This window comes from Balaenoptera borealis (assembly GCF_965194805.1).
Source record: "Balaenoptera borealis genome assembly, chromosome: 11".
Classification (NCBI taxonomy): domain Eukaryota; kingdom Metazoa; phylum Chordata; class Mammalia; order Artiodactyla; family Balaenopteridae; genus Balaenoptera; species Balaenoptera borealis.
The window spans coordinates 12,139,483-12,211,571 of NC_138868.1; the positions used below are offsets into that span (position 1 = coordinate 12,139,483).

General features: G+C 42.4%; 1 protein-coding gene and 1 long non-coding RNA gene across 2 annotated transcripts; both read left to right on the forward strand.

Annotated features, from left to right (window-relative positions):
* Positions 1-15,509: 15,509 nt before the first annotated feature.
* LOC309605891 (uncharacterized protein) lies at positions 15,510-36,302 on the forward strand (the record flags this gene model as incomplete). The annotated part of the gene is made up of 5 exons (XM_082342208.1): positions 15,510-15,540; positions 15,760-16,724; positions 29,469-29,592; positions 30,274-30,394; positions 33,567-36,302. The coding sequence occupies 5 exons, from the start codon at positions 15,510-15,512 to the stop codon at positions 34,492-34,494; spliced, it is 2,169 nt and encodes a 722-aa protein (XP_082198334.1). The 3' UTR covers positions 34,495-36,302.
* Positions 36,303-43,427: 7,125 nt separating this feature from the next.
* On the forward strand, positions 43,428-52,218 carry LOC309605468. The gene is made up of 2 exons (XR_014231379.1): positions 43,428-45,721; positions 46,105-52,218. It is a non-coding gene; the product is annotated as an uncharacterized lncRNA (long non-coding RNA).
* The last annotated feature ends 19,871 nt before the right edge of the window (positions 52,219-72,089 follow it).

Here is a 72,089-nt window from a genome sequence, read left to right on the forward strand (position 1 = left end):
GCCATATGGCCATTCAGCTAAATCTCCAGTGGGGCTTTACTTGCTGATTCAAGAAATTATCCTAATAGAGACCTAGACTTAATGACTTTCAAAAGAATCTCTAATTTTCTATATGGTCTAATTGATATGGGCTTATGCCATCACTGAAAAACAAGGGAATTTTTAAAGCATTGTTAAAAACATCAGGTTGTTTGTGTCCATCTCCCAGTCCCATTGTGACTCCAAACATGTAGAATAAGCTGAATCCTTAGGGTTATTGTTTCTTAACCTTATCAGAGACACAGAGCAATTTCAGTTGCCTAATTTAATCCTAATATACAGTTGTATACCCTTGCCCCTCTCCCACCCATTATAATTACCTGCAAAACGCCAACAAAACACTGATCTGAGACCTTTAGTCACAATTGGGATTCCTCACCCACATCTAGGGTTCCTTCCACCTATAGATATAGGAATGAAGCCCATGTGAACTTTATTTCAGCATCTCTGATATCTACCAAACTTACGAAAACTGAACAGGAAGAGTAAAAACATATAAAGTCCTATAACTTATCAAGAAACTGAAAAACCTTCCCACAAAGAAGACTCCATACCCAGGATGGCTTCACAAGTGAAAATTTCCAAACATTTAAGGAAACAATGAGAGAGATCATCTCCCAAGTCTTTTACAGGGCAGCAAAACCTGAATCCATCATGTCACAAAAACATAGAAGAAAGGAAAATTATAGGTGATAATAGATGCACAAATCAAATTAAATCCAGTGATGTATAAAAGAGTTATACATCTCAATTTTGTGTTCCTGGATTAATTCCTGTATTTATTCTGGAAATATAAAAAGATTCTTTTAATATTAGAATATCAAAGTAATTGACCACATTTTCAGAAAATATAAAGGAAAATTATATGATCAACTCAGTAAATGTAGAACAATGTACTTGATAAAATGTAATGCTTATTTGTGAGTTTTTTCTTAAATTGTGACAAGCTAGTAATAAAAAGGCATTTCCTTAATCTGATAAAGCATATCTACCAGAACAAAAAACAAACCACAGCGAACATCATACTTAATGATAAAATATTGAAGGCATTCCTCCTGAGATCAGGAACAAGATAAGGATGCCCACTCACACCATTATATTCAACATTGTATTGGAGAGCCAAGACACTGTAATAAATATTAAAATACACAGTCATTATTTGTGGATGTGCTGGCGTACATTGAAATCCCAAAGGAATCTACAGGTAAACTACTGTGAATTGAGCAAGGTCACTGTATACAAGAACAACATTCAAAGCTTAATTGAATTTCTATATGTTAGCAATAGAAACAATAAGAAAATGTAATTGTTAACCATTGCAAATTAAAGACTTAAAATACCTAAAAATAAATCTAACCAAAAAATGTGTATGACCCCTAAGAGAAAACTACAAAATATGACTTAGATACATTAAAGAAAACCTAAATACACTATGCTCATGGATACACTATGCTCATGTTCAATATATTCAGTATTGGAAGGATATCAGTTTTCCCCAAATTGATCTATTGAGTCAATGTAATTCCAATCCAAATCTCAGCAGAATTTTGTGGAAAGAAACAAGCACATTTTAAATTTTATATAGACTTCATTAAAAATGAAGAACATCTATTCTTCAAAAGACATCATTAAGAAAGTGAAAAAGTCAGAAGACCTAAATTGACATTTCTCCAAAGAAGACATGCAGATGGTCAACAGGCACATGAGAAGACACTCAACATTGCTAATTATTATTAGAGAAATGCAAATCAAAACTACATTAAGGTATCACCTCACACCAGTCAGAATGGCCATCATCAAAAAGTCTACAAATAATAAATGCTGGAGAGGGTGTGGAGAAAAGGGAACCCTCCGGCACTGTTGGTGGGAATGTAAATTGGTGCAGCCACTATGGAGATCAGTATGGAGATTCCTTTAAAAAAACTAAAAATAGAGCTAGCTACCATATGATCCAGCAATCCCACTCCTGGACATATATCCAGACAAAACTATAATTCGAAAAAATGCATACACCCCAATGTTCAGAGTAGCACTATTTACAATAGCCAAGACATGGAAGCAACCTAAGGGTCCATCAACAGATGAATGGATAAAGAAGATGTGATATATATAATGGAATATTACTCAGCCATAAAAAAGAATGAAATAATGCCATCTGCAGCAACATGGATGGACCTAGAGATTATCATACTAAATGAAGTTAGACAGAGAAAAACAAATATCATATGCTATCACTCATATGTAGAATCTAAAAAAAATGACACAAATGAACTTATTTACACAACAGAAATAGACTCACAGACATAGAAAACAAACTTGTGGTTACCAATGGGGAAAGGGTGCAGGGGGAGGGGGAGGGATAAATTAGGAATTTGGGATTAACAGACAACACACTACTATATATAAAATAGATAAACAGCAAGGACCTACAGTATAGCACAGGGAATTATATTCAATATCCTGTAATAATCTGTAATGGAAAGAATAGATAGGTAGATAATAAATATGCATAACTGAATCACTTTGCTGAAAGTAACATAATATTGTAAATCAACTATATTTTTTTAAAAAAAAGCTCCAATAAAAATTCTGGGCATAAAAGCCCACGTGAGCTTCTCTGTTTGGCAACACCCTTGTCACCCATCAATGTCCAGAGAGTAATGTGTCCTGAGGACTACAGGTGCTTTGTATTTGGAGCCCTCTCAGACTCTGCCCTTTGCATCCCTTCCCTTGGCCAATTTTAATCTGTATCCTTTCACTGTAATACATCATAACCCTGAGTATAAGTTTTCAGTGTGTTCTGTGAGTTCTGTAAAGAATGATCTAATCTGAGGGTAGGTTTGGGAACCCCTCGAATTTGTAGTTGGTACAGAAGTGAGGGTGGTTCGTACGGACTCTTCTCTCTAACTTTGTAGCTGGACCCTACGCCCTTGAGGTTGGTGTCAGAACTCTTGGACAGTCTTGTGTGAAAACTGTATCCTCTTCCTGTGTAGTTGACTAAACTCTTGCAGTTGTCCTAACTTCCTCAGAGAAAGGAGCATGGACACAGAAAGAGGTGAGGAATTGGGGTGAATAATTAATCTACTTTGAGCCTTTGCTTTTATACTTGAAAGCGATTATACATGGCCAAGATATCATATAGGGGTAGGAAGAAAATTCTATCAGAGTAGGTTGAAGGTCATGATTAGAAGAAAAATAAAACCATTCTGTTTTTCAGCCTGTTCAGGTTATTCAGTAAAACTTCAGAAGGCCATTGTATGCCCCTGTGCAGTATAATGCAACAATGAATGAGATGTTTGAGAAAGATGGGGATGACATCTGATAGTAGGTCAGGGAGTCAGGGTCCACAGGACACACGAGACTCCAGCCCTGCAGGTGGGATTTGTTGGCTTTCTCCAGAGTGCATCCCATGCCTTCTCTCTTTTTTTTGGAGGTGCCTTGCGGCTTGCGGGGTCTTAGTTCCCCAACCAGGGATCGAACCTGGGCCCATAGCAGTGAAAGCATGGAGTTCTAACCACTGGACCACCAGGGTATTTCCCCCCCATGCCTTCTCCACACCCTCCACAAAGCTCTCTATTCCAGGGCTCCATCCCAGCTTCAGGAGTCCAGAGACTGAATTTCCTTCACACAAACAAGCTATCTGCCAAAAAACTCTGTTTTGCATAATAATTTCCCAGTGGAGCAGGAGACTAAGGGTCTCCAATTGCTCAGCAGAGGGGCCAACCCCTTATATCTTCACCTTGGAGCAGCATGCCCACGTAACCCATTCTTATTGGCTCCTCCATGTCCTCAGACTCTGCCTCAGGAAACCCAAATGTAGAGAAAGAAGCAGACTTCTCAGACTCAGAACAAAGAATTCAGTAGAATGAGAAGAAGCTAAGATTCTGAACACCAGGCTAGAGGTGGATGGAAAAATTGAGAGCCAACAGAGAGAGACCTGCCAGCCATGGCAAAGCTGTCCCCCAGACAAACTTGGGGCAGAGAGCCCAGGGTTCACTTCTGATCTCTCTCTCTCTCTCAACTCCATGCCGTTTTCTTCATGTGCCTCATGTGCAAAGCTGCCTCATCCCCCCACCCCTTACATAAAATTACTGATGAGACACAACCTGCTATGGCTTATAGGATGGAATTAAAGCGGACTTGCTCTGTGGGAAGTTACCTGATGCAACGGCAGCCTCCTGGGGCACAACCAGGGAGGTTACAGAACAGAAACGCTCATGGACCAAATTAAGATGCTCAAATCAAATGGTTTATTAAATCAGTAACAGAAATACAGGGAGAATCAAGAGGAAAGAGACATATTTAGGAAATGATTCAAGCAGGGTGAAAGAATTACACTACCTGAATCTTGTGTTACAAGGTGTGTGTGTGTGTGTGTGTGTGTGTCTGTATCTCCATCTCTCACCCTGTCTCTCTCTCTCTCTCTGCCACATCAGTTTTCCTGCTGACATATGGTCATGAGAACATTGAGTTGAGGGTAAACAAAGGGTGTCAGAGGACAGAAGGTGCCTGGAGCCAACAGGTGTCCCATCAGAAAAACACAGGGGCAAGTAAGCCTCGCCCGTAGTTCTAGCTCCCCAGTGACTTGCTAAGCAACGGTGCCTTTTATCTCCATGTCCTGGGCAGAAAACAAGTGGGACCAAAAATGGGCATCACCCAACGGTGCCAATTTAAAAGTTCATGCATATTGAGTGTTTTGTGAAACTGCCTCATTGCTTCATAAATATGCATTGCTTCTTGGTCCCTTCATGCCTTCCTATAAATATTCATCACACACATTCTCTACTTCCTTTCTTGCAAGCTCCTTGGTTCTATCCTTACTTTCTCTTACTTCCTGTGGTAGAATTATTCTTAAATAATACAAACATGCATTGCAGGTCCCTCTGTCAGAAGGATGTCCAACCTGAGCCTCAAGATGGAGAAAGTCAAGAGCTGTCGCATCTCAGGGCCACTCGGGCATGACTCAGATACCTAGGGCTAAATAGAAAGAAACAGGAACTGAAGCCAGGTGGGATATCTCAGGTCACAGGAGACAGATTCAGAAGCAGCAGCTGCAAGAAAAAAAGGCTGGCCACACAGGAAACACCCAGGCCTGTGATAATGACAGGGCTAAGTTGGGACAAGAAGTCAGTATCACTGGAGCACTCCAGGAGGTGACAGTCACAAAGAAGGAAGTGTGAACGAGGTGTCCTGAAGCTGTGAGATGTGGTACTGAGCCAGAGGTGGAAGAAAAATGCAGAGAAATGCAGGCAGAGAGAACCCAGGACAACAAGTGACATTGGGGGGGCCAGGGTGCAGACACCCATTTGGGATTCAGCAACAGGCTGCAGGTTCTATGACAAATAGAATCCCAGTCCTGCGAACACAGTTCTGGAGGGAAAGGAGTAGGGATCCTGTTTTCAGAATCTGCTGCCAGGTCATATACTAAGCTAGCCTTAAAAATGCATTCCAATATACATTAGGTGCGGACAAATACTGTTTGATTCCACTTATACAAGGTACCTAGAATAGTCAAATTCATAGAGTCAGAAAGTACATTGGTGGATGCCAGGGGCCAGGGGGTGGGGATGGGAATGGGGAGGGGGAATGGGGAGTTAGTGGTTAATGGGGACAGAGTCTCAGTTTAGGAAGGTGAAAAATTCAGGAGATGGATGATGGTGAGAGTTGCACAAAAATGTGACCGTACTTAGTTCCACTGAACTGTATAGTTAAACGTGGTTAAAATAGTATGGTTTATATTATGTGACTTTTACCAGAATAAAAAAAATTTTAATAAAAATTAAAAAATAAAGCAGAGTCCTCTCCATAACTTGGCCTATGGTCCATTGAATGGCAGGTGGGTGACATCCTCCAGGTACCAGGGCCACCTGAAATTGCAGAATAACTTCGTGGGATAGAGGCCTGAGGAAAGAGGGAAATAAGTATTCATTGAGTGTTGACTCTGTGCTAAGCTGTCGTGAGCCTTTTATCTAACAGAGCTCATTTAAATGTCACAGAAATTCTACGAGGGAAATCATGCTGCTCTCCCCGCTTGTGGATGGGGAAACTGAGGCACTGAGAAGCTGAGTGATTCTTGAGCCAATAGGAAAGGATGATTCCAAACGCGAAAGGTCAGAGGCAGTGAATAAAGGATGAGAGGGTGGGTCTTGTCACTGATGATTCCATCCTGAAGGTCTTTCTAACCCTCCCTGGATTGTATGCTGAGGCCTCTGGACCTTTGACAGATTGATTGTTGCTATGGTTAAGAGCAGGGGCTGGCAAACTTTTTCTGTAAAGGTCCAGATAGTAAATATTTTAGGCTTTGTGGGCTGTGTGATGTCTGTTGCCAACTCTGCAACTCTGTCATTGTAACAGGAAAGCAGCCATAGACAATATGTAAATGAATGGGTTTAGCTGTGTTGGCTGTGTTCCAATAAAACTGTATTTACGAAAAAGAAAGAATCTGCTGCTAAGTAGCTGTACAGGAATGTTATCAAGGACAGTGGGGCTGTGGCACAGAGTATGATGTTGAATTTGCTTATGCCTCTCCTGAAAAACATTTTGGATTATTTCTCTAAACTAGACCAGTAATATCAAGTCATTCCAAGATGACTGAACTCCTAGAGGCTGGGAGCTGTGGAGGAAGCAAAGATCAAATACTGGAAGAGCCTGGCTTTGGTCCTGACTATGCCACTTACCAGCTATGACCTTGGGCTAGTCATATCACTTCCCTGAGCCTCTGTTTTTCCCTTCCATAGTATGTGGACAATAATGTTTGCTTTTCAGACCTCTGAGGATTTGTACGGAGACAAAATGAAGTGACATACATGCAAGCTATTGCTAAATTATACCAATGGTAGTTATTAATATTACCAGTGATTTGCTGTGGGATCAGAAAAAAAATTAGTGAGCCTTATTGGGTCTCAGATTTGTCTTATGAGAAAGAGGAAAAGATCACTAACAACCTCTCTGTTGTTTATGAGAGAAAAAAATAATTGCCTCAAACCCCTAGGAAGATGGTGTTGTATGAGTGCTCTCTGATGAATTTGTGCAGTGCTCTCTCTCTGGAGTCTCACACTCAATAAACTTAAGGCAGATGCCCTCAGGGAAGAGATTTGGTAAATGAAGAGGGCCAACCCTGTGCCAGGAGCCCCAGAGGTTCCCAGACCTCATGCACCAAAAGGATCTCCATCTCCAGGTATCATTCTCTGTGTGTCCTCGACTACCAATCATTGGTTTCCTGTTCAGCCCCTGGGACAATCTAAAATGAGGCAATTCTCGTAAATTGATACAGCCACTATGGAGAACATATGGAGGTTCCTCAAGAAACCAAAAATAGAACTACCATATGACCCAGCCATCTCACTACTGGGCATATACCCAGAGAAAACCATAATTCGAAAAGAGTCATGTACCACAATGTTCATTGCAGCTCTGTTTACAATAGCCAGGACATGGAAGCAACTTAAGTGTCCATCGACAGATGAATGGAAAAAGTTGATGTGGCACATATACAATGGAATGTTACTCAGCCATAAAAAGAAACGAAATTGAATTATTTGTAGTGAGGTGGATGGACCTAGAGACTGTCATATACAGTGAAGTAAGTCAGAAAGAGAAAAACAAATACTGTACGCTAACACATATATATGGAATCTAAAAAAAAAAAAAAAAAGGTTCTGAAGAACCTAGGGGCAGGACAGGAATAAAAACACAGACATAGAGAATGGACTTGAGGACACGGAGAGGGGGAAGGGTAAGCTGGGACGAAGTAAGAGAGTGACATGGACTTATATACACTACCAAATGTAAAATAGAAAGCTAGTGGGAAGCAGCCGCATAGCACAGGGAGATCAGCTCGGTGCTTTGTGTCCATCTAGAGGGGTGGGGTAGGGACAGTGGTAGGGAGATGCAAGAGGAAGGAGATATGGGGTTGTATGTATGTGTATAGCTGATTCACTCTGTTATACAGCAGAAACTAACACACCATTATAAAGCAATTATACTCCAATAAAGATGTTAAAAAAAAATAAAATAAAATAAGGCAATTCTCACAGGCCCAGGTGGAAAGACCAGGTAAGAGCTCATCCAGAAGGTTTCAGAGGAAGGAGAGATCCAAAGGTCCACCAGGACTGTCTGAGAACACCCACCCCTGGAGCTGGTTGGATGCAGCCAACAGCACAGGGAGGGAAAGTCACTCCCGGGGGTCTCTGGAAGCTTGATTCAGGGAGAGATTGTCCCTGCTTCTCCACAGGTCAGTGTGCTCACAGATGACCTCCACCTCTTCTCCTGTGCTTCCCTTCTCCCCATGTACACTCAAGCCCCCATTTAGAACTAATAACAAGCACTGAATGCAGGTGTTCCTCGATTAACAATAAGGTTAATCCCAATGAACCCAGCGTAAGTTGAAAATATCATTAGTTGAAAATGCATTTAATACACCCATCCTACTGAACATCATAGCTTAGCCCCGCCTTCCTTAAATGTACTCAGAACACTTACATTAGCCTACATTTGGGCAAAATCATCTAACACAAAGCCTATTTTATAATAAAGTGTTGAATAGCTCACGTATTGTATTGAACACTGTACTGAAAGTGAAAAACTGAATGGTTGTCTGGGTACAGAATGGTTGTAAGTGTATCGGTTGTTTTGTGATTGCTGCCACTGCCCAGAATCAGGAGAAAGTATCTTACAGCACATTACTAGCCTTGGAAAAGATCAAAATTCAAAACTCAAAGTATGGTTTCTGCTGAATGTGTATTGCTCTTACATCATCATAAAGTTCAAAAATCTTAAGTCAAATAATCATAAGTCAGGGACCGTCAGTATTTACTCACTGCCAAACACGCTGGCAAGAGCTTCAAATGCATCATCGTATTTAATCCTCACAGCAACCCTAAGGGTAGGTACTGTTATCTCCACTTTGCAGAAGACAAAACTGAGTGAGGTTAAATCACTTGCCCAGGGTCACAAAATGAGTAAGGGCTGGCCCTGGGATTCAAATCCAGATCTGGCCAATCCTAAGGCCCATGTTCTTAACTGCTAGGCAATAATGCTTCCCAGAAACAAGCCACCAGCCCCAGGCTCCAGCAGTGGATTGAAGAAACCCTTCTGAAAGGCAATGAAAGGTTCACCTATTTGGTAGTGCATTTGCAATAGTTGGGGGTGGGTGCGGGAAGAATGGTGTAGAATCTCTCTGTCCCCCAGCTCTTCTAGGCCACTTAGATGTCCGCCATTACTCCGTGGAGCTGGCTTCTTGATGCCAGACATTCAAAGTCTGCCTGTCCTCCTGGGTTCTAGGCCTCTGCACCCATATGTTGTCCTCTGACATCCCATCAGTGAAGCAACCCCTAGGCTTAGTTTTTAAGTTCAGTACTTCTCTTCCACTCACTTATATAAAAATGTTTTTTTAAAAAAAAAAAGCTAGTTCAATCAACTGATAATTGCTGTTCTTTGGACACATATACAAACCAGGAAAATCCCATAAGGAAGACAGTGAATTTTCCTCCTGTGCAAGGTAGGAGACCCTCCCATGGCCAGGGTCCTCTCTAACATCTTTTCATCCAGGCTAGAAGGAGAATGTCTAGTTCTCAGGGGCTTTCCCCTTCAGCAAATCCTCTACCTTCATGACACTCCCCTCATCAACCCTCCCAAGTCACTTTCAGATGTTCCCACCAAATGTGTGGTCACTTTCTGAATCAGCCTCAACACAGAATCTTACAAATGGGGACCAGGACCCTCCTCACCTGCGTTGTTCTCCACCAGCATCCAACTCACGCAAGAGCTAGATCCATTCAGGTTGCTGGTCAGAGTGTCTCAAACCCTAACCAGAATAGGAATCAACTGTGAGTCTTGTTAAAATGCAGCTCTGACTCAGTAGGAGGGCTGGGAGGAGCCAGATTCTGCATTTCTAAGGAGCACCCTGTGATGCTACAGGTGTGCCATCTCTCTTTGGTAACCAGGTGCTAAAGATCAGTGACCACAGCTTGTGAACATCTGTCCCATCTGGCCAGGAGGGAAAAAAAAATGAAGCAAGAGAAAACCAGGCAGGGTCCCTTTGAGAACCACAAATTTTCTTCTCCCCCAAAAAGGAAACGTAGGAAAGTCCAGCAAGGCTGCGAGTTCTCTGCATGAAAACCAAGTCAGAGGCTGCACAGTAATATTTTTATTGGAGGTTTCCTGGCTCTAGATTCCAAATTGTTTTAACCCAAAGTTGCTTTAAGATAGGCGCTGTTGGTAACTGTAAAAGAGAAGCAGTAACTTAGATATCCCTCATTAGGAGACTTCTTAAAAGAGACATTCATAAAATATCTTTTGGGGGAAAAAATGGGCAGCATTTAATCACTGACATTGAAAGATCTCCAAAATATGTTGTTTAAAAAGAAAAACAAGATGCAAAACAATGTTTATAGTTTGCTACCATCTGTATCTTTTAAAAGAGAAAGGAGAGTATATATGTACACGTATTGCTCATGTAAGCAATGACTAACAACAGAAAAACACACAGGAAACTGGTAGCTTCTGAGGAAGAGAGGTGAGTGACTCGGGAATCAGAAGGGGCAGGATGGGAGGACTTATTTTCACTGTAGTCCCTTCTGAATTTTGTACCATAGAAACACATTTCCATTCAAAAACAAAAACTAAAACTAAAATTCAAAGACAATCCCCTTGTTCTTATTTCTGTACCTCCATCCACCCAAAAATTCAATGAAATTGATTCACTCAACATTTTCATGTACCCTCTTGGTGAGTCCCCAGCTGAGTTAGTTCTCAGAACAAGGATCAGAGTAGCATTGCCTTGTGTCATTGCTGGGGAGACCGCGAAAGGTGTGTGCTCAGAGTCTGAATGCTCTGGGGGTCCTGATTTCCCTTGTGGAAACCAAGAGACCTGCCACTGAGGTCAAGAACTGACAGTCTGGACTTCCCTGGTAGCTCAGTGGTTAAGAATCCACCTGCCAATGCAGGCAACATAGGTTCGAGCCCTGGTCCGGGAGGATCCCACATGCCGCGGAGCAATAAGCCTGTGCACCACAACTACTGAAGCCCGCGTGCCTGGAGCCTGTGCTCCGCAACGAGAAAGCCCGTGCAGCACAACAACGAAGATGCAATGCAGCCAAAAATAAATTTAAAAAAGAAAAAAAAAAAAAGAACTGACAGTCTGAGTCCTCTGCAGGTGGCAGAAATTCTGCACACCTGGATCACTCTCGGAGGCTGGGTGAATGGTGAGAGTCTAGGATCCTCCTATAATTGGATGGCTGAGCTAGAATCTGTGACCAGAAACTTCAGGTGGGAGAACAATTACTTCCTTTAAAAAGTCTTCTTGGAAGGACCTCATACTATACTTAGGACATGTTCTGTTCTCCCGAGTTATTTCTGGTTTAGACATCTGATTTAGGCTGGCTGAACTATTGGGTGTCACTGTTCTTCTCTGGTTACCCTATATTATCTCTTGATTCTCATTAAGTAATTTCCCTAGCTTGTGTTATTTACTTTCTTTCCTGAGGCTATGATTCCCTACCCAATGAAGAGGGGATTATACCAGTTGCTCTCCCTATGGTCATCCAGCTTCAAGTATCAGTTCATCCATTTGGGGCCTCAGGCAGGTTACTCACCTCTCAGATGAGGTCAGGATGGAGGGGAGCACCTAGCCTGGAGAATAGCACAGAGCAGAGGCTCAACAAATATTTGTTTCCTCCATCATAATATTTCTTCCTCCCTCCACCATCACCCAGGATTATTATAAGCACCTCATTCTTTTCAAAGCACCTCTGTTTTTACCATCTCTGAATCCCAAAAGCCCAGCCAAGACTTGTCCTTTGCACTTCGAAGATGAGTACATAGGACCCAGCTTTCTCCAAGTGACTTGCCAGTGTCACATCACCAAGTGTGGAACTGGAACCATAGCCCCATCGAGTAGCTCCCGGGAGAACTCCCTGAACACCACTCCTCAGAGAATTAGGTTCTCAGTCCTGTGGCTCCTTCTTGTTTCTCCCCATCAGTACATTCAAATCCACAAGTATTTCAGCTCCCACAATATGCTGTGTTACAGGCAACTTTTTTTAATGTCCAGATCTTTTGTACATGGAAAGGATTATCTAAAACCGTTTATTAATTGATTATATCTTAATCTGTAAATTTATTTTTTGTGGATTTGTGATCTTTACTGGTTGATAAGTCTAAAAAGTTGACCACCAACTGGAGTCACACAGTCTCCAAACATTGTGTGACTAAAATAAGCTGATACCTGAAACTCCTTGGTGGATTAACATCATAATAATAATAAACTTGAATGAGCATCTACATTGTCCTATGGTGAGAAATTGGCCTTACGGAATTGGGATGCTGAGATTCTCACTTTTTTTCCACTCTTTATTTTTCAAGTATTTTTCTATTGAGTTGTAAATTTGGAACTTAGTTTTTCTTAGGCCATTAAATGCAATTTCTAAATATAATAAATTTAATTATATATCTAGTAATGTTTGTTAAAATTTAAAACAATCGGGGCTTCCCTGATGGCGCAGTGGTTAAGAATTCTCCTGCCGATGCAGGGGACACGGGTTCGAGTCCTGGTCCGGGAAAATCCCACATGCTGCGGAGCAACTAAGCCCGTGCACCACAACTACTGAGTCTGTGCTCTAGAGCCCGCGAGCCACAACTACTGAGCCCACGCACCACAACTACCAAAGCCCGTGTGCCTAGAGCCCGTGCTCTGCAACAAGAGAAGCCACCACAATGAGAAGCAACCACACCACAACAAATAGCCCCGCTTGCTGCAACTAGAGAAAACCTGTGGTCAGCAACAAAGACCCAACACTGCCAAAGGTAAATAAATTAATTAATTTTTAAAAAAATTTAAAACAATCACACTTGATCTTTGGTTAATGCTTCCTTTGCCCAAAAATCTAACAGATTAAATTCCCCCAAATAACTTAAGTGCTGTTTTACAATCAAATTCTCTTAAATAATTCAAAGTAAAGTCACAAAAAAAAACCCTACAGGAGCAAATTCTCCTAAACATTTAAACACTATTTATAAAACATGATTAATTAAATGCTCTTAAACTTCTTAAACTACAATCACAAATTTAATGTATCTGATTTCCAAGCCCTTCAAGTGCCTTCATAAACATTTAAACAACTCCTGAAAATTACTAAATCAAAATGTTTATTTTTGACAAATCAAATGTTCTGCATTTTAGCAGAGCCTAATCAAACATAGATTTAGTTAATTCAGTTTAGCTAATCATTCTCCATATTTCAAGTCTAATTAAGTAGATACTCTTAATTGTTTCAAGCACCTTAAATAGTATGCAGATGCAATATGTATATATTCAAGTATGTATTCAAGTTCATATTAAATAGTATAATTGTTACATAAACTTGTCATCTTATAAATAGATCCTATACACAATTATCAATGCAGGGTGCAAAGCATACACCCCTCTGAAAAGATTCATCCTGATGCTCCCACAGCAACTGGAGTTACAAATGATCGTCCAAGATTCAAGATGAGGGTTGTGGAGTCAGTGATTTGGGCTAAGACTTCAAGACTGGAAGAGGGGAGCATGGGTCTTCCTCCCTCGAGTGTTCAGCACATCCTTCATGTTAACCAGCTCCTGTAGTCAGGTTCTGCTGCTATAACAAGGTACCGCAGGCCCCAGCTTCCAGTGGTATTGAGTTTCACAACCCAGTGCATCATCTTTCAATTCTACTCTTACCTAATTCTTTTTTTTTTCAACATTTTAGTTTAAAAGAATTTAGACTTACAGAGGAGATATAAACATAGTACAGAGAGTTCCTGTCTACCCTTCATCCATCTTTCTCTACATGACCACAGTACAACTATTGAAAATAAGAAATTAAAATTGGCACAATACTGTTAACTAAACTATTGGTTTTATTTAGATTTCATCAGTTTTTCCACTAATGTCCCTTTTTGTTGTTGTTCCAGTTGTTCCAGAGATCATAAACTAATCAGTCATGCGTATATAGCATGTTAGAAGAGAATCAGTCCTACGAGGAAAAAAAGATCAAACCGAGAAGAGGAATAGTGAGTGCTGGAGTAGGAGAGAGTTTCCTTTAAATAGGGTGCTTAGGGAGGGCTGCACAAGCAGGTGACATTTGAGCCACAGCTCAAAGGAGTAGAGAGAAGGAGCCATGTGGCAGCTAACTGAAGCAAAGCGAGGGTAGGGGCCGGTTAGCACAGAGGTCCTGAATCATGCCTGGCATGTCCTAAGAGGAGTAAGGAGAGACGTGTAGATAGAGCAGGGTTAGGTTAGGGTTAGAGGAGGAGAAGAGGACAGAGAGGTAAAGAGAGTATCAGAGTAGTGGCCACCCTAGCAGAGTGGGCTCTGAGGGCCATCGTGAGGGTTCTGACTTTCAGGTGTTAACAGAATCACCCTGGCTGCTCCTCATAAGAAAGAAACAAGACACCAGCTAAGACCAGTTGCAATAACCCAAGCAAGATAGTATGGTGCCTCTCAAAAAAGGGTGAGAAGTCAGTATACATTTTGAAGGTAGAGCTAAAATGATTTGCTGAGGGATTCAATGAGGCGGGGGGGGGAAAGGTCAAAAATAGCTAGAAGGTTTTGGCCAAAACAACTGAAAGGATTGAGTTGACATTACCTGAGTGGGAAGACTTTCTTATCTAATTGATAATTAATTTATATTCATTCATTGACATGAGGCACTGTGATAGATATCAGGGCACAAATTATTGAGATATTAAGTAACTCTCCTCCTACTAGGAGTGAAAAAATGCAATAGGAAAGATGGATCGGCATTTTCTTAAATTTTTATTGGAGTATAGTTGATTTACAATATTGTGTTAGTTTCTGATGTACAGCAAAGTGAATCAGTTATACATATGTATATATATATATCTCCATTCTTTTTTAGATTATTTTCCCATATAGATCATTGCAGAGTATTGAGTGGAGTTCCCTGTGCTATACTGTAGGTCCTTATTAATTATGTATTTTATGTATAGTAGTGTGTATATGTCAATCCCAATCTTGCAATTTATCCCTCCCTTTCCCTTTCCCCCCGGTAACCATAAGTTTGTTTTCTACATCTGTGACTCTATTTCTGTTTTGTAAGTAAGTTCATTTGTATCATTTTCTTTTAGATTCCACATATAAGCGATATCATATGGTATTTGTCCTTCTCTGACTTACTTCACTTGGTATGATAATCTCTAGGTCCATCCACGTTGCTACAAAGGCATTATTTCATTCTTTTTTATGGCTGAGTAATATTGGATGGGCTTTATGTTAAAATATGGTGCTATTAATTCAACTAAAGGAGTATCTGTGAAATTCAGGGGAGAGAGGAAGGGAACAGACCTCTAAGCTGGATTTGGAGAGACCCAAGGACACTCCAAGAAGAAAATGTTGAATTTATGAAGACATAGACATTTGCAATAACATTGTATGTTTGTAGAAGTAAGTTTTTCAGAATTGCTAGAGGGTAAACTGAGAGCAGGGTAGCATGGAGGTGTTTCAAAGAGAACATCTGGCAGGTTAAAGAATTTAGACATTCTCCTAAGAGAGACAGGGAACACTGAGCACACAAGCATGATCGTGACATCATGGGATTGCTGTGGGATTTGGAGAGCAATCTGCCACTCAGAGATAGATGTGACTTTTCATTTGTAGTAGATGTTAAAGGCTACCTCTTTGATGAGAGTGTATTGTTTCTCCATTCTTGTTTCTCCTCCTCTTCTTCATTGTCATTTGAGAAACACACCAGTTCGATGGCCTGGGGTCAGAATCACACCACAGTGAAGGGATTCATCCTGCTGGGCCTCACAAACAGGGCAGACCAAAAACAACTCAACTCCTCTCTGCCATCTTCCTGCTGATCTACTCTGTGACTCTGGTGGGCAACCTGGGCCCGATAGATGTGATCTACACCAGCGCCACCCTCCACACCCCCATGTACTTCCTCCTGAGTGTGCTTTCCTTCCTTGACATCTGCAGCGCCTCCGTGTTCACTCCCAGGCTGCTGATCAACTTCCTCACCACTGACCAGCCCATCTCCTTCGTGGGCTGTGTGGTCCAGATGGCCCTCATGATCCTCCATGGCACAGGGGAGTGTCTGCTTCTGGCCATGATGGCCTATGACCAATTCGTGGCCATCTGCCACCCTCTCGTCTACCACACCATCATGTCCAAGCGTATGTGTGTCCAGCTGGTGGTGGTCACCTATGCTGCTGGGGTGTTCATTTCAGCTGTTCAGACAGGGAATGCCTTCATCTTGCCCTACTGTGGTCCCAACATCATTGATCACTACTTCTGTGACATCCCCCCCATGCTCCAACTGGCCTGCTCAGAGACAACCATGGCCAATGTCATCTTGCTCGTCTTTTCTGCCTTGGTCACTGTCCCCACAATCTCAGTCATCTTGGTCTCAAATGCCTACATCCTGGTCACAATCTGTAGGATGAGGTCCTTGGAGGCCCAGCGCAAGGCCTTCTCCACCTGTGCCTCCCACCTCACTGCCCTCTCCCTTTTCTATGGGTCTGTGTTCCTTGTATATGTCCAACCCAACCCCGAAACTGCCTCAGCCTGTAACAAGATCCTCTCTGTGTTCTATACCATTGTGATCCCCATTCTGAACCCACTGGTCTACAGCCTAAAGAATAAAGATGCCAAGGCCTCTGCACAAGTTAGGGTTCTTAACCTAAGCAGAAAAGTAATTTGTTAGAAAAGTATCTGGTAGCCCATAAGATAGAAGAGAAGCCTAGAGAACCCAGCCAGGGCAAGAACCAGGAGAGGCAAGGCACAGCTAAGAGCCTGCCACAAGTGTAGTCTGTGCAGGATAGCACCATAGGAAGCATCACCTTTGGGCATCCTCCATGGCTGCAGCTAGCACTGCTGCCCCAAGCTTTCAACACAACTCAGCGGCTGGACACAGCCACCTGCACTAGCCACCACACCTCCCTCTATAGCATCCAACTGTGTATCATCTCTAACTGATCCTAGACCTTCCCATCATTCCCTGAAGTTCAAGTCCTAAGCAGGAGCATTCACCTGTCTGGCAACGTAGCTATTCTACATCTCTTGATATATTAACTACATCCAGCATGGATATCTTACATCCACTGAGTTCCTACATCCACATTTCTGTTGTACAAAGCCCTGAGAGGTGGAAATAGGACCTCCTTTCACTTCAGAAGTGGGAGCTATATTCTATATTCTTCCTGTCTTGAGAGTTCCCAAATATAGAAAGGATCATTGAATGCCAAACAGTGAAAATGACATATTTCAACAGGAGAAACCTTCCCTACAAGGCTCTACAGGGAATGTTGCCCTTCTGAATACATGATATTGGAGAAATAATCCATGTGGTGTTTGAGTACAGGAAGGAGATAGTAGTCACTCGACTTTGTGGGAGAGAATGGAGGCTCCAATTAGCCAGGGCCCAAAATGTGCTCTAAAGCAGTAATGAACTATTATTTCTATGTAAATGGCCAATTAAACAAAATTAAAGGCTGAAAGACCATACAACTTTCTTCAATCAAAATCAAATTACCTTTATGTTTTTAGACAAAACCCTACTTGTACTGTAACAGAAATCAGTCTTACTAATTTAAGAGTGGGGAAAAGGAGGTGGAATTTATTGTGAAACCCAGATGTCAACTGAAGTTCAGTATCTTTTGGGGATTCAAATAAAATTGGCTTGAACGCTGTTCCATGTGTGGTAGTGTCCCCACATCCCTGACAACCTGGGAATCCTAGGTAACAGGAGATGGGCTGTAAATGTGTTTTATGCTTTGCCTGGTTACCTCTAACTCTGAGTTCCTTAATCCACTGAATTACTTCAGTTTATGGATCAGCCAGGGAGGGAGAAAAAGCATGGGATTAAGAATGTGGATGATATAAATGAGGAAGAGGGAAAAACAAAACCTGACCATCTTAGATCCTGATGGGGAAGAAAATAGGGGAGTATAGGCAGGTTGGGTTAAGGGCAATACAGCTGGGCTTGAGGCCTGTGAAGAAGACAAAGAAGCAATTGCATCTCTGTCAGATAAATCATTCACCTGGAACTTCACAGATGTCAAAGTGAAACTTTTTCCTAGAAAACTAATTAATCCATGGGTGAACCTGTTGATCAATGCTTAGTGATGATATTGGAATCACCTCCTGGCTTTATGTACAGGTTTGAGGTCATTTTTCTTAACATACTGTACTAGGCTTCTCCAGATAAGCAGAACCAACAGGATATATATGGATAGATAGACATAAGAGGAGATTTATTATAGGAATTGGCTCATGCAGTTATGGAGGCTGAGATCCACAATCTGCCATCTGCAAGCTGGAGAACTAGGAAAGACAGTGCTGTAATTCAGTCTGAACAAAAGCCTAAAAACCAGGGGGCTATTGATGTAAGTTGTGGTGAGATTCTGAAGGCTCCAGAACCAAGAAAAGCAATATCTGAGAGCAGGAGAAGATGGAGGTCCCAGTTCAAATAAAAACAGCAAAGTCACCCCTCCTTGGCCTTCTTGTTTTATTCAGGCCCTCAACCGACTGGGTGATGCCCACCCACATTGCTGAGGGTCATCTTCTTTATTCAGTCTACCAATTCAAATGCTAATCTCTTCTGGAAACCCCTCACAGACACACGGAGAAATGTTTTACAACTATCTGTGCATCCTTTTGTCCAGCCAAGTTGACACATAAAATTAACCATCACACATACTAAGGCTAGAGCAGGCTCCAGCTGGTCTCCTACCACCTCCGCAACACTCCAGCTCAGACTCAGGAAGTTAGGAACTGCAGTCTTTTCATGAAAATAAGCCATTTGCTTAATGAGAAAGTTTTCTTTAAATAATCATTTCCCTTAGGGCCAAGGAGACGCAGAGGACCAGGAAACAGAGAAGGGGAGGTGCCAACCCCTCCTTCACTGCCCTGGTAAACTCAGACTCTGCTTCTTAACTTCACCAATTCCCGAGCACGTGTTGCCAACAGCCCTAGGCAACCTAGTCACAGACTAAGAAGTGAACAGGTTCCCCAGAAATTGATAGGTGAGTAGCCTAAGAGGAATGGAGGGAAGACAAAGCAGAGGTGTGAGCGCAGGAGCAGCTGGTGACATGGCAAAGTTTCCCCAGAGAGACAAGGCATCCAATTCCTTCAGCCCCCCACATATTGCCCTCTCCAGATGGAGCCCAGCCCTCTCCTCCCCTCTCCCTTCACCCAAAACCATCTGGCATAGAACCCAATAGGAGTCACAGGAATGTTGGTTGGAAATTAAGTCAAAGTTACCTCTCTCAAGAGCATTTGAACTAAATTTTTATTTACACATATTTAGAGCACCCAGAGCCCAGCCAGTACCTGAAGATCTAGAACTTTCCATGGGGTGGAAGTGAAGCCAAAGATAGGGGCAGATCAAGCCACAGGTGCTAAAAGGAAGAGCAGTCTGTGGTCCCAGAAGGGCAGCCAAAGCACTGGGCTACAAGGGGTCACGGTCCAAGCAAGCAGTCAGTGTTGAATGAGTGCTTACTGTTACCAATGACTGGCTCCATCACCTGAGAAAAATTGGTCAGCCTTGCTGTGCCTCAGGTCTGTCCTATGTAGAATAGAGATGATCCCTAAAATCTCCTGTTTACAGATGGAAAGGGGGATAAATCACTTTGAATCTCCTGGATGTTCATCTTGTTCTCAAGGGTCTCAAACTCATTTAAACTAACCCTAAAAGTCTTTGGGGGAGGGACATTGTAAATGAAGTGGGGAGTCGGCCCTGGCACTGGGATCTTCAGTGGAAAACTCAAGCTCTCCAGCGGCTGATAACTTCACTTACCAAGTGTGATGTCTCTCCAGACATCACTTCCAGGGACAACTTGGGGCAGGATGGAAGGAGCCAAAATTAGATAAGACAGGGGCCTTCCCTTGGAGAAAGAATCCAAGACAGTCTAAGGGCATCTCCAACTGGAGCTGGTCAGAGGCAACTAGTATTACAAGGAGAGGGAGATGGGCAGATATCCTTCAGAAGATTCATGGATCCCGCTAGGGTGTGGCCACCCTGCTTCTCCACAGGATCCTGAATGCTGTCCACACCCCCCACCAGTGTGATAGACCCCGTTTCATCCTTACCCTCTCCGGGACCTCAGAGAAACTGGCCAGTCCCAAGAAGCTGAGTTAGATGGGAAGCAAGCCTGGCTCATAGGCAGTGTGTGGGTAAGCTCTGTAAAGATGAATTTGCCCCATGGAGGGGTACCAGTCAATCTCAGACCCCATTCTTCTACTCTAAGATGCTCATAAAGTATGATGTTTGATAATTTGAGAGACTGAAGTTTCAAGGCCAGCCCTCCAGAGTCATTATCACCCAGAAAACTCTATGCCCAATAAACACTGTATCTGATTCAGGACCTCAGGGTCTGAACAGTGCGGCTTCCCTTGGGTGTTACTATTGCACCCAACAGACAGTTTGCTGTGCTACTCACATGCGCTTTGAAGCTCAAAACTGCAATTCTTCATAAAAAATGACCCAATCACTCAATTTACAAAGTTGTCAGTAAACAAGTGATGTGAGCAAAACTGACAGGCTCTCAAACTGTGCCCAGAAGACCAAAGCAAGAAGGAAGACCAGAGACAGACTTGAGAACTTACGGGCAGGATGGGATGTTTAAAATTTCTTAGCGGTTCCTATCTGACATCGTTGCCTTCATGCCTCTCCCGCTTCTGACTTCCACAGTCACAAGAGTTGGGCTCAGACATTCAGCCCAAATGTGGGTCGCTGCCCTGGCAGCCCCAGCACTGAGTCTCCACATTGGAGCTCCTGGGGGAAGCCAGAGTTTTCACTCAGTGTGATCGTCACAACCCGTGGTTAAAGCCAACTCACTTGCCATGCTCACCCCTCATTCCCTCTTCCCCAGGCCCAGCTGTCACTGAGAAGTCACATGCTCCTAAATACAACCCAGACCTATTGGGTAATTAATCTACCTCCTTAGCCACCCAATCACTCTCCCAAATTTCCTTCTTTCTCTTTCCCTATGAACCAGAAATCCTGAGACAGAAGACTGTAGATTCATGAGAGCATAAGGTGAAACAGAAGTTATGTGAGTCATGGAATCAGACAGGACTGGTATCTGAATCTGGTTTTGCCATGTACAATCTAGTTTAATTTGTAAACAAGCAAGTTGTGTAAAGATTAAATACTTATATGGCAAAAGGCTTAGCATATAGCATGGTTTATAGTAGATGATCACTCGACACCAGCTTCCCCACTTCTTCTAGGATTATTCATTCTGGGCATTAAAAGGGCATTGGCTGCTGGTATCACTGATGTGGTCATGCAAAATGTCATCTTCATTTTGCTCTTCTGTGGCTCCAGCATCGTTAATCAGTACTTCTGCAACCTCTGCCTCTCTGCCTAACCTCCAACTTACCTGTGCTGACGTTGCCAAGGCTGAGGTCATCCTCTTCCATTGTTCTGCTTACCCTCTCCATTGTCACTGTCTTCCTAGTCATGGTCAGAAGGATGCATCCCCTGAAAGCCCAAAGCAAAGCTCCCTCCATCCGTGACTTTCATCTTACTGTCATCTCCCTCTTCAATGACACCATCGTGTTCATATATGCTCAGCCAAGCTCTCAAAGTCTCAAGACAATGGGCTAAACCCTGTGGTTCTGTAGCAGGACAGAGCCAAGTAATCAGATCTTGCAGAGCAGAGTAACTCTAAACCAAGGATGAGTCAAAAGCCAAATACCAGGAGAAGAAGGATAAGATTTCAAAACCCAGGTCAAGATAAGAAAGGCAGCATCATGAGTGAAATCAGGGTCAGACACAAAGTTAGACCAATAGGTGGTACCCTTGGGGGCAAGACAAATATCAGATTCCTTGTCCTTAAGGCCATTGGAAGTCAAACCTAACTTGTGAGGAGCCAGACTCAGAAAGGGGTATTTCAGATCCCTCCAGACTCCTGCTTATGTACAAAATTTGTTTGGAGTTAAGCTTCTTTTAAACACCCATCCTCTCCTATTCTGGCACCTGACCTTGACCTCTCCTCCACATCTCTATTGCCCCTGATAAGAGACAGTGGCCAAAGACAGCACTTCAGAGGCTGCAGTGAAGCGTACTCTGTTCCAGCACCTGTTTCCTCGCCAGCCTCTTTTTTTCATGAGCTCTCCACTCCCAGGACAGCATACAGACACAAGCACATTTGTCACTGGGACGGTGCTGAATTATTCCCGCAGAGTTACATTCCTACAAACTCTGCTCACCATTGTTATCTGGCTGTGTATCTCGCTTCCCCAACTAAACTGCAGGCTCTCTGAAGCAGGAACCAAAGCTCATATTTCATTTCATCCCCCACTGAGCCTAGAACAGTGCTGGGTAGTTAATCAGGGCATATTAATTAAGGCATATGTATTTATATATATTTCACCTCTTCCTCTTTGGATTTTCGGCTTTTAGACGGCAGGAGATAAAAAGAATACCAGTTGTTGTTATTCTATAAGGCTCGGGACTTTATGAACCACTCTGCTCCCTGAAGGAGGCATTTGCCCAATAATGATCATTAATAGCTAATATTTATTGAACATATATTATGTGCCAAGAATTCTGGGAGGCACCACATAACACACTATTTCATTTAACCCTCATAACAATTCTATGAGTAGGTTATGCCTATTTCACATATGAGAAAACTGAGAGTCCAAGAAATCTAGGGTCAAATATAGTTCAATGGCAGATTCAGGTCCAGCTGATTCCAAAGCCTATGCTCTACTCTAATGTCTAAAACCCCTTGGGTTTTTGCAGAAAATTATACAAGTTTACTTTTCTACTGCTTCCAAAAAATCCAGAGAACTTCTCCCTATTTCCCACCAAGGCCCAGCTTTTCTATTAATCCCATAGAGTCTTGACTCCTACCAGGAGTTTTCAGTTCCTACAGAGCACCTGAAGAGCCACTTGGAAGAGGAAAAAAGAAACGGGATAGAAGGGGCAGGAAAAATTAGGAAATGAAAGGGCCCTTGGTGCCACTGCTCTGGCCCCACTCCTTTTGCCACGAAAGGAAGCCCCAATTTCCTAAGCCAGTTACCTCTCCAACATCCCCTTCCTGAGTTCCATCTTAATGCTAGTGAAGAGTTTCTTTGTGAGTCACAACAAATAATGAAGCCACTTTTTCTTCCAAGGCAAGTCCAGGCTGGTTTCAAGAGTAGACAAGCAGTGATTCACCAATTGAATCATAAATGGGGCGCTTGGAGAAGGAGTGACGTTGCTTAAAGTAGCATCTGTCCCCCAAATCAGTGAAGGGTCTATTGAAACAGGATCTCAATTTTTCCTTGTGCAAAAGGAAGTATTTAGAAAATATGATCTAAGGAATGTCATTTCCGGTCCTGGTATTCACACGAAATCTGAACCCACTTGGCAGTACCAATGAACCTATGTATTGATAAAACATATACTGATGGGGTAACCTGCCTTACAGGTAATGTAACTCTGTTTTTCTTCTCAATTATCAGGTGGCCAAAACAGGAAGCAAAATGTCTCCCCCAAAAACAGGAAGCAAAATGCTCCCAAGTCACCCTGAGTAAAGAATGGATTGTCAATTGATAACTTTTTGAAACACCACCAGAAAACCTGTTCCTTGGCCAAAGCTAAGTTTATTAGACTTACTATAATAAGAGAGGATACAGAATCTTAGTAGTTCTCAATAGGAGGAAATAAATGGAAAATATTTATAGATTTTGGGGGTCTGGATTCAAGTGGTTTAAGGTGGATCTTCCACATCAAGGAGCAGATCAGGACTGGACAAAGTCTGTGACATTATAGTTTAGGATTGACAGATACAAGGGGGAAGGGCCTGAAAGCAAATCTTGGTAAGTAAACTACTGTTTGTTGAGAAAATTATTTACCCAAGTGAGTGATCTATTGTCTTAATAGGAGAGAGGTTTGCCTAGAGAAGCAAACTATTTGTTCAGATAAATTGGCCTGCAGGAATTTCATGAAGCAAACAGTGAAGTTATTTATTGGTTTACAATCATATCTTCCTAGGCCTGAATTTCTGGGAACAATTAGCTAAGTCATGTTGCCAAATAGGAAGTCTCAGCTCTCAGTCCCAATAGTTAAACTATGTGGATATAGATGATCTCCAAGCTCAAGTTCAATTTATTTTTTTTTAAACTACCGTGAGACGCTATTCTGTTCCCATGGAAACTGAACTTCACCTCACTTCCTCCCACCAGTGACATTAAGCCTGGGCTATAGTGCTGTGTGTTTCTCCCATCTCACCCCACAAAGTGAGCAGAGATAGTTAATAGAGAAATAGTTTCAGCTGAAGAAGTGCTCATATCACTTGTCAATCAGGCTTGAAAGAATGGGGTTGTATAGAACCTGCTACTAACAACTAGAACCTTCTCATGTTAAAAAAATGAATTGTCATAAATGAGTCATGGGGACGTAATGCACAGCATGGTGACTACAGTTAATGATACTGTCTTGCATATTTGAAAGTTGCTAAGAGAGTAGATCTTAAACATTCTCACCACAAGAAAAAAAATTGTAACTACGTATGGTGACAGATGTTAACTAGACTTATTGTGATCATTTCTCAGTATATGCAAATATCAAATCATTATGTTGTACACCTAAAACTAATAGAATGTTGTACGTCAATTATATCTCATAAAAAATGTTTTTAACTAAAAGTCAAAACAGTTTTAAAAAATTGCCTTAGGTCAATTAGCTAGATGCTGGCTCAGCAAGTGTGAAGAAAGGGCTTCTCAGAGGAAACAGGAAGGATCCTGGCCCGAGAAGCATGGACCATCTGAATTAGGAGAGATGAGCTAGAACTGGGGTCACAGCCAAGAGAAGAAGTTTTCCCTGGAAGAAGATATCAGGCAGCTGAGGCTGCTGTATTAACAGACAATACCCAAATCTCATTGGCTCACAGCAGCAGAAAGTGTATTTCTCACTCGTGTTCACGTCTATCATGAGTCAGTAGTGAGTCTTCTCCTTTTCATTCCAAGATTCAGGCTCATGTAAGAGAAGCCCCTATATCCTGGACATGGCTGGTGTCATAGCAGAGGGAAGAGAGGGGATATGGGAGACCACGGGTTGGCTCCTGAGGCATCTATGCTCAGAGAGGGCACAAATCACTTCCATTCACACTCACGGGGCCACACCTAGTGATGTGACCAAGCTTAATTTAAGTGAGGCAAGAGAATGGATAAGAATTCTTATCCGAGAGCTCCAGGGAGGAGCTCTGACTCTTAGGCATCATAATAAAATCTAGCACAATGAAGGAGACATTGCATTCATGAGTAGAGGACTGGCGGCATGAAGGGGGCATTTGCGGGGTAGATGCATCAGACACCTTGTGCCGGTTGGGATGCAGCGCAAAGGTCAGAGGACCCAGCACTGTTTCACTTCTACTGGCGAGATTCAGCAGGTCTCTCCCAAGTGAATAAACCCCCTCTTACCTGCAGGAAACATGGGCAATCCAGTCGCTCATCTGCTGTGACTCCCTCCCAGATCTGTAGTCTAGGGACTGAATTTCTTTTACCCAAACAAGTCATTTGCTGAACAAGGCCTCTTGCTTTATGAGGTGATTTCCCCTGGGATTGGGGAAACCCAAGGTGCCAGAGTCCCCAAGGAGTGAGCCAGCGTCTTCCTTCCTGGCCTGGGAAAAGCAAGCTTTCTATATCCTGTTCTCACTGGACTTGGCCCCCCAGGGCCCATATCTGAGGGTGTCTGTCAAAGTTATTTATAACAGTGAAAAGTTGGAAATACCTTATTGTCAATCCAGGGGGACAAGTAAATGATGCCACACATACACAATAAAAAACATGCAGTGATTAAATACAATTATGTAGACTATTACTTATTGATTGATATAGGGAAATGCCCACGGCATGAGTGAGAAAGTAAATGACAGAATATCTTGTGTAGTGTAACTCTGTTTGATTCTGTTTATGGGAAATCATGGTCATGATTGCATTGAGAAATTTATAACACGAACACTCACCAATGTCCATTTTCTGTGGTGGCAGGATTTTAGATGATGTTCTGCTCTCTTCTTGGTTCTTTTCTGTGTTGTTTAAATTTTTTACAACTAGCATGTGTTATTTTTACAAAGACAATAGAGCTATTTTGTAGGTGGGAAGAATTATGGTTTTTTTTTTAGGTGGAGAGATGTATTTTCAATATTGTTAAGTGAATAAAGCAAATATGATATAATCCCATTATTGTATATTTATAGCAAATATACATGCTTGTTTCCCAGGGACATTCTGAGGATCAAAGGAAATAACAATTGGGGAAGTCACATCTAGACCATCAAAGAGGGCACATATGTTGATGTCATTATCACTTTCAGTCATTTCTTGTGAGACCTGGGGATTATGTGGACTTGTGTCCCTGTGCACATCTCGGCCTTTTGAGTCTCAGTAACCTGAAGACAGGCCCACCAGGGATGGACACTGTAAATGAAGGGCATCTGTCCTGGCATTTGATGGCGAATCCCTGCTCCTCAGGGGTTCCCAGACAACCCTCCCCAAGACCTCTCCAGCATACCTTGGAAACAACCTGCAGTTCTAGGACTGCTCCTGGGAGGACCAGTCACAAATTCCCACTGGCACATTTCTTAACTCTAGCGGTCATGATGAAAAAAACTAGATGAAACTTAAGACGGGAGTCTTCCCAGCTTTGTTACAACTGGTTGAGAAGTTCCCTTGAGAAAGCTGGTCAGAGGCAATTAATGAAAAGGGGAGAGGAACACCCCAAGAGGTCTGCAAAAACAAGGCTCATGGATGGATGGTCTCTGCTCAACCACAGGTAAGTGGGCTGAGAGGTGGAATCCTAATACCAGTAGGGGCTTAGATTCCTTTATCCTCCCTTCCTCATGAACCATGCTCACACCATTCAGATCTGATCAGCCCCTGCACTGAGGTGACTGGGGAAAAATTGGAGCTCAGAAGCAGTGCACAGTAAGGTTGAAATTAATTTCCTTAGGGTTGGACCCAGGGACCTCTTGGCTTTTTTTTTTAATTAATTTGGTTGTATTTCTTTTTTTTTTTTTAATTTATTTATTTATGGCTGTGTTGGGTCTTCGTTTCTGTGCGAGGGCTTTCTCTAGTTGCGGCAAGTGGGGACCACTCTTCATCGCGGTGCGCGGGCCTCTCATTATCGCGGCCTCTCTTGTTGCGGAGCACAGGCTCCAGACGCGCAGGCTCAGTAATTGTGGCTCACGGGCCCAGTTGCTCCGCGGCATGTGGGATCTTCCCAGACCAGGGCTCGAACCCGTGTCCCCTGCATTGGCAGGCAGATTCTCAACCACTGCGCCACCAGGGAAGCCCTTTTTTTTTTTTTATATTTGGCTGCATCATGTCTTAGTTGCTGCACGTGGGATCTATGTTGAGGCATGCGGGGATCTTCCCTTGTGGCGGGCAGGCTTCTCTCTAGTTGTGGCGCAAGGGTTCCAGAGCGCGTGGGCTCTGTAGTTTGCGGCGCGCGGGCTCTCTAGTTGAGGCATGCAAGCTCAGTAGGTGTGGCGCGCCGGCTTAGTTGCCCTGCGGCATGTGGGATCTTAGTTCCCTGACCAGGGATGGAACCTGCGTCCCCTGCATTGTAAGGCAGATTCTTTACCACTGGACCGCCAGGGAAGTCCCAGGGGCCTCTTGGCTTTTACTGCTCACATTCTATCCTCTGTTAGCTTCAACTACGAGCTTTACTTTGTACACCAGAGACCTTGGAGTTCTCCCTGACACTACTCTCCTCCTCACACTGGCATCTTCAGCCCATCACCAAATCCTGACATATTTACAGCCAAACATCACTTGAATCCATTTACCTCTGTCTGTCTCCACTATCCTCCACCCCTCTAGTTTAAGCTATGAATCCCCCCTGGATGATTTCAACATCCTCCCAACAAATCTCCCCCATCTATTGGCCCTCCTCCAATCATTTCCCCACAACTGAATTTAGAGTGATCTTATCAAAAAGCAAATATGGCCATATCATCTCCCTGGTTAAAATTTTTTTATGGCATCCCAGAAAAAAAAAAAATCCTTAACATAGTCTCGGGTACTAGATAATAACAGTGTAGGCTCTAAACCTGACCACCTGAATTCAAACCCCAGTTCTGCCACTTATAGCTGAGCCTTTGGGCAAGTCCCTTAACTTCTTTGTGCCTTGGTTTCCTCATATGTAAAATAGAGATTTCAGTAGTACATCTCATAAGGTTGTTGAGAGGATTAAATGAAATTAATGGTGTTTAGAATAGTGCTTGATACACAGAAAGCACTCAATAAATGTTACAAAGCACTGCCTGCCTGCTGGCCTCAGCTTGCACACTCTCCCTCTTTGCCCTCTACCAGCACTGGCCCTTTATTCAGCTCTTATTCCTCTCTAGGCTTGCTCAGACCTCAGGGCCTTTGCATAGGCTGTCCCCACTCTTCTCTCCTATGAAAAACTCTTCCTGGGGAAAAACGTCCTTGGTCTTCTGGTCAAAGTTTCAGGCTTATAGCACTAAGTACCTCCATGTTGGAGTTATTGCTCCAGTTGCAATTTTCAATAATTTGTGTGATTATTTCTAAATTCCACAAGAGTGGGCACTACGTCTGTTCACTCCTTACCATTGGCTCCTTACTTCCCACTCTGTGCGTAGCACACAGTGGATGCACAATAAACATATTCTGAATGACTGAATATGTCCGTCAACTCTCAAGCTTCCATCTCCTATGCAGAACTTTCTGCTAAGCTTCAAAATGGTAGAGCAACCTGTCTCCTGGACCTGTGTATTGGGCTCTCCCAAATGCTATCAAAAATGGAACTTACCACATTCCTCCTCAAACCTGTTACCTGTTAGAGTGAATGACACCATTGTTCACCCCATTACCCAAATGAGGACCCTGGATGTCATCCTTGACTGCCCTTCAGCACACATATCCAATTAATGAGCAAGTACTGATAAACCCATCTCCCAGCTATTTCCCTAATCTTTTCACTCTCTCTCTTTTTTTTTTTTTTTTTTAAATTTTATTTATTTATTTATTTATGGCTGTGTTGGGTCTTCGTTTCTGTGCGAGGGCTTTCTCCAGTTGTGGCAAGTGGGGGCCACTCTTCATCGCAGTGCGCGGGCCTCTCACTATCACAGCCTCTCTTGTTGCGGAGCACAGGCTCCAGACGCGCAGGCTCAGTAATTGTGGCTCACGGGCCCAGTTGCTCCGCGGCATGTGGGATCTTCCCAGACCAGGGCTCGAACCCGTGTCCCCTGCATTGGCAGGCGGATTCTTAACCACTGCGCCACCAGGGAAGCCCCTTCACTCTCTCTTTGAGCAAGGATCTCATCTACATTGGTCACCATTGTGTCTCCAGTCCTAATAATGGGACTTGATTATTTGTGAGTCAATAAATAACACTATCCCAGCCAAGGCCACTGTGGTCAGCTGCCTAATGTAGCTCCCTGCCTCCTGTCTAACTTCCCTTGAATTCATTTTAACACCTTAGGCTGACCATGTCACCATCCTGCTTAAACTCCTCCAGCAGCTCTCCACTTATAGGACTCTGCTCTCAAGGCCAGTCCTCCAGGAGCTGAGCAGTATTTCCTCATGGTTAACAGTGACCAGTACTGGTTAGTAAATGTTTATTGTATTTATTTATTTATTTATTTTGGCCACGCCCCGTGGCATGCGGGGTCTTAATTCCCCGACCAGGGATCCAACCTGCGCCCCCTGCAGTGGATGCATGACGTTCTAACCACTGAACCACCAGGGAATTCCCAGTAAATGTTTATTTTTAAAAGGCAAGGAATAAATAGTACCTGGACTAACCCTGGGGGTCTGAAAACTCGTTTCTTCACCCATTCACTAAAGCTCTTTCTATCAAAAGAAATTTATTTATTGGGAATTCCCTGGTGGTCCAGTGGTTAGGACTCCTCACTTTCACTGCTGCGGGCACGGGTTCAACCCCTGGTCAGGGAACTAAGATCCCACAAGCCGTGCAGTATGGCCAAAATTTAAAAAAAAAAAATTGTTTATGAAATTAGTTGAAACTCCAAACTACTGATCACTGTACTTTACACACAAATATCAAGCAATTAAAGTTATAGCCAAAAGTGGCAAGTTCCTGTACCCAAGGAAAGAGCAGAGGTGTCAGAGAGAGAAGTGGAACCCATCCTTGGCTCTGTAAGGTATCCATGGGAACAGGAGATCTTCAGAAACTCTCAGGGACTTTCTCATCTTGAGATGACATCCACCTTCATGAGCCACCCCTATTCTGACCTTGATAAGCCTTCTCTTTTCTTTCATGTCAGGACACTTCATTGTCATTCATGCACTCTCATTGCCATGGCAGCCCCTCATCAACATCTTAGCAGAGGAACTGGAGGAGGCTGTCCTGCTTTCTCATCCAGGAATTTATTACTGTCAATCCAGGTCCTCCAGGGTTCAATCACACCCATTGTTTCAGCCAACTCACCCCTTAACTCTATCAGTGTGCTAGAGATGAGTGAGCCCAGATCATGGAATTATTGAAGAGACAGGCCAAGCAAAGCACCCCTGCCAGCTTCCTTCTGGTTTTCTCTGTGCTGAGGTCTTTAAGGACCACAATAACTAACATCTCTCCTCTCTATGCTAATTCTGAACCAATTAAGAGAGACGAGGTAGAAGCAAGGCAGACAGAGAGCAAAATACCACCTGCATCACTGATGCAACTTGGTACTGCAGAACATGACTCATCCTTGTAAATTGTCTTCTTAAAAATTAGACAGACAATGACCTAGTTTTAAGGTCTACATTACAGAGAAATAGAGCAGAGCAGAACCTGTGCTTCCAATGAGCAAAGAAGAGAGCAAAGCAGAACTACACACATTCAGTGCCTTAACCCAAACCCATTGATCACAAAAGGCATCCCTCCTCCAGGAGAAGAGGGGGTGAGGTGTATTACACAATGGATACCCCTCTTTAAGAAAGGAAACATCATGAGCAGAGAAGAAGCATCCCCACTGGTGTTCTCCATAGGTAAAATCTGTACATACTTCTTATATTTCAAGAGGCTGAGTTGCCAATAGGTACTGATAGCACAAAGCCATATTACCAGCTTTGACCAGACACCACCTATTTCTAGCTATCCTGAGATACTCTGAAGAGGCCCTGCCTTATTCCTCCTTTGTTCTCAGCCTCATCCAGACGATATAGAATTCCAAACGTTTAACAACCAGAACGCCATGGGCACCAACCAGAACAGATGCTCCAACAATCAGAACCTACACTCAACCAATCAGAACTGATGTCCAACCAATGACGTCCAACCAATGACAGCAGACCCTGGCCAGTATCCCATACAAGGGCTTCCCCTCAGAACAGCAGCTTTGGTTATCTGAAAACCCAAAAAGCGAGGATGCTTAGAGGCAAATTCTTGGGAACATGACAACAGCTGAGAAAACGTATATAAACATGAGGGCCCCTCTGGGGAGGTTAGGGATGTAGGCGTGTGAACACTCTGACCTGTGCTCTCTGGTGAAAGAGCTCACCTCCAGTTCTGCCTTCAGAACCATGCCCTGCACTGGACCCCAATACCACAAATCTGGCATGTCCTACTGCCTTCAGTTATTTATAGCTAAAACACAAGACTTTGGTTCTTTGGTCATGGTTTTGTCGAACTGGAGTTTTCATATTTAATGTAGCTGCCTATTCTCCCATACAAATATTTTTCTTAGTTAGTGGTAAATAATAAACGACTTTGTTTTAATTTATTGCATTTAATTTTCTCCCCTTGTATTATTAGCTCTGTAATACAGAGAGATCTGAAAGCCCAGTCTCAGGGATTTCCCTGGCGGTCCAGTGGTTAAGACTCTGCACTTCCACTGCTCCCTGGTCAGGGAAATAAGATCCCACATGCCATGTGGCACGGCCAAAAAAAAGAAAAAAAGAAAACCCAGTCTCCTGACAACTGCTCAGGAGGCCTGTATCAATAGCCAGGAGTGTCCCCAGCTGGGTGTATTAGTGTCCTAGGGCTGCTGTAACAAAGTACCACAAATTGTGTGGCTTAAAACAAGAAAAATATACTCCCTCGTAGTTCTGGAGGCTACAAGTTCAAAATTAAGGTGTTGGCAGAGATGTGCTCCCTCAGAAGCTTCAAGGGGTGGATGTTTCCTTGTCTCTTCTGGCTTCCAGAAGCCCCAGATATCCTTGGCTTGTGGCAGCATCACTCCAATCTCTGCTTCTGTCTTCACATGGCCACCTTGCATCTGTATCTGTGTCTTCACATGGCATTCTCCCATACCTCCTGTATCTCCATTTTCTTTTCTTATAAGAACACCAGTCATATTGGATTGAGGGCTCACCCTAATCGAATATGATTCAACTTGATTACTTCTGCAAAGACCCTATTTACAAATAAGGTAACAGTCACAGGTACCAGCGGTTAGGACTTCAACAAATCTTCCTGAGAGATACAATTCAACCTACAACACTGGGAGAAATCACTGCTCTACTGAGTCACCTTATATTAATGATGACATTAGGCCTGATTTCCGTGTCCCTGGCCTTGGGGACTAGTACTGTTGGAGCCTTTGCCCCCAAATAAATTACAAATTAACACTTTCACGTATTCCCTCTCTGGACCAACATACTGGCCTCCAGCACTCACTAGTGATGCAGTTCTCCATGGAACAGGAAATTTGGGGAATAGAAAATTATTATAACTATGTAATAGACATATGATTATTACTTGGACCGAGTTCTAATCCCACGTTCTTTATGTACTAGATCTCTTACCTTGGGCAAATTGATCCTCTCACTAAATATAAATGGACATAATGTTTTTTTTTATGTTCTATACATTTTTACAATTTATTTTATTGAAGTATAGTTGATTTACAATGTTGCATTAATTTCTGCTGTACAGCAAAGTGATTCAGTTATACGTATATATACATTCTTTTTCATACTCTTTTCCATTATAGTTTATCACAGGATATTGAATATAGTTCCCTGTGCTATACAGTAGGACCTTGTTGATTATTCATAGTTTGCATCTGCTAATCCCAAACTCCCAATCCATCCCTCCCCCTGCCCTATCCCCCTTGACAACCATAAGTCTGTTCTCTATGTCTGTGAGTCTATTTCTGTTTCGTAGATAAGTTCATTTGTCATATTTTAGATTCCACATGTAAGTGATATCCTATATTATCTATCTGTCTCTGTCTGATTTAATTCACTTAGTGTGATAATCTCTAGGTCCAACCATGTTGCTGCAAATGGCATTATTTCGTTCTTTTTTATGGCTAACATTCCATTGGATATATGTACCACATCTTCTTTATCCATTCCTCTGTCGATGGACATTAAGGTTGTTTCCATGTCTTGGCTATTGTGAATAGTTAAATGGGCATAATATTTAAATGAGAAAGTATTATGAAGTTTCAATAGCTGTTTAGGAAATGAGTTAGCACATGACTCACAGTAGGTGATCAATTCAGGCCAGTGTCCCCCCCCACCCAGTTCCTCTAGCACTGCCCATTCTGGGGGAATTAAAAGAGCTGCAGACACTGACCCCAGGGTCTGCCTCTAGGGTACAAGCATGTCTTACTTGGTGTCTCTGCAGTGACGGGCACCACAGGGAAGAACTGCACCCGCGTCACCTGGTTCCTCCTGCTGGGGCTCACAGAGCAGGCGGGGCTCAAGGGCATCCTCTTTGCACCCTTCCTGTTCATCTACTCAGTCACCCTCACAGGCAACCTGGCCATGATCACCCTGACCCACGCAGACCCGTGTACTTCTTGCTGCATATCCTCTCCTTCATAGACTCCTCCTCCTCCACGTTAAGCACCCCCAGGCTGCTGGAGAGCTTCCTCACCTCAAGCCAGTCCATCTCCTTTGCAGGCTGCGTGGTCCAGATGGCCCTCATGACTCTCCACGGTACTGCTGAGTGTCTGCTCCTGGCCATTATGGCATATGACCAATTTGCTGCCATCTACCACCCTCTCCTCCACCACACCATCATGTCCCAAAGTCTGTGTGTCCAACTAGTGGCAACCACCTATATGGCTTCTGTTGCCAATTCAGCTTTACTGACTGGGTACATCTTCAAGCCGCTCTACTGTGGTCTCAATATCATTAACCACTATGTCTATGACGTCCCCCTTGTGCTCCAAATTGCCTACGCAGACATTGCCAAGGCTGAGGCCATTGTCTTCTCATCTTCTGCCTTGATTATCCTCTTTACCGTCACCATTATCCTGGTCTCCTATGCCTACATCCTGGTGACTATCTGCAGGATGCGTTCCCTCAAGGCTCAGAGCAAAGCACTCTCCACCTGTGCCTCCCACCTCGCAGTCATCTGCCTTTTCTATGGCACCATCACCTTCATGTATGCCCAGCCAAGCTCTCACAGTTCCATGGAACAGAACAAGGTCGTGTCTGTCTTCTACACAGTGATCATCTCCATGCTGAACCCTCTGATCTACAGCCTGAGGAATAAAGATGTGAAGCCTGCTCTAAAGAGGAGATGCCTTGACATGCTGCCTTCCTAACAGAGAGTGGAACATTCTATCCTAAGCCATAACATGGTAGAGACAACATAAAACATGAATAATATTAACACTTGGATAGAAGGAATTATGTGCCAGCACTATTTCAAATACCTTTCACATATCAATCCATTTAATCTTCACAACAAGAGGTTGAAATAAATACTATTATTATCCCTTAGGAATCTGAGGCACAGAGAGGCTGAGTAACTGGCCCAAGGTCACACAGCTAATAAGAAGCATAGTCAGAATTTGAATCCAGGCAGTCTGGCTCCAGAGACCATGTTCTCAACCAATACATTATATTGCCTTTTTCTGATAAGTGCATCTTACAAACAGACAATGGGCACCGTTTTTCCTAAATTCCATATGTCATAAGGAGGGGCTAGATCATGGAATTATAAGGTGGTATGGGCAGAATATGGACTTTGGCACACCTGAGTTATGCTGCCTCTGAGTGATTCTCTCTTTAGGCAACTGTGTGATGTCAAGTCAAGGTATACAACCCCCTGACCCTCAGTTTTCCCAAGTGAAATGGGGCACTAACGCCCATCTCAACTGGTTATCATAAGGTTCCCATGAAGATAAAATGGGCTTACATGGGGTCTGGCACAAACAGTTATTCAGACCATTGGGTTCTTTTCTTCCCTGGGGAAACTTCTCCATGAAACCAAATTTTTGTACATCAATGTTTTTTAAGTGTGAGACCATATCAGATAAACTAAAAGGTCCTACTGTATAGCACAGGGAACTATAATCAATATCTTATAATAAATCATAATGAAAAAGAATATGGAGAGGGCAGACAGCAGAAGCAAGAAGAACTACAATCCTGTAGCCTGCAGAATGAAAACCACAATCACAGAAATATAGACAAAATGAAAAGGCAGAGGATAATGTCCCAGATGAAGGAACAAGATAAAATCCCAGAAAAACAACTAAATGAAGTGGAGATAGGCAGCCTTCATGAAAAGAATTCAGAATAATGATAGTGAAGATGATCCAGGACCTCAGAAAAAGAATGGAGGCAAAGATCAAGAAGATGCAAGAAATGTTTAACAAAGACCTAGAAGAATTAAAGAACAAACAGACAGAGATGAACACAGATCATGAAGAAATCAAAGAGGAAATCAAAAAATACCTAGAGACAAATGACAATGAAAACACGATGATCCAAAACCTATGGGATGCAGCAAAAGCAGTTCTAAGAGGGAAGTTTACAGCAATACAATCCTACCTCAAGAAACAAGAAAAATCTCAAGTAAACAATCTAACCTTACACCTAAAGGAACTAGAGAAAGAAGAACAAACAAAACCCAAAGTTAGTAGAAGGAAAGAAATCGTAAAGATCAGAGCAGAAGTAAATGAAATAGAAACAAAGAAAACAATAGCAAAGATAAATAAAACTAAAAGCTGGTTCCTTGAAAAGATAAACAAAATTGATAAACCTTTAGCCAGACTCATCAAGAAAAAAGAGGGAGAGGACTCAAACCAATAAAATTATAAATGAAAAAGGAGAAGTTACAACAGACACCACAGAAATACAAAGCATCATAAGAGACAACTACAAGCAACTCTATGCCAATAAAATGGACAACCTGGAAGAAATGGACAAATTCTTAGAAAGCACAACCTTCCAAGACTGAACCAGGAAGAAATAGGAAATATGAACAGACCAATCACAAGTAATGAAATTGAAACTGTGATTAAAAATCTTCCAACAAACAGAAGTCCAGGACCAGATGGCTTCACAGGTGAATTCTACCAAACATTTAGAGAAGAGCTAACACCCACCCTTCTCAAACTCTTCCAAAAATTTGCAGGGGAAGGAGCACTCCCAAACTCCTCCTACGAGGCCACCATCACCTTGATACCAAAACCAGACAGAGATACAATAAAAAAAAAAAAATTACAGACCAATATCACTGATGAATATAGATGCAAAAATCCTCAACAAAATACTACCAAACATTATCCAACAACACATTAAAAGGATCATACACCATGATCAAGTGGGATTTATCACAGGGATGCAATGATTCTTCAATATATGCAAATCAATCGATGTGATACACCATATTAACAAATTGAAGGAGAAAAACCATATGATCATCTCAATAGATGCAGAAAAAGCTTTTGACAAAATTCAACACCCATTTATGATAAAAACTCTCCAGAAAGTGGACATAGAGTAAACCTACCTCAACATAATAAAGGCCATATACGACAAACCCACATCAAACATCATTCTCAGTGGTGAAAAATTGGAAGTATTTCCTCTAAGATCAGGAACAAGACAAGGATGTCCACTCTCGCCACTATTATTCAACATAGTTTTGGAAGTCCTAGTCACAGCAGTCAGAGAAGAAAAAGATATAAAAGGAATACAGATTAGAAAGGAAGAAGTAAAACTGTCACTGTTTGCAGGTGACATGATACTATACATAGGAAATCCTAAAGATGTCACCAGAAAACTACTAGAGCTAATCAATGAATTTGGTAAAGTTTCAGGATACAAAATTAATGCACAGAAATCTCTTGCACTATGCACTAACTATCCTATGCACTAACAATGAAAGATCAGAAAAAGAAAGTAAGGAAACAATCCCATTCACCAGTGCAACAAAAAGAATAAAATACCTAGTAATAAACCTACCTAAGGAAGTAAAAGACCTGTACTCAGAAAACTATAAGACACTGATGAAAGAAATCAAAGATGACAAAAACAGTTGGAGAGATACACCATGTTCTTGGATTGGAAGAATCAATGTTGTGAAAATGACTATACTACCCAAAGCAATCTACAGATTCAGTGCAATCCCTATCAAATTACCTGTGGCATTTCTCACAGAACTAGAACAAAAAATCTTAAAATTTTAATGGAGACACAAAAGATCCCTAAGAGCCAAAGCAATATTGAGAAAAAAAAAACAGAGCTGGAGGAATCAGGCTCCCTGACTTCAGACTATACTACAAAGCTACAGTAATCAGGACAATATGATATTGGCACAAAAACAGAAATATAGATCAATGGAACAAGATAGAAAACCCAGAGATAAACCCATGCACCTATGGTCAACTAATCTATGACAAAGGAGGCAAGGATATACAATGGAGAAATGACAGTCTCTTCAATAAGTGGTGTTGGGAAAACTGGACAGGTACATGTAAAAGAATGAAATTAGAACACTCCCTAACACCATATACAAAAATAAACTCAAAATGGATTAAAGACCTAAATGTAAGACCAAACACTGTAAAACTCTTAGAGGAAAACATAGGAAGAACAACCTTTGACATAAATCACAGCAAGATCTTTCTTGACCCACCTCCTAGAGTAATGGAAATAAAAGCAAAAATAAACAAATGGGACCTAATGAAACTTAAAAGCTTTTGCACAGCAAAGGAAACTATAAACAAGACAAAAAGATAACCCTCAGAATGGGAGAAAATATTTGCAAATGAATCGACAGACAAAGGATTCATCTCCAAAATATACAAACAGCTCATGCAGCTCAATATCAAAAAAACAAACACAATCAAAAAATGGGCAGAAGATCTAAATAGACTTTTCTCCAAAGAAGACATACAGATGGCCACAAGGCACATGAAAAGCTGCTCAACATCACTAATTATTAGAGAAATGCAAATCAAAACTACAATGAGGTATCACCTCACACCAGTTAGAATGGGCATCATCAGAAAATCTACAAACAATAAATGCTGGAGAAAGTGTAGAGAAAAGGGAACCTTCTTGCACTGTTGGTAGGAACGTAATTTGATGCAGCCGGTATGGAGAACAGTATGGAGGTTCCTTAAAGAACTAAAAATAGAATTACCATATGACCCAGCAATCCCACTCCTGGGCATATACCCAGAGAAAACCATAATTCAAAAAGACACATGCACCCCAATGTTCATTGCAGCACTATTTACAATAGCCAGGTCATGGTAGCAACCTAAATGTCCATCGACAGATGAATGGATATAGAAGATGTGGTACATATATACAATGGAATATTACTCAGCCATACAAAGGAATGAAACTGGGTCATTTGTAGATATGTGGATGGACCTAGAGACGGTCATACAGAGTGAAGTTAGAAAGAGAAAAACAAATTTCGTATATTACCACATATATGTGGAATCTAGAAAAATGGTACAGATGAATCGGTTTGCAAGGCAGAAACAAAGATATAGAGAACAAACGTATGGACACCAAGGGGGGAATGCAGGGCAGGGGGTGTGGGATGAATTGGGAGGTTGGGATTGACATATATACACTAATATGTATAAAATAGATAACTAATAAGAACCTGCTGTTTAGCACAGGGAACTCCACTTCGCTGTACAGTAGAAACTAACACAACATTGTAAAACAACTACACCCCAATTAAAAAAAAGAAACAGGGCTTCCCTGGTGGTGCAGTGGTTGAGAATCCGCCTGCCAATGCAGGGGACGCTGGTTCGAGCCCTGGTCCGGGAAGATCCCACATGCCGCAGAACAACTAAGCCCATGCACCACAACTACTGAGCCTGTGCTCTAGAGCTCGGAGCCACAACTACTGAGCCCACGTGCCACAACTACTGAAGCCTGCATTCCTAGAGCCCATGCTCCACAACAAGAGAAGCCACCACAATGAGAAGCCCACGCACCGCAATGAAGAGTAGCCACCATTAGCTGTAACTAGAGAAACCCTGCGTGCAGCAACAAAGACCCAATGCAGCCAAAAATAAATAAATAAATTTATTTAAAAAAAAAAAAAAGGCTAGAAATTGTTCAGACTGATATGGACACTCCATGAAGATCCAGGTGCCAGCATCTTTCTGTCCCAGCATCTTTCATGCATAATTTCTGTTATGGGCCAAATTATCTCCCCACCCCAAAATTGATATGTTGAAACCTTAACCCCTGGTACCTCAGAACATAACTGTATTTGGAGACAGGGCCCTTAATACAATCGGACTGATGTCTTTATAAGAAGAGGAAATTTGGACACACAAAGAGATACCTTGGATGTGCACACACAGAGAAAAGACCATGTGAGGACACAGCAAGAAGGTGGTCACCTTCAAAACAAGGAGAGAGGCCTCTGAAGAAACCAAACCTTCCAACACCTTGATCTTAGACTTCTGGCCTCCATAACTCTGGAAGAAATTAGTATCTGTTGTCTAAGTTACACAGTCTTTGGTATTTTGTCAAGCACTAATATGGCTTCTATATTCAAGGCTGCCCCTTAGCCTAATATGACTGCTGAAGCTCTAGCCATCACTTTACTGTTTGAAGAAGAAAGCTGGAGGAATGGGGGACATTACCAGCTGTCTATCCCCTTTTTGTAGTCTTTTCAATAACAACCAAGCACAACCATTGGCCTCTCATTGGCCAGAACTTAGTCACACAGGAGTCATATGACTTGACTAAGCAAGGGAGGCTGGAAAATATGGTTATTAGCTGGACACATGGCCACCTTGACAATCTTGGGATCCTGTTTTTAAAAAAGAAAGGGAGAACAAACACTGGATAGGCGTCCAGTACTCTTGATGCCTATCCAGTATTCATTCCCTGACCGCCTACTGCCTAGAGCAGAGGATGGCAGAAGACTGATGGTTCACCCATGACCCCAATGCACCCTGCCAACTGGTTGTGTGTGGGCAGCATATAGTAAGTTTAAAGTTTTTAGCCAACATAAAAAATTTTGAGAACTTCCCTGGTGGCACAGTGATTAAGAATCTGCCTGCCAATGCAGGGGACACGGGTTCGATCCCTGGTCCGGGAAGATCCCACATGCCACGGAGCAACTAAGCCCGTGTGCCACAACTACTGAGCCTGAGCTCTAGAGCCCGCGCCCACAACTACTGAGCCCGCGCGCCTAGAGCCCGTGCTCCACAACAAGAGAAGCCACCACAATGAGAAGCCCACGCACCGCAACGAAGAGTAGCCCCCACTCGCCGCAACTAGAGAAAGCCCACGCACAGCAACGAAGACCCAGCGCAGCCAAAAATAAATAAATTAATTAATTAATTAATTAATTTAAAAAAAAATTTTGATACAATCACATTTTTTAAATCCCTATTGCCACTTTCTCTGGGAAGAAAAATTGAATTGGAGCACTCCACCAGTCTCATTCTCAGCATAGTTATAATCATCTGGTGCTGAGGCAGAGATGCCCTTTTAAACAGGACACAGATTCTCCAGTTCTCCCCACCCCATTCCTCCCCATCACTCTTCTTGGAGTGTCTGTTGCCTTTTTATCATGCCCTGAGTTTTTTCATAATAGTAGAGAAAATGTATTATATTCACATCTCTAGCAAAAGTAAGAAAAGAAAATAAGGGCTTAGAGATGTACATGTTTCAAGACAAGTAGCCAGTGCCTAGGACAATGCCTGGTGCATGGAAAAAGCTCGGTCAATACTCCTTGAATGAAGGAAGATAATATCTATTTTTTGGATGTGAAGAATGTCCCCATAGGTGTAAGATTAACCACTCCCCCCCCCAAAAAAGTGTGTCCATGTAGAAGAATACATTTTTCATTCATTTAAGGTGTCTGACTGGTCCTTGTACGTATCTGAGTTTGCAACCCTTGGCCATGGGGAAAATTCTCACCTCTTTAGTATTATCTTACAAGCTTGTGCCACCCTCACTTTCCAGGGAGCACCTCACAGTTCCCACCAAGCACCTACCCTGCGGCCCCGACCAGTGACCTGGCCTGGCCTGAATAGGTCATACATTTGCACACCTCTTCCTTTGCTTACGTCCTCCCAGCCCCTGGAATGTGCTCCCTCATCGCTTTGTCAGCCTGACAGATCTTTTTGTTATCATTCCAGTCCCAGCCTAAATGCAACCTCTTCTCGGAACTTCTCTGACTCCTACACACAGGATTTATCATTCCTTCCTCTGTCCTCTGGTTTGCCTTTGTTAAAGAAAAATGTTTAAACTACCAGAAACCAAAGATTGAGTGCTGAATGGAAAAAAAAAAAAAGGAAGATTTACTTTCAAGCAGGAAGCCCAATCTAGCACAGCCTAGGAAAACTTCAGATCTGACGATGTGGGAGAAGAAAAGGGGTCATTTTCCAAAGCCAGAAGACTATGAACTGTCCCTTTCCCAGGTTAGGAAAGCAAAGTCCCTGGGTGTTCCTGAACGGTTGCTGACACCTGGGTTTTTATTTTTTATTTATTTGTTTGTTTGTTTGTTTTATTTTTGGCTGCATGCGAGCTTTCTCTAGTTGTGGCGAGCAGGGGCTACTCTTCATTGCGATGCGCAGACTTCTCATTGTGATGGCTTCTCTTGTTGCAGAGGATGGGCTCTAGGTGCATGGGCTTCAGTAGTTGTGGCACGCGGGCTTCAGTAGTTGTGGCTTGTGGGCTCTAGAGCGCAGGCTCAGTAGTTGTGGCGCACGGGCTTAGTTGCTCCGCAGCATGTGGGATCTTCCCAGACCAGGGCTCGAACCCGTGTCCCCTGCACTGGCAGGCGGATTCTTAACCACTGTGCCACCAGGGAAGTCCCTACACCTGGGTTTCTAATTAGAAAAGATCTGGCGTAGTTGGAGGTGGTCTTCTGGGTACACATGTGGTGCCTGGCTTGGGCTGGGGTTGTGACGTCCAGCTGCCTCTGCGTGTACGTGAGGTGCCTGAGTCAGGCGGGAATCATCCAGTTAACAGCTTACCTCATCAGCAGCCAGGAGACCAAGTCAAGGCTCATGACTTACCTCCACACCAGCACACTCACACACGGCACTGAAAATGTCATGTTTTTCTCCCCTATTAGAATTCTGTCTTTTTTTTTTTTTTTTGGCCACACCTTGTGGCTTATGGGACCTTAGTTCCCCGACCAGGGATTGAACCCAGGCCCTCGGCAGTGAAAGCGCGGAGTCCTAACCACTGGACTGCCAGGGAATTCCCTATTTTGTCTTTTCTTTTTTTTAACCTTATGTCCCAGTCACCCAGCCCCTGCCCCAGTGTTCAATACAGAGAGGATATTCAATTATTGCTTATTGTTTGACTTAAATAAGAGAATGCAGCAAAGTACCTCCTTAGTGTCTGACACATAATAGATGCTCAGTAAATTATAGCTCCTGTGGGAAGGACGCATGAGGCCAAATAACGGGCAGGAATCTTTCTCCCAAGAACAGGGAGGAAAGGATGCCTCAAGCTTCAGCCCAGCACAACTGCTACAAATTACAAGGCTGCATCTTTCTGTAAGGAGCTGATACTCCTCACCTCCACATCAGCAAGCTGCACCTGTGAGCCATTTTCCCACAGAGAGGGCAATCTGGAAACCCCCAGCACTGCTCCCTGGGACAGGCTCTACCCAGCTGTGTGTGGGGAATGGGAGCAGAAAGCAGAATCTCATTTATACCTAGATTTTACTGGTGCCTTCATTTCGTGAAGAAGGTCATGTAGCTGGGAAATCTTAGCATCAGGATATAGCTAAAGCCAGTGGTGTCCAGAGCACAGGTTCTTTCCATAGTTCTGGGCAACCCTGTCATCACTCTGTCCCCTGACTCTCTGCTCCTTTAAAGCCTCTGTTACCACTGAGTTCCCTTTAATGCCATTTAAATCATTTTCAGTATGCAGGCTTTGTATCCACAGCTAGACTGTAAATTCCCTGAGGGCAGGGAGTGTGCCTTTCAGAGCTGGGGTTTGGAATTAGGGCTCCATGAAAGCTGGTGGGAGAATTACAGAATGGACCTCTCCCAACACCAGCAGGGCTGCTCCCAGCGGCGGACCCTGGAGACCTGGGCTTCTGCAAGAAATCCGGAGGCAAATTCACAGTTTTTATTCTCTCTGAGGAAACCCTATCTGCTTCCATCAGCTTCCTTCTCAGCCCAACAACTCTGATAGCTATCTGCCCAACAATTCTGTAGAGTCAGATCTGACCAGGAGCTTCTTGTAAGCTCAGGGCAGCTGCAGAGGGAGTTGGAAACAGGGGAAAAAAAGGACCGACAAGGTAAGGGAACAAGAGTGGCAACTAATCATGTACCCTCTGCACCAATCCCTTCCCTAGCCCTCTCTCCCAGAGGGCTTATCTCCTGCAGGGAGAGGTCTCCACCTGAGACTTGGGGCATGTGAGTCACACTTGAGGAGAGCTTCTTCTCTCTCCACCAGGATGAGTTCAGGCAGGTTCAGTGCAGGGCAAGGGCCATGAGTCACCGGTGATGAAGAAAGAGCCAGGGAATGGGAGAGGGTGGGGCAGGCCCTTCTACTGTGTCAGTGTCCACAGCCTCCCTTCCTGTCTTTGGCCACGGATATCAAAGGCGTTTCCTAGGCAGGTCAGGGTCTCTCGACCTTGACACTATGAACACCTGGGGCTGGATAATTCTTTGTTGTGGCCGTTGTCCTGTGTGTTGTAGAACGTTTCTCAGCATCCCTGGCCTCTACCCTAAGATGCCAGTAGCACCCCCACCTCACACAGTGTGACAACCAAAGATGTCTCCAGATGTTTCCAAATGTCCCCAGGGGGTAGGAAGGAACGAGCCTGGTTTAGACCACTAGCCTTAGAGGGCTTCCTGCCTCTCCTTCCCTTCCTTCTACAGAAGGATGGGCTGGGGTCTCAGTCTGCCATATCTCCTCTCCCATGGCTGCCTCTTCCTAGCAATTCCTGAATATTATCCCCTTTTCTCGTCAAAGGACTTACGGCTGCTTCTTTCAGGGTTGTGGATGAAAAGGAGTAAGTAATGATCATGGAGAAGTAATCAAGTTCCCTGAGCCTAAAGAGGGAAGGAAGAACCAAGACAGGACCCAGGAGTCCTCATCCTATGGTAACCAAAAGTCCTGATGGACTGAGGCAGCGTGGTCCAACAGAAACCTAATGCAAGCCACAGATACAGGCCACATATGTAATTTAAATTTTCTAGTAGTTAGTTACATTTTTTTAATTAAAAGAAACAGGTAAAATTAATTTCAAAAATATGTTTTACTTAACCCAATATGTCAAAAATATAGTCACTTCAGCATGTATGTAATCGATATTTTAAAACTAGTAATGAGCTGTATTCCATTCTTTTTTTCATAGTAAGTCTTCAACATCTGAAGTGTATCTTTCTCTTATGACACATCTCAGTTGGGACCAGCCACCTTTCAAGAGCTCAATAACCACATTGGCTAGTGGCTACCATCCTGGCCATGGCAGGACCAAGTCTTCTTACAGAGGGTGAGGTTCACCCCTGCCCTTCTCCCAGCACCAGGGGGCTTCCAGAGGCCAAGATCTTAGGAACACAGTGAGGCAATCTAATCTCCAAGTAGATATTTGTAACTTAGAGAACAAGATACCCATTTCAAGGGGCCCCTGCCCCATCCAAAACAATGCCCACTCCTGGACCCATAAACAAAGCAGCCTGCAGGTTGTCTGTTGGGTCCTTTTCAGAGACTTGGACCTCAAACATTCCACACCACACCCCATGCCAGAAGAAAGTTATAAATCCTCAGGGTGTATATTAGCCTAACCCCACCCTACACATAGACTTCCTCCCAGCAGTCAGGTACTTCCACCCAGGCTTTACACACCCTGCTTCTTCCCCTGGTACGCAATGTGCTCACTGCTTGCCTAATGCAAGACTGCAGACCCATGGGGCCCTCAGACCCTGCCCTGTGTGTCATGATCAGCTCACCAACCCTTCACCCACATCTGCTTCCTGGTAGACAGAGATCATGCTCCGTTGAGCCTAGAGCCTCTGTTCGATTGATAAATTCCCAAGCCTGATGGACACATTCCTAGTTAAGGTACCAGACCTAGGATTGGGGCCCCTGATGGAGACTTATAACCTCTCATTATGGGTGGGATCCTCCCCTGTCCTTGTTCTGCCAGGATGTACATCCTGAAATCCACTCGTCCCAGCTCAAAGATCTTGCAGGGGCTTGGATAGGAAAAGATGGAAAAATTCTGAGGCTAAGACCAGCTAAGGGGAAGAAATTCCAAAATTTTCCAAATTTTTTTTCACTGGATATGTTCCCAGATAATCATTCAGCAGCTTTAAAGTTTGTTTGTTTGTTTAATCTTTATACTCCTAGTACATGAGACCTGGCATACAGTAGGATCTCAATTAATACATGTATGAATTTGTTGTAGGTGGCAAATACAGCCCACACTCTGGGAGGGAAGGGGGGGGGTCTCTGAGAGGTCTCCATGTTTGAAGCTTAGGAAGGAATGAGCCCTTATCTACACACTTTTCCAGTGTCCTGACCCTTTATCCACAGAGGATTCGGTGGACAGCTAGATTTATGACTCCTGAGGTCAGTTCCAGCATCCTACCGGTGCCAAGCCTGCGCTCCAGACTCACCTCCCTGCGTGGTCATTCAAGCCCCATCCCCAACTGTAAAGACCCTTATCCAGTCCCCTTCCCCTTGGGGCCACTGTGCAAGTTCCACTCACTTTTCTGGTTTTTAGGAGCCTCTCCAGTTCTGGCTCTTGTGGATTTCCTTTCCTTAGATTTGAGCTCAATCATATCTTTCAAATTATTTTGTTAGTAGGGTTTTTTTTTTCTGCATTTCTATGTTTGAGATAGAAAGGGGTTCCTGTTTCCTCTGTTAAAGTAACTGCGTTAGACCCAAGATGGAGTTGTGCTAAGCCCCATGTCAGCAAACAAAAACTGAACTAAATTTCTTTGCTCTGACAGAAAAGGAAGCCCTAGGTCAACCCATCACTGCTTACCTGCTCAGCCCAAGTTACCTGACCAGGATCCAAGACTTCCCTTTTCTCCATATGAGGAAAGCAGTCTTGCTTTACCCAATCAGCAAATGCCCAGTTTCACTTCCTTGTTCCTGCTCACGTGGGTCTGTAAAAATCTCTCGCCTTGTACAGCTCTTCAGAGCTCCTTTCTATCGGCTAGATTGGAGGCTGTCTGACTCATGAATCGCTGAATAAAAGCCTACTAGATCACTAAATTGCCTGTGGAAAATTTTCTTTTAACACAGCTAAGTCTCCCATACTGACTGAAAATGCCAGGCTGATGTACTAATGCAAATCTGATCATCTAAATTTCGGGCTGAAAACCCTTCATTGATTCCCATTTCCTTCAGCGAAGAGTCCAAAAAGCCTACACAGCAAGGCCTCTCATGATCTGACCTGGGTTGATTTCCTGGGCTGCTTCTCAGGCAACCCCATCCTCACACTCTTCATGCCAACATCCCTGACATATCTGCTGTGCCCCCCAAGTCAGCCATGGTCTCTTACACCTCCTCCCTTTACATATGCTACGTAGCCGCCTGGGGCATTCTACCCCCCTCACTCCCACTCACCCAAATGTCATTTTCCACAGCAAGCATTCCCTCGCATCGACTCTGCAAGCCTGAGTCAATCCCCCACTTTCACATTGGCGCTCTCTTAGTCTGCCCAATCTCTTCTCACAGTGTATTATAATTATCTGTCCTCATGGAATTATTTTCATTTTCTCAGGAAACACCGGGTTAAGCCTCCAGCCTCCATTTTGTTCTATAAGACTCTACCCAGAGGCAAATTTTCCAGGAGGGTGACAAACCAAGGCTTCAGGGCTCCTTACCTACCAGGACTCTTCCAAGGCCCTGGGAAGGCCATAGCTATGTGTTCACGTCGTCAGGTGTTTTTTGTAAAGTTCTAGAAGGAAGGTATTTTAGCCACAATTGGTTAAAACCACCGTATCTGGGCTTCCCTGGTGGCGTAGTGGTTAAGAATCCACCTGCCAATGCAGGAGACACGGGTTCGAGCCCTGGTCCGGGAAGATCCCACATGCCGCGGGGCAACTGGGCCCGTGTGCCACAACTACTGAGCCTGCGCTCTAGGACCCACAACTACTGAGCCCGCGTGCTACAACTACTGAGGCCCACGTACCTTGAGCCCGTGCTCCGCAACGGGAGAGGCCAACGCAATGAGAGGCCTGCGCACCGCAACGAAGAGTAGCCCCCGCTCACTGCAACTAGAGAAAGCCCGCAAGCAGCAACGAAGACCCACTGCAGCCAAAAATAAATAAATAAACAAACAAACAAAAAACACTGTATCTTTCCACCTTGATTTCCCCTCCATCCTCCTACCCTCCTGCAGCTTTAGAGTGGTTGCTGGCGTTATGAAGTCCAGCTAAGGGGTAGTTGAGGTGAGAATATACTATGCTTGGGTTCATTGAATATACTTATATGATTTGTAAATGGTTTGGCATTTAGTTCAGTTATTGGTAGTCATCCCAGGGGAGAATGGCTTCTAGGAACACTGATATCACCTGCTGTACCAACTCTCCCAGAATCATGCATGAAAGTGCAGAGCCAGAACTCAGGTCAGTACACTCATGTGACCTACAGCACTCAGATGCATGTGGGTTTGAAATGGGCAGAGGAGATAGTCTATGGAAACCTCTTTCAACCATGAGACTTAACTAATACAAATACCATGCAATTGTTTTATACTGTAATGTTTTGGTATGTGTCAGCTATAGAACATTTTTAATTTGTTGTGATTTATTTTCTCATCCATTCCAAGGAATCATTTTTTGTATGTAATCTTGTATTCTTTTTCTTAATGACACCCCTGTAAAGATAAAATCTCTAAGCCCCATGAAACTTGGACTTGTCCCTACAGCTAACCCTCTGCCACGGCTGACCCACATTCTCTCACTCAGAAATTTGGAATCTGGGGACTTCCAGTGGTTAGGACTCAGCACTTTCGCTGCAGGGGGCCTGGGTTCGATCCCTGGTCAGAGAACTAGGATCCTGCAAGCTGCAAGGCCAAAAAAAACAAAAGGAAATTTGGAATTGAGATTTCTGTATCCCTGGAACTGTAACATGTAAACACAAAAGCCGTGGGGTTATCACGTTTCTCTCTATGGATGAAGTACTGGAGAAGGCTAGTAGGCAGAGTAGCCAGAGGCAAAGAGTTGTGTCTACTTTCCTGCCTACTGGTTCCTGCCTTTTCCCTTCCTGTAGGGTCTGTTTTAGTTTTCTACCGCAGAAATGAAAATTACCCCAAAAGTTAGTAGCTTAAAATAACAAACATTCCTTATCTCACGGTTTCTGCAGGTCAAATATTCCAGAGCAGCCGAGCCAAATGTTTCTGCTCAGGGTTTCTCATGAGACTGCAGTCAAGATGTCAGCCAGAAACCTTGTACACCCCTGGTGGGAATGGAAATTGGTTCAGCCATATGGAAAGCAGTGTGGCGGTTCCTCAAAAAATTAAAAATAGAAATACCTTCTGATCCAGCAATCCCACTTCTGGATATATATCCAAAGGAAATAATGTCAGGATCTCAAAGAGATATCCATGATTATTGCAGCATTATTCACAATAGCCAAGATATGGAAACTACCTAAATGTCAACAAATGAATGGATAAAGAAAATATTATATACATGGATATAAGTGTGTATGTATATGTACACACACACACACACACACACACACACACACACACACACACAATGGAATATTATTCAGCCTTAAAAAATAAGGAAATCCTGCCATTTGCAATAACATGTATGAACCTGAAGCTAAGTGAGATAAGCCAGACCCAGAAAGACAAATACTGCATGGTCTCACTTATATGTGGAATCTAAGAAAGTCAAACACATAGCAGCAGAGAGTAGAATGCCCTACCAAGGGCTAGGGAGGCAGGAAGTGGGAGACATTGGTCAAGGGGCACAAAGTTTCATGTATGCAGGATGAATAATATCTGCAGATCCAATGCACAACACTGCAGCTAGAGTTAACAATACTGTACTGTATACTGAAATTTGCTAAGAGGGTAAACCTTAAGTGCTCTCACCACCAAAAAAATGTATATATATATAAATAAATTTTATAAATTTATTTAATAAATAAATACATATTATATTTATTATATAATTAATATTTATAATTTATAAATACATATATATGGTAACTATGTGAGGTGATTATTATGTTAATTAGCTTGATTGTGGTGATTATTTCACAGTGCATAAGTATATCAAATCATCAGGAATTCCCCGGTGGTCCATTGGTTAGGACTTGGTGCTTTCACTGACAGGGTCCAGGTTCAATCCCTGGTTGGGGAACTAGGATCCTGTGCAGCACAGCCAAAAAAAACCAACAAATAATCAAGTTATACATCTTAAATATATGCAATTTTTAATTGTCAATTATACCTCAATAAAGCTGGAGGGGAAAGATGTCAGTGAGCGCTGCAGTCATCTTAAAGCTCAACTGGGGCTCATTCACCTGGTGGTTAGCAGGAGGCCCTGGTTCCCTGCCAGGTGGACCTTGCCATAGCTCTTCTTGAGTGTTCTCACAACATGGCAGCTAGATTCCTTCCGAGTCAGTGATGCAAGAGAGAGAGCAGGGAGGAAGCCACAGGCTTTTTATGACTGCTATGGTTTGAATTGTGCCCTTCCCAAAATTCATATGCTGAAGTCCTAACCCTCAATACCTCAGAATGTGACCTTACTTGGAGATAAGGTCTTTACAGAAGTAATCACATTAAAATGAGGTCATTACTAGGAATTCCCTGGCAGCCCAGTGGTTAGGACTCTGTGCTTTTACTGCCGAGGGCCTGGGTTCAATCCCTGGTCGGGGAACTAAGATTCTGCACACCTCGTGGCCAAAAAAAAAAAAAAAATGAGATCATTACATGTACACACTGCTATATTTAAAATAGTTAACCAGCAAGGACCTACTGCATAGCACAGGGAACTCTGTACAATACTCTGTAATAACCTAAATGGGAAAAGAATTTGAAAAAAAAATAGATACATGTATATGTATAACTGAATCACTTTGCTGCACACCTGAAACTAGCACAACACTGTTAATCACCTATGCCTCAATATAAAATAAAATTTTTAATTAATTAATTAAATTGAGGACATTAAGTGGGGCCTTATTCCAATGCAACTAATGTCCTTATAAAATGGGGAAATTTGGACACAAACAGACATGCAGAAAGGGAAAATGCTGGATTCCCCTCATGGCGCAGTGGTTAAGAATCTACCTGCCAATGCAGGGGACACGGGTTCGATCTCCGGTCCAGGAAGATCCCACATGCCGCGGAGCAACTAAGCCCATGCGCCACAACTACTGAGTCTGCGCTCTAGAGCCCATGAGCCAAAACTACTGCGCCTGTGCTCTAGAGCCCATGCACCACAACCAGAGAAGCCACTGCAATGAGAAGCCTGTGCACCACAAGGAAGAGTAGTCCCCACTCGCTGCAAATAGAGGAAGCCCACACGCAGCAACGAAGACCCAATGCAGCCAAAAATAAGTAAAAATAAATAATTTTTTTTTAATGGAAAAATGCTGTGTGACAATGAAGGCAGAGATGGAGAGAACACCGAAAGATTGCCAGCAAACCATCAGAGGCAAGGCAAGAGGCCTGGGACAGAGTCTCTCTCACAGCCCTCAGAAGGAAACAACCCTGCTGACACCTTGATCTCAGACTTCTAGCCTCCAGAACTACGAGACAATACATTTCTGTTGTTTAAGTCACCCAGTTTCTGCTACCTCGTTACAGCAGCCCTAAAACTAATGCAATGACCACATCTCAGAAGTCACGCATCATCACTTCTTCCACATTCCATTTATCAGGAGTGAGTCACTAAGTCCAGCCTATGCTCCAGGGGAGGGGAAGTAAGCTCCACCTCTTGACAGGAGGACTATCAGAGAATTTGTGGACATGCTTCAAAACCACCACCAGTTCCATGAGATACCTCTGTAACCTTGCGATAAATTTTCCTCTTTGACTTCAGTTGACTCAAATTGGATTCCTCAGGTCTGCCCTTAAATATCTTTGTTTTTTTATTTTTTATTAATTTTGTATTGCAGTATAGTTGATTTACAATGTTGTGTTAGTTTCTGCTGTACAGCAAAGTGAATCAGTTATACATATACATATATCCACTCTTTTTTTAGATTCTTTTCCCATATAGGTCATTACAGAATATTGAATAGAGTTCCCCGTGCTTTACAGAGGGTCTTATAAGTTATTTATTTTATATACAGTAGTGTGTATATGCACTTAAATGTCTATTAAGAAGTTATTTATGTGTCACTCCTCTCATAAGTTCTTAATGATAAATTTTGTAACTCTGCCTCCCAGGAACCTAATCTAGGGCTGGGAATATTTGTTCCAAAAATTGATTAATCCATTAATTATGTCAAAAATAACAATAGATCGCACTTATATAACATGTAGGACCTCACATGGCACTTTCCTTTTAGATTCCTACTCCAGAAACCTGCGGCAGAGATCAAGTGAGAGAATGGCTGTGAAGATTCCGAAAGCATGAAAAGTTATGATTTTCTGTAGGTGAGATTTATTCAGTAGATAAGTAACTGATACCTGGCTTTTCTACCCTTACGTAAGTGTATAAAACATTTTATATAACTTCATGCATTCATGCATTCAACAAATATACATAGTCTACTCTGTACCTGATGGTGGACTAAGTCCTGGAGATAATGTGATGAATAAGAAAGTCCCTGTCGGGCTTCCCTGGTGGCGCAGTGCTTGAGAATCTGCCTGCTAATGCAGGGGACACGGGTTCGAGCCCTGGTCTGGGAAGATCCCACGTGCTGCGGAGCAACTGGGCCCGTGAGCCACAACTACTGAGCCTGCGCGTCTGGAGCCTGTGCTCCGCAACAAGAGAGGCCGCGATAGTGAGAGGCCCGCGCACCGCGATGAAGAGTGGCCCCCGCTCGCCGCAACTAGAGAAAGCCCTCGCACAGAGACGAAGACCCAACACAGCCATAAATAAATTAATTAATTAATTAATTTAAAAAAAAAAAAAAAAAAGAAAGTCCCTGTCCTCAAGGAATATATAGTCTTGCATTAAAATCCTTGTCAGACTATGTGTCCCAACTACCCCTGGGTGGCTCTGCCTGTAACCATCATCCTCTCCAACCTGCTCTCACTTACGGAGCAGCCCCCATTTCTGGGTACTGGATGGAATATTGAGGCCAAGAGCCCCTGTCTGTGAGAAGTGGCTGTTTTAGAAGGGACCAGATGGTCAGAGCAACACAGTTGTCTGAAGTTTAATTTTAATGTTCTGTGAATACTTTTTCCCCTTGAACGCTGCAGGGGATCTGGACCAAAGACTGTGAGTGGGTGAAGAGGAATAGAGAAGTGAAAAACTAAAAATGACAAAAAAGGGAGGCAATGATACATTCTCACTTGAGAAATAACCGAGAAGAGACTGCAGGGGGTTGACGTGGGTGTATGCAAATGATATGTAAATGTGACATCCACGACAGCTCAAATTGTTACAGTCCTTTTATTTTACATAGTTGAATGTTGGTCATTGGGAATATTCTCCTGGGACCTATCGTGCAAATTTACGGACCACTAATCTCACTCACCCTCACTACCTATTTAATCAAGTGATTAAGGTGAGACATTTTTCCAATCTGACCCTTAGCATCTTTTTTTACATGACAGAGTTAGATACATAATCTTCAAATTTCTTCCATATTATATATGTTCTTAGAACAGAGAGTGATCAATTTCTTTGCCCTCAGTATTTCCAAAGAAACTACCTCAGGATTTTAACATTTCTTGAAAGGCTAAATCATGGTGAATAGGTAGGAGGAAAAAAAGGAGAGGATAGGAAAAGAAAGTTGTGGGAAAGAATTAAACATAAAAGGAAGTATAAGAGAAGATAGAAAAATAGAGGTGAACTTGACAAAAGGTTGTAGAAAACTTCCCCACAACTCCCTAGGATCCACATAAAGGCAGAGTCATAGGTCATCTGTTCCTTCCCAGCACGAGCATTAGCCACAATGCTAGGTATATATTAAGTTCTCAAATATTTTAAATTGTTGAACTGAGCCAGATTGAATTCCATTTCATTGAATTTATTGTCTCTATGGCTAGCAAAGTCCCCAGTACTAGAGGGGTCAGAGTAGAGGTATAATGCCCACCTGGTGAGGATGTCGACAAGGTGAATCACACAACAGCCAACGCCTTTTGGAGTGACCCCTGATGTCCCTTCCAGCTCTGTGAGTCTACATTTCTATGACAGTTTAGTCAGATTAGATTGAATTGAATTCCCTGAAACTCAAATTTTAAGCTCAGAAACACCTGAGTCTGTATTTGCAAATCCTGTTGTAGCCTGCTCTGCCCCAGATCTAATCAATTATTCCCATGTCCAATACTCAATGATCCTTTTGGGCTTAATTCTTGGGGAAAGTAACAACCTATCAGATTCTCTGGTCCTGCTGCCCTTCCTGAGATGCCATTAGTCAATTTTCAGTTCTCTTTTCTGTTCCTTTCATTTCCCCCAAGTCATTTTCTTCTATTATTCAACCAATAAGTATTTATTGAGGACCACTGCAGATCCTGCCTATGTGTTTGGAACTATATAGAATACAGAACTTGCAAACATCTTGGTCCCTGCCCTCCAAGGTGCCTAGAGTTTGGCTGGAGAGGCAAAACTGCCACATGTTTAGTAATTTTCAAAATGAGCTTAAGGCAGTTTGTAACCAAGGACTAAGTGCACGTCCATGGTGAAAATGCTGTAGGATTTCAGAAAAAAGGAATATCTTTCAATTTGGGTGGTCTGGAGGAGGGGTTTTTTTTTTTTAATATTTTTTATTTGTTATATAAATTTTAAAAGTTACTTTCCGGGCTTCCCTGGTGGCACAGTGGTTGGGAATCTGCCTGCCAATGCAGGGGACACAGGTTCGAGCCCTGGTCTGGGAGGATCCCACATGCCACGGAGCAACTAGGCCCGTGAGCCACAATTTACTGAGCCTGCGCGTCTGGAGCCTGTGCTCCGCAACAAGAGAGGCCGCGATAATGAGAGGCCCGCGCATCGCGATGAAGAGTGGCCCCCGCTTGCTGCAACTAGAGAAAGCCCTCGCACAGAAACAAAGACCCAACACAGCCAAAAATAAATAAATAAATAAATAAATAATTTTTTTTAAAAAAAAGTTACTTTCCATTTACAGTTATTACAAAATATTGGCTATATTCACCATGGAGTAGGAGAATTTTAAATTGGACATTTAAATATGGGATAGATGCATCTTAACTGTAGAAGAAAGAAGGCTATCTTAAGCTTGAAGAACAAGAAGAAGACAGTAATTAGAGCAGGGCATTACATGTAAAGGCCTGAGTGGATGGAGGACAGGGGCAGCCCACGCTGAGACACATGGGAATTGAAGCTGAAGGGTTCAGCACAGAATAACAGGCAGCTATAACCATGTTTCTGAAAGCTGTCATCCTCAACATCTTCAGTCCTTGAGGCTGAAATCCAGCCACATTAACACTGGGAGTTATTTATGACTGAGAGAGAAAGTGTTTTGTAGTCATCAGCTCTCAAAGGCTCATTCCAGCTACTTCCCACACTCAGCACCATCCCAGGAATGAAGCATGTGCTGGCAGCAGTGAGCATTATTTGCAGGAAGGTTGGCAATCAGCTGGCTAGAAGAGAAGATGGGGTGAGATGTGGAGGTCTGAGTGAGAAAGGTAAATGGAGGAGGAAAGTTGAAGTGACAGACTGTAAGAAAGGTGGAGAAGAGGAGGCGTGCCTGAGAGATGATCATTAGTAAGCAGAGACACGTTCAGACAAAATTCCTCACAACTTGCTGTGTGCGGCCCTGGGTCATTCAGCACCCTTGTGACTGGACAGCACTCCCGCCACTCAGAGTCTGTATGTGGTATCTCATTCCAATTCTACCTCAGATTCACCTTTTTCTTCTTCATTCTAATCACAATTTACCAATCACAGCCATTTAACAATCTTCAGCTGGCTGCTTCATGGATTTCTGACACCTCCTTGGAGATGCCAGCATTTACTACCCCAAGGAAAATCTAGTCCACCACAATGGAATCAAATAGGTTACCCTTTTTGTCTTTGTTTCCAGGCAAACAAAACTATATTTGGAAATTAGTGAATCTAAATTGCAATCCATAGTCAATTAAGTTATCATTAACCAGAAGCACACTTTGTGCCAGGCACTACACCAATCTACACATTTTATGTGCTGCATTTCATTTGGTTCTCCCAGCATTCCTTGTGAGCAGGGATTTTCAACCTCTCTTTACAGATGAGGAACCTGGAAGTCATAGACACTATGTAATTTATACAAGGCTATACAACTAATAAATATCAGAACCAGGATTTAAGGCTGATTTAAGCGATTTCCAAGGCCACATTAGTGTGGACCACAGAATTTTAGGTGAAACACAAGTTAACAAATTTATCTTAACAGTTATATTTTTATTTTAGTTTGCATATGTTACTTTGGTGAGTTCCTAGAGTCCTTTGTATTCAGCTCCTACCAGGTACTTATTCCTGCTTCCTTTAGATATTGAAGACAAGGACTTACCTAAGACAAAGAAACAACATGCAGTTTCTTGTAAATGGTAGGTATTCGACTGATAGCGATTAAATGAATTAATAAATGAATTCCTACACACATGCATGAATGAGTGAACAGTAGGCATTTATAAATAAGGATTTGAATGTGTAATAAAGAGAGAAGATAGTCAAAGTGGGATAAGAGGAAGTTTCCATTTTTCCTTCATAGAGAAAACAGTTCAAATATAGACACCAAATCCATCCAGGTCACACTTTTTGACCCTCCATTAATACAGTGGATTAAGTAGTCATTCCTGGCTCTCCTGCCAACCTAAGCCCAGTGTCACAGACCCAATAACCATTCCTACTACTTCACCCTTGCCTGCCTCAAAGTATAGAGGTTTCATAAGCCAGACACTCTCTTTCCCTCACCTTTGTGGTTAGAGATGAACATGTGATCTACTTCTGGCCAATGAGATTTCAGGAGAAATTAGCTAGCTGGCTTCTGAGGAAGATATTTGTTCATTGGTTAAAAGAAGTCTACCACCAAATTTATTATTAAATAAAGAATAAATATTCTTATCACTTAAGGTCCTTGCTTGAGTTTTCTGTTACTTATAACTGGGCAGATGTAATACAGTTGACCCTTGAACAACATGGCTTTGAATTGTGCAGATCCACTTATACTCGGATTTTTTTTCAGTAAATACGTATTACTGTACTACATGATCTGCAGTTGGATGAATGCATGGATGAAGAACCACAGATATGGAAGACTGACTATAAAGCTACACTGGAATTTTCAGCTGTGTAGAGGGCAGGCACCCCTAACCCTTGCATTGTTTAAAAGTAAACTCTATATACATCTAATAATTCCATTTAATTCAGTAGATTATGTTTTTAAGCCCCTACTAAGAACTAAGCCCTGTTCTCTTCAAACTTTCCACTAAATTTGCCATCCTCTGACATGTCCTTATTCTTCCTTCTGTCTTTACTTCCTGGGAAATAGTTGGTCTTTCCTCTCCTCTATTTTACATTCTAGAGGTCTATAAGAAAACATCTGCTTGATTGATTCTATTTCAAAATAGAGAAGGAAGGAGATTAGAGTTTATCCATGTTTTGCGAGCGTTGTCTCATGTGAATCTTTACCATCACACTTTGGGGTAAGTATTTTACCCCTATTTTGCAAAGGGAAAAACTCAGGGTAACTGACTCAAGGTTATACAATTTGTAAAAGTGATGAAGCCAGGTTGTCTTAACCTGTTTAATTGCAAAAGTCATACTCTTTATACCTCATTCTTTCCCACCTACTCTCACTTCCACGTAAATTGGTTCCTTTGGGCTTATGCTGTTTGAACAATCTAAACAACCCACACACGCACCTCCATTTCTCTATCTGTACTTGTATAATTTACAGTCAACACTTGGTTATCAACATCTGTGGGGAGAGAGCAGTTACACAGACATCCCAAACATAACTCATGTTTGTCTCAGAAACCCACAAGGTAATTTGTTTTTAGAGCAGATTTTCCTTCTAATCATGTTTTCTTCAAGCTAACAAAAGATAAATTTGAACTTTCTAAATACCCAGTGATGGCAGAGTAAAAAAGCTCAAGCTGAGAAAGGCAACCACCTGGTAGGATTAGAAATGACAGTAGACTGAAAAGCAATGCCCATGTTAAAAGTTGGCCACACAACCATGTCTTCCAGTGCTGTATTAGTCTACTAGGGCTGCCATAACAAAACTCCACAGATGGAGTGGCTTAAACACTCAGTTTATTTTTTCACAGTTTTGGAGGCTAGATGTGTAAAACCCAGGTGTCATCAGAGTTGGTTTCTGGTGAGGCCTCTCTTCCTGACTTGCAGACAGCCACCTTCTTGCCGTGCCCTCACATGGCCTCTACTGTGTCTGCACGTGCACAGAGAGAGAAGCAGAGAGAGAGAGATTTGGTGTCTCTTCCTCTTCCTATAAAAACACCATTCCTATCGGATTAGGGCCCTACCCTTATGATTTATTTTAACCTTATCTCCCTAACAACACTATCTCCAAATACAGTCACATCGAGGGTTAAGGCTTCAATATATGATTTGGGGGTGGGGGGGGGGCACACAATTCAGTCCGTACAGACCCTGAACTTGGAAATTAACACAAGTCAAAAGAAGGTGGAGAAGATAACAAAGGAAATGAGGGAGAAGAAGAGGAAGCAACAAGTAGCAGCTACATTTGACTGAGCATCTGCTATGTGCCCTAGGAGGTGCTTTCATAAGTAACATGTCATTTAATTCTCAGAGCAAGCATGGAAGTCAGATACCATTACCCTTCCATCTCATTTTTTTTTATTTTTATGGTAAAATATACGTAACATAAAATTTACCATTGCAATAATGTTTAAGTGTACAATTCAGTGGCATTAAGTACATTCAGAATGTTGTACAACCATCACCACTGTCCATTTCCAGAACTTTTTCATCATCCCAAGGAGAAACTCTGTATTTATGAAATGATAACTCCCATTCCCTCCTTTTCCAAGCCCATGGTAACTTCTGTTCTACTTTCCACATCTATAAATTTGCCTATTCTAGGTACCTCACATAAGTGGGATTATATAATATTTGTCCTTTTGTTTCTAGCTTATTTCACTTAAGGTAAAACTTTCAAGGTTCATTTACATTGTAGTGTGTATCAGAATTTCACCCTTTTTTCTGGCTGAATAATATTCTACTCTATGTATAGGCTGCATTTTGCTTACTCATTCATCTATTGGTGGACTTTTGAGTTGTTTCCACCTTTTACTTATTGTGAATAAGACTGCTAGGAACATTGGTATATAAGTATCTACTTGAGTCTCTGTGTTATGGAATGAACTATGTCCCCCTCAAAATTCATGTTGAAATTCTAACCTCCAGTATTTGAGACTATTACTCTATCTTGAGATAGGGTCTTTAAGGGGGTAATTAAGGTAAAATAGATTGTGTGGGTGGGCCCTAATCCAATATGGCTGATGTCCTTATAAGAAGAGGAGATTAATATACAGAAACACACAGAGGAAAGAACATGAGGACACAGAGAGAAGGCAGTCATCTACAAGCCAAGGAGAGACCTCAGAAGAAACCAACCCAAACCACACCTCGCTCTTGGATTCCAAGCCTCCAGAATCTGCTGGTTAAGCAACACAGGCTGTAGTATTGTTATGGCAGCCCTAGCAAATAAACACACTCTACTTTCAAATCTTTAAGGTATATAGCTAGACATGGAATTACCACATGATCTGATTAATCATATGGTAATTCTATGTTTAACTTTTTGAGGAACCACCATACTGTTTTCCACAGCTGCTGCACCATTTTACATCCCCACCAGCAATGCACCAGGGTTCCAAGTTCTCTACATCCTCACCAACACTTGTTATTTTCTGGGGTCTTTTTGTTTGTTTGTTTGTTTTTAATATTTATTTATTTATTTGGCTGCACCCGGTCTTAGCTGCGGCATGCAGGATCTTCCTTGCAGCATGTGAACTCTTTGTTGCAGGGTGTGGGATCTAGTTCCCTGACCAGGGATCAAACCCGAGCCCCCTGAATTGGGAGCATGGAGTCTTAACCACTAGACCACCAGAGAAGTCTTCTGGGGTCTTTTTTTTTTATTAATTTATTTATTTTTGGCTACATTGGGTCTTCGTTGCTATGCACAGCCTTTTCATTGTGGTGGCTTCTCTTGTTGTGGAGCACAGGCTCTAGGCGCATGGGCTTTAGTAGTTGCAGCACATGGGCTCAGTAGTTGTGGCTTGCAGGCTCTAGAGCGCAGGCTCCGTAGTTGTGGCACACGGGCTTAGTTGCTCCGCGGTATGTGGGATCTTCTCAGACCAGGGATCGAACCCGTGTCCCCTGCACTGGCAGGTGGATTCTTAACCACTGCACCACCAGGGAAGTCCCTAGAAAAACTCTTTGATGTGTGTTTCTTTTATATATGTATGAGTCACAGTTTGTTTTGTTGTGGTTTTTGTTTGTTTTTGTTTTGTTTTTGTTTGTTTTGACCACTCCGAGCAGCTTGCAGGATCTTAGTTCCCTGACCAGGGATTGAACCTGGGCCACAGCAGTGAAAGCACCAAGTCCTAATCACGGGACCACCAGGGAATTTCCCACAGTTTTTTGGTTTTTTTTTTTAATTATGCTTTCATAGACTAAAAGATACAAGCCAAATTTATGATAATGGTTGTCTCTAAGAAGGGAGGGGCTTGGGACTGGGGTAGAACACATGGGGATTTCAATGACCATTAATAATGTTATTTCTCTGATTAAAAAAAGATCTGAAGTATATATAGCAAAAACATTTACAGTTATTAACTCAAAGTGGTAGACATATGGTATTACATTTGTCTCTATTTTCAACTAAAAAAACTTTTTTCCCAAAAAGTAGAGCAGTAAAGTACCAAACCATCTTTTTGGGGCAAGATAGAAAGTTCTATGCACTCATGAATCCCAAATTATTGACCATACACCATTTAAGAGGATGAAAGCCTTGTCTAAAGATTTGTACACTGGGACCCAGGAGACATGAGTTGAAGTTTTGAGTCCAAAACTAATTAGGTGCATGACCCTGGGTAGGAAATTTCCTTTCTTTGACTATCACTTTGGTTTCCTCCAAGATAAATACTGAAAAATTATGGTGCATACCACTCTACTTATGAATTTTGAACTATAAACTAAGTGAAAAGAATTGCAAGAAAGTTTGATTTTTCTGTGATGCTTCAGTGTTTTTTAAAACACTCTCATGTTTATTGCAGCATCATTCACAATAACCAAGGTATAGAAACAACCTGAATGCCCATCACCAGATGAATGCATAAAGAAGATATGGTGTGTGTGTGTGTAGTATATACCATATATATATGGTATATGGTAAATATAATGGAATCTTCTTCAGCCATGAGAAAGAAGGACATCCTTCCATTTGCAACAATATGGATGAACCTTGAAGACATTATGAAAATGAGATAAGTCAGACAGAGAGAGACAAATACCATGTGACATCACTTATATGTGGAACCTAAAAAAGTCAAATTCATAAAAACAGTAAAATGGTGGTTATGGGGGGCTGGAGAATGGGAGGATAGGAGAGGTGTTAAGGGTACAAACTTGCATGAAATAGTAACTAAGTCCTAGAGATCTACTAATTCACAGTGTAGTGAATACAGACAACAGTACTGTATTATAACCATCAACCTTGCTAAGAGACTAGATCTTAATTATTCCAACCACTAAAAAGAAATGATAATTACATGACATGATAGAGTGCTAATTATCACTACAATGGCAATCGTATTACAATACATAAATGTATCAAATTAACGTCGTACACCTTAAATTTACAAAATGTTATATGTCAAATATATTTCAATTTAAAAAATAAAAATATTCTTAAAAGGTTCAAACATGTACAAAGCAGAGAGTATGATAAATTAATACCCATTTACCTATCATTCAACTTCAACAATTAACAGTTCATAGCATCTCTAACATCACTACTCCTCCCACCCAGATTTTCTTACCTTTTATTAATATAATTTAAGTTATTTTATATTTATAATGTATTTTAATATAATTTTTAAAGTTGCAAGAATAATACAGGAACTCTATGTGGCTTTTATAGTCACCAATTGTTTATATTTTGCCCAATTATATGTATATGTACATAATAAATATATAAAATATTCATATAACAATATATATAAAATTTTTCCAAACCATTTATCACTAAATAGTGAAGAGTTCCTAAGAATAGGTCACTCTCCTACATAGCCAGTAAAGTTATCAGAACGGGGACATTTTAGAGTTATATAGTACTATTATTTAATGAACCTTCATGTTCACATCTTGTCAATACTCTCCAAAATATCCTTTATATTTTTCCCCATGCACTCACCCAGATGATTTTTTTTTTTTAAATCCCAATGTCCTACTATTTCCTGGTACTCTTTTTAAATGCCCAAATATGTCCCTTTTTTTCTTTTTTCATTTATTTATTTATTTTTGGCTGCGTTGGGTCTTCATTGCTGTGCATGGGCTTTCTCTAGTTGCGGTGAATGGGGGCTACTCTTTGTTGCGGTGCATGGGCTTCTCATTTCGGTGGCTTCTCTTGTTGCAGAGCATGGGCTCTAGGCACACGGGCTTCAGTAGTTGTGGCTCACAGGCTCTAGAGCACAGGCTCAGTAGCTGTGGTACACAGGCTTAGGTGCTCCTCAGCATGTGGGATCTTCCCGGACCAGGGATCAAACCCGTGTCCCCTGCATTGGCAGGTGGATTCTTAACCACTGCACCACCAGGGAAGTCCCTATGTCCCCTTTTTTAATGTTAATGCCTAGACTTTGCTGGTGCCCTAAGCATGTTCTTGCTCTTTCCATTGGGTAATCTCATCCTGACTCAGAGCACCGCTGTAACATCACATCTCAGCTGAGAGCGCACTGGGCTAGATGCTCTGTAATTCTCTTCACGATTCCAGAACCACAACCACCCCCGTTCCAGTAGCCTCAGCTGAGCCCAGCAAGGGACAGTCTCAAGGGAACAGTGTCAGCTGACCAATGGTTAGGGAGGAAGCCGTGTCCCCACCCCCAAAGCACAGTCAGAGAGGGAAAAAGGAGGGAAAAAGCCAAAACTGGGAGATGATCAATGTGTGTTTTTGCTCCTGGTTAACAATTCCCTTGGCTCCTCCTTTTGCCCATTGGTGTTTCCTATGCTTAGAAGTTAGCTTCATTTCTGAAAATATAATTCCTTTAATTGCTAATGTAAATAAACTACCCATTCCATTAACAAGGCCAGCAGCACCTCCTCAGACGATTCCCTGGTGGCTGAAGCCAGGAGAGCTTCCTAGAGAGGGTCAGGCCCCAGAATGCCTGCCCCTGTGCCCCCAACTCCCCTCTGTGCTCCACCACGGCTGGGACACAGAGACAACAAGAAAAGGAACTTAGCCCCAGTCTGATCTAGCCCTAGACTCCCACCCCATGGAGCTCATGTCACCAACTTTTTCAACCAGTATAAGAGCCCAGAATAGGTCCTCAGCATCCAGCAAAGGCCCCCTGGGTCCTTTAGTCAGAATAGCTGGGTAAACTGTCCTCCAGGTTCCTGCAAGCTCCCAACGGGGCAAGAAGACTTCTTTTCATCCAGACTTCAGAATCCAGGGAGGAAACAGAAGGGCTCTTACCTGCTCCTGCTGAGTCTTCCTGCTGGCAAGATGGAACCATAAGCTCCAACTCCTCAAGGAGACCCTAAGCTCCCTCTGCCTCAAGACCAAAGTGAGTGACCAAAATCTGCAGGACATAATCTCTTCTTCCCTGAGGCCTGAAGCTTCCAGGACCCCAGGAGAGGATATGGACCTGGGTGTGTTTCAAGGACCTTCCCAGAGCTCTGAGCCTCTGCACCTGGGATCATGAGGGCACAGAACTAGTCTTATAAACTCTGGCAGGACCGGGATGCATCCACAGCTTCAGTCCTGAGTGTCATTGTCTCGTTTGCCTGAGCTGTGTGCCTTGTCATTGGATCTGGATGTGTGGCCACCTCAGAAACAGCTCTAGGAGGAGAACCTGAAAGACACAGGCTGGAACGAAAGTGACTCTCAGAATCACGCCACGTGCCTGGTGGGGATCTTGAGTCCCCAGTGGAGGTTCACCATTAAAGTTGATAATTGTCTATCAGAAATCCTACTGAGTTCCATCCAGCAGAGTTGATTCAGAGAGCTGAGTTTGCCTGTTCTCCTCTCCTTCCTGCCCCCCCAAATCTGCACCCACCCCATCCGCTACTCTGTCAGCCTTTCAGCATTTCCTGAGACCCCACTGCATTCAGGGGTCCCAGGCAATCTCTTCCAGCTCCCCACCCACTATGTGTTCATAATCTAACTTGTGGTGGGAAGAAAGTTAATGTGCATCAAGTGTCTACCCTGTTTCCAGAAGTGTGCTAAGTACACTGACACACGTTGTCTTCCAGTCCTCACAGAAACTGAGGAAACTGAAGCTCAAAGGGGTTGAGTAACTCTACCAGGTCTCCTGACTCTTTCCAATGCAATTTTGCCCAGTAAATGTTTACCAAGGAGATTAAGTCCCACTTCCAGGCTGTTGTGCGTCTCCTCCATTGAGCCCCACCTTCCTCATTTTTCAATGTCCAGCCCCGTCCCTCCTCTTTCTGAAGCCCTCACAGGTCACTCGAATGGTTCCCACTGCAGAGTGGGCACCACGCAACTTCACTCCTGTGTCACGGGAGCGAGTTTGTCTCAACAACATTTCAAGATCCTAAACAGCCAAGGCTATGCTTTATGCTATTTTGAACAGAAGTCGTTTAAATACTGTTGAACAACCTCAACTGTCAAATACTTTTGGGTAACAGTAATTGTTCAAATATTTGCTATTCACTTGATACAAAACTTAGAACAGGGACTTACCTAGTGGTCCAGTGGTTAAGACTCCAGGCTCCCAATGCAGAGGGCACGGGTTTGATTTCTGGTCGGGGAGCTAAGATCCCACATGCCACATGGCGTGGCCAAAAAAAAAAAAAAAAAAAAAACTTAGAACAGCCTCTGCTTCCAGAAGTTACAGTGTGATAGGGAAACAAAAAAACCCAGTCAGGGAAAGAAAGACTTGGAAACATGGACAAAACCCTGCTAAAGAATTCTAAATATATCTGTGTGGGTCAAATTCAACTGCCAGGTTACAACAGTGCACAGAAAGAGAATTCAGTTGGGTAAGGGAAGGCAGGCTAGCAGTGCTGAGGGATGGCTTTGCAGGCTTATGAAGGAAATCTGGAGGTACTTCACTAGCTGAGAACCTCAGGATACATCTGCAAGGCTGTTGGTCAAGGTCACCACAGTTGAGAGTTATTGATAGATGTCCCTCTGAAGGAATAAAATGGCCCTCTAGGAGTTGGGATAAGAGTAGTATGTTAGGTGGGAACACAGTCTGTCTGGACCAAGGGAAGAAGGGAGAAAGGGAAAGTTGGGGAGGAGGGCAAGAAACCTCATTTACTGGAAAGCAGGATCAAGAAGCTCAGCCTAAACCCAATGCTGAATATGACCTTGTGTGTGTGTGTGTGTGTGTGTGTGTGTGTGTGTGTGTGTGTGTGTGTGTATGTCTAGGGAAAGGGGCTGTCATCCTTCTGATGTAAATGTAAAACCTCTGAATGTCTGGAACACAGTAAAGAATCAATGAATGTGAGGTTACTTCCCCATTCTCTTGTGCCTGTATCTATAAATATAGGCCAAAATATGCAACACTGAAAGTCAGGGTCCTGCTGGTGTGGCAGAATCCTATCACATGATTCAGCCTTGAAGTTTAACCTGCAAGGTCAACTTTCTGACCTGTATTCCAGTTTCTCCACCCAGGTGACCCATGTATTTTTCGTATTCACTCTTCCTTTTCTAACTTTCTTGGTTTAGGGGTTTAATTTTGCCCAACTGCAAATGTCCATGAGTCTCTGGTCCACAATGAATATTAATGTTTTCCTTTTTCTATCATAGGATGACAGTTTCCTCATACAACTGTTTCCTAGCCAGAAGTAATGTACATGACTCATAATTCTCAAGAGGTGTGTGTGTGTGTGTGTGTGTGTGTGTGTGTGTATGTGTGTGTGTGTGTGTTATTTAGGCAGCTACAGCCTTATATAAGATGCTGTGCTTTAGGAGACTCATTCAAAAAAAATTTGGCTTGGACATCTTTAAATATACATGTAATATGATGTATTTGTGTTTTAGAGAATCACACAAAGCTGAACATGACCTAATTCAAGGTTGAATGCTGGGCTTGGACGGCATGCTCTTAAACTAAGGCAAAGTCTTAACCTGGCCTGCATCGGCCTCACTCTGAGATTTTTGGATTATTAAAAAGGCTTTTCTCAGATCTATCTCAAGGATGTTATTGTAAATGTAGAAAATCTTACTATACAAACAGGCTTATCACTGCATCATTTTTGAAAACAAAAAGTTAGAAGAAACCTAAATGTTCAAGAAGGAAAAGGATTAAAAATCCACCCCCTAAATGGATTATGATGTAACCACTAAATGTAATGCTTATGAAGACTACATAATAACATGGAAAACAGCAGGTCAGAACATCTAGAGTGTGATTGTAACAATGTGATAAAAACAAGTGGCAAGAAACCTGGGAAGAACACACAAAAATGTAAATGATGGTTATATTACAGTGGTAGCACAGTGGGAAAATGTTTTTCTATTTTTCTCAAAAATTTTACTAAACTTTTTTGTTTTTGTCTTGAAAATCAGTATGTATTCTTTTTTTTTTTTTTACTAAACTTTTGTAAAGAGCATGTGCAATTTGATACTTTATTCTAAAAATGAATAATTTAAAAATCACTGTCCAGCAAGCTAAGCGTGAAAATTTCTTACTTTTGTCTCCTTTCAGAAAGTATATACTTACTAACTTCCTCCGATTCTCCACATTCCTTTAACTAATAAACCAAGCTTTTAGTACATGCCTGGAATTGAAGTCAGGACTGGAACATTATGGTGAAGAGACTTGGTAGAAATTAATCTAATTCACTCACCTGTAAAAATATATATGAGGCAATTAGGTACAGCACAGTGTGGTAGGCCCTACCTAGATTAATACTCAGAACATGTATTGGTCAGATAGCTTACACTACAAATAAACCCCACAATGTCAGTAAGTTAACACCACAAAGGCTTTTTACCTTTGCTAAACTTGAGACAGACCAGGTGACTCTCCAGGGCAACTTCATCCACCCATCAGTATTTGAACCCCTTTCATCTGACAATGCCACTATCTCAACCTTGGAGTGCCCTCCAAGACTTTAATGCTGGGGGAAGGTCATGTAGAGTGCTTTTTTTTTTTTTAATTTTGTAAACACTTATTTATTTATTCACTTATTTGTTTTTGGCTGCATTTGGTCTTCGTTGTGGTGCGCGGGCTTCTCACTGTGGTGGCTTTTCTTGTTGCGGAGCACGGGCTCTAGGCGCGTGGGTTTCAGTAGTTGTGTTACGTGGGCTCAGTAGTTGTGGCTAGGGGGCTCTAGAATGCAGGCTCAGTAGTTGTGGCACACGGGCTTAGTTGCTCCGCGGCATGTGGGATCTTCCCGGATCAGGGCTCGAACCCGTGTCTCCTTCATTGGCAGGTGGACTCTTAACCACTGCGCCACCAGGGAAGCCCCATATAGAGTGCTTTTAAGTACCTGGCCTGAGGTTGCCTCACATCCCTTCAACCCCCACAGCATTAGCCTGAAGCTACTCATCTGGCTTCAACATAACTGCAAAGGAGACTGGGAAAAATAGCCTCCTTTTTAATCCAGACATAGGAAAACTAAATGAGATTTCATAAACACATAGTTTTGCCTCTGTCACTGGCCAATTGGGCAGGTAATTACACCATCATCTGTATGAAGTTCGAAAACATCACCAGATTAAATCTGAAATAAGGTGCTGCTTAACTCGATTAAATCTGAAATAAGGTGCTGCTTAACTCACTTTTCTGCATAATTGAGGTGGACTGTTTCTTTGGGTGGAAATTTTTAAACATCCTTTGCCTGTGCTAAACTACCTCTGTTGAGTATTTTTTGAATCTCAGACTAAGTTCATGGTGCCACTACAAGCAGTAAAACTAACTCTGAGACCTGTTAGTTGACAGTTGCCTGAAGCTGGAGGTCATAGTTCCCTTGAATTCTAAAACTAAATAATGCACAACACAGTAGTATTTACTAAGAGTGATCTCATCTAAGCTTAAACCCTGTAATGTATCACCCAAGAGTTGGTATGCACAAACATCTACCTTCCTGAAGAGAGAATAAGTAACTACAAAAAGGAATGCATTTTGAAAACATGAAAGTCAGAAAACAAAATAATACAAGTTAAATGTGCATATGATGTGGCTCTACCGTACAATTTTAAATTGACTATCAGCTGCTATCCACCTCAACTATATAAATGTTGAACAAATATTTATACTTTCAATCTGAGGAGTGGCAAATTAGTGTCCTGTCCCATTCACTCTTGTATCCTCACTGTCTAGAACAATGCCTGACACATTATAGGCACTTGATAAATATGCTCAGTAAATGAATGCATGGGCATCTACATTCTTGTTTTCCTTGGACCAGTGGCATTGTCGTCACCTGAGAGCTTTTGAGAATTGTAGAATCTGGGACCCACCCCAGACCTACAAAATCAGAATCTGTGATGGCTCTGTGTAAACTGGACTGACCACTTTGAGAACAATTTGGCATCAAATTAAAAAGTTGAACGTGTATATACAGTATGATTCAGCAATTCTATGAGTAGGCATATAATCAAGAGAAATTCTTGAACATTTTCATTATAAAACATGCACCAGAAATGCTTATATCAGGACTGTTTCTCATAGCAAAAAAAGTGGAAGCAACACAAGCATCTGTCATCAGTAGGAACAGATGAATAAAATAGAGCATATTATACAATTCAGAAACTAAACAGTAGCAAAAATAAATGAACTACAGGTCTATGCATCCAGATGAACATGCCTCTAAAACATAAGGTTGAGTGAAATAAGGAAGCAACAGAAGAATGCACACAGAATTATTCCATTTGTATAAAGTTCAAAAAGAGGTAAGGTAATGATCAAGCAATTCCACTCTTGGGTGTATATCCAAAAGAAACAAAAACACTAATTCAAAAAGATACATGCATCCAATATTCATAGCAGCATTATTTACAATTGCCAAGGTATGGAAACAATTGTACCATCACAGATGAATGGATAAAGAAGAGGTGGTATGTATATACAATGGAATACTACTCAGCCATAAAAAAGGAAAGTTTGCACCTTGTAGCAACATGGATGGACTTGGAGGACTTTATGCTAGGTGAAAAAAGTCAGACAGAGAAAAACAAATACTGTATGATATCACTTATATGTGGAATCTAAAAACTACTACAAAATAGTGAATATTAAAAAAAGTAGCAGACTCACAGATATAGAGAACAAACTAGTGGCTCCCAGTTGGGGTAGGAGAGCAAGGGGTACTGTAAGGTGGGGGAGTCAGAGGTACAAACTATTGGGTGTAAAATAGGCTCAAAGATGTATTGTACAACACAAGGAATATAGCCAATATTTTGTAAAAACTGTAAATGGAAAGTAAATTTTAAAACTGCATTAAAAAATTTGTTTTAATTTTAAACAGCCCCTCTCAGGGGGTGAGCAAGGGCACCTGCTACTTGGTTTCGCTCCCTCATGATACAGTAAGAGTCCTAGTAAAGCCTTGCCTGAATTTCTCATCTGGCCTATCATCAATTTCTATCAATTACAGAGTCCAAGGACCTTGGTTGGTAACAAAAGCTGGCTGACGCTAGGATGTGTGAGGATCCTGGGTTAGAGGGACCCTGTCAGTAGCTTCTTGTTTCTGGAGCCACTGAACCCCAGTTGCAGGAGCCAGCTCACACTGAGGTGTTATAATACCTTACCTGGAATCCTTGCCTCTTATGAAGGTATTTTTGGGCTCAGATACTTGTTCAAATTGATGTTTCTGGGAGAGGACAAGTGCTAGAAATTGCTATACTTGTCATGTTGCTGACATCACTTCAACAATATATCTTGAAGCCGTGTGGCTGACAGGGTCTTGGTGCTCCGGCCGGGTGTCAGGCCTGTGCCTCTGAGGTGGGAGAGCTGAGTTCAAGACATTGGTCCACCAGAGACCTCCCAGCTCCATGTAATATCAAACAGCAAAAGCTCTCCCAGAGATCTCCATCTCAACATTAAGACCCAGCTCCACTCAACAACCAGCAAGCTCCAGTGCTGGACACCCTATGCCAAACAACTAGCAAGACAGGAACACAGCCCCAGCCATTAGCAGAGAGGCTGCCTAAAATCGTAATAAGGTTAGACATTCCAAAACACACCACTGGATGCGGTCCTGCCCACCACCAATACAAGATCCAACCTCATCCACCAGAACACAGGCACCAGTCCCCTCCACCAGGAAGCCTACACAACCCATTGAACCAACCATAGCCACTGGGGGCAGACACCAAAAACAATGGGAACTATGAACCTGCAGCCTGCAAAAAGGAGACCCCAAACACAGTAAGTTAAGCAAAATGAGAAGACAGAGAAACACACAGCAGATGAAGGAGCAAGGAAAAAACCCACCAGACCAAACAAATGGAGAGGAAATAGGCAGTCTACCCAAAAAAGAATTCAGAGTATAGATGATCCAAAATCTTGGAAATAAAATGGGGAAAATGCAAGAAACGTTTAACAAGGACCTAGAAGAAATAAAGAGCAAACAAACAATGATGAACAGCACAATAAATGAAATTAAAAATTCTCTAGAAGGGGGCTTCCCTGGTGGCACAGTGGTTAAGATCCGCCTGCCAATGCATGGGACATGGGTTTGAGCCCTGGTCCAGGAAGATCCCACATGCCGTGGAGAAACTAAGCCTGTGAGCTACAACTACTGAGCCTGCACTCTAGAGCCCATGCACCACAACTACTAAAGCCACGTGCCACAACTACTGAAGGCTGCACACCTAGAGCCCATGCTCTGCAACAAGAGAAGCAACCGCAATGAGAAGCCTGGGCACCACAACGAAGAGTAGTCCCTGCTCGCTGCAACTAGAGAAAGCCCGCACACAACAACGAAGACCCAATGCAACCAAAAATAAAAATAAACAAAATAAATAAATTTATTTAAAAAAAATTCTCTAGAGGAATCAACAGCAGAATAACTGTGGCAGAAGAACAGGTAAGTCACCTGGAAGATAAAATGTGGAAATAACTACCACAGAGCAGAATAAAGAAAAAAGAATGAAAAGAATTGAGGATCGTCTCAGAGACCTCTGGGACAACATTAAAGCACCAACATTCTAATTATAGGGGTCCCAGAACACGAAGACAAAAAGAAAGGGACTGAGAAAATATTTGAAGAGATTATAGTTGAAAACTTCCCTAATATGGGAAAGGAAATAGTCAATCAAGTCCAGGAAGAGCAGAGAGTCCCATACAGGGTAAATCCAAGAAGAAACATACCAAGACACATATTCATCAAACTATCAAAAATTAAAAGCATCAAGGGAAAAGCAACAAATAACATACAAGGGAATCCTCATAAGGTTAACAGCTGATTTTTCAGCAGAAACTCTGCAAGCCAGAAGGAAGTGACAGGATATATTTAAAGTGATGAAAGGTAAAAGCCTACAACCAAGATTACTATATCCAGCAAGGATCTCCTTCAGATTTGACGGAGAAATTAAAAACTTTACAGACAAGCAAAAGCTAAGAGAATTCAGCACCACCAAACCACCTTTAAAACAAATGCTAAAGGAACTTCTCTAGGCAGGAAACACAACAGAAGGAAAAGACCTACAAAAACAAAACCCAAAACAATTAAGAAAATAGTAGTAGGAACATACATATCAATAATAACCTTAAATGTAAATGGATTAAATGCTCCAATCAAAAGACATAGACAGGCTGAATGGATACAAAAACAAGACCCATCTATATGCTGTCTACAAGAGACCCACTTCAGACCTTGGGACACATACAGACTGAAAGTGAGGGGATGGAAAAAGATATTCCATGCAAAAGGAAATCAAAAGAAAGCTGGAGTAGCAATTCTCATATCAGACAAAATACACTTTAAAATAAAGACTATTACAAGAGACAAAGAAGGACACTACATAATGCAAGGGATCAATCCAAGAAAAAGATATAACAATTGTAAATATTTATGCACCCAACATAGGAGCACCTCAATACATAAGGCAAATGCTAACAGCCATAAAACGGGAAGTCAACAGTAACACAATCATAGTAGGGGACTTTAACACCCCACTTTCACCAATGAACAGATCATCCAAAATGAAAATAAATAAGGAAACACAAGCTTTAAATGATACATTAAACAAGATGGACTTAATTGATATTTATAGGACATTCCATCCAAAAACAACAGAATACACTTTCTTCTCAAGTGCTCATGGAATATTCTCCAGGATAGATCATATCTTGGGTCAAAAAACAAGCCTTGGTAAATTTAAGAAAATGGAAATCATATCAAGTATCTTTTCTGACCACAATGCTATGAGACTAGATATCAATTACAGGAAGAAATTTGTAAAAAATACAAACACATAGAGGCTAAACAATACACTACTTAATAACCAAGAGATCACTGAAGAAATCAAAGAGGAATCAAAAAATACCTAGAAATAAATGACCATGAAAACACAATGACCCAAAACCTATGGGGTGCAGCAAAAACAGTTCTAAGAGGGAAGTTTATAGCAATACAATTCTACCTCAAGAAACAAGAAACATCTCAAATAAACAACTTAATCTTACACCTAAAGCAATTAGAGAAAGAAGAACAAAAAAACCCCAAAG